The following is a 60948-nucleotide window of genomic DNA, read 5'->3' as shown; positions in this document are numbered from 1 at the left end:
AGGTCTTAGAATTGGCCTAGTCCAATCTAACTGGTGTCCTTATTTGAGGAAGAAATTTGAACCTGTAAATTTATTTTTAAAAAATGTTACCTTTCAAAAGACACCATTTGGAAAGCAAAAAGACAATTCACAGGCTGGAGAAAGTTATTTGCAAGTTCTACCTGATAAGGGACTTGTATCCAGAATATTCAAGAACTCTCACAAATTCAGTTATTTTTATAAATAAAAATATATGTTAATATATAATACATATTAATATATAAAATATTAAAATGATATACGAAATATATTTACATTAAAATAATATATTAATATATAGTATATATTAAATATATATTTAAATACATAGATATTTAAGATTTTATCCAACAGAGAGAGCAAGCATAAGCAGGCGGAGCAGCAGGCAGAGGGAGACAGAGAAGCAGACTCCCCATTGAGTGGAGAGCCTGGGATCATGACCTGAGCCAAAGGCAGACGCTTAACCGACTGAACAACCCAGGCACCCTTGTTATATTCTGTAATAAGTAACAGAACTTTAAAATGTACAAAAAATATGAATAAGCATCTCACTAAAGAAGAGACACAAATGACCAGTAAGTACATGAAAAGATGCTTAATTAACATCATCAGTTAACAGGAAAATGCAAACTAAGATCACGAGGTACCAATCCACATTCACAAGAATGGTTGGCTATAATAAAAAGAGTAACAACTGTTGGTGATGATGTGGAAAAACCGTAACCCTCATATATTACTGGTGGAAATGTACAATGTGCAACTATAAAAGACTTGTAAAAGATGCAACTTCTTTGGGACAGTGTGGCAGTTCCTGGGATGCTTGGCTGGCTCAGGTCCAAGAGCACGAGAGACTCTTGATCTTGCAGTCGTGGGTTTGAGTACCACGCTGGGTGTAGAGATTACTTAAATAAAATTAAAAAAAAAAAAAAAAAGGAAAGGAAAAAAAAGTTTGGCAGTCCTGAATATGTGAAAAAGTTACCGTATGACCAACAATTCCAATCCAAGAAAAATGACAACATATATCCACATAAAAACTTGTTCATGAATGTTCACAGCACTGTTATTTATAATAGTCAAAAGTGAGAACAAGCCAAGTGTCCAACTAATAGTTGGATAAACCACAGTATATATTCCTACAACAGGTATCACTCAGCAATAAAAAAAATGAATTATGTGCTACAACACGGATGAACCTCAGAAACACACTGAGACAAATCACTCATAAAAGGCCCCACAGTGTAGGATTCTATTTGTATGAAATGTCCAGAGCAGGCAAATCCATAGTAGGAGACAGAAACTAGATTTACAGTTGCCAAGGGACGAGGCAGGTGGGAGATACAAAGTGAGTGCTAACAGGTATAGGGTTTCTTTTTGGGGTGATGAAAATGTTCTAAAATTAGACTGTAGAGATGGCTGAACAATTCTGTGAAAATACTGAAAAAGTACAGAATTGCATAATTTTAATAGATAATTTTATGGTCTATGAATTAAAATTCGATAAAGTGATTTAATAAACATAATAAACAAAAAGCAAAGACCTCATCTGAGGGGGGAAAAGTTTCAACAGTAACGTTTTCCAAACTTTTCCTTATTCAGATAAACAAGGAAACTTTAGGACTTAATCTTTTGACTTAGTGTTCTTAGCTGCTCTTAAAACTGTCTTCCCAAATTCTAGTAAATACACTGCCCTCTTAAATTAAAAATTATTTTTATTTTTTTTTTTTAAGATTTTATTTATTTGACAGAGAGAAATCACAAGTAGGCAGAGAAGCAGGCAGAGAGAGAGGAGGAAGCAGGCTCCCTGCTGAGCAGAAAGCCCGATGTGGGGCTCGAACCCAGGACCTGGGATCATGACCTGAGCCGAAGGCAGCGGCTTAACCCACTGAGCCACCCAGGCGCCCCAAATTAAAAATTATTTTTAAAGAACTGTTACAATGAGTTAAAGCGAGGGTTCTAATCCTCACCAAGGGTCATAATCCCCTGGGGGAACTTTAGAACTACCAACAACCAGAACACCACTCCAAAAAGATTCTGATTCAACTGATCTACGGAAATACGCCAGCAGTTTAAAGCTACCCTGTGGATTTAAACATGCAGCCAGGGGACGCCTGGGTGGCTCAGTTGGTTAGGCAGCTGCCTTCGGCTCAGGTCATGATCCCGGCATCCTGGGATTGAGTCCCACATCGGGCTCCTTGCTCATCAGGGAGCCTGCTTCTCCCTCTGCCTCTGCCTGCCATTCTGTCTGCCTGTGCTTGCTTGCTCTCTCTCCCTCTCTCTCTCTGGGGAAAAAAAAAAAAAAAAAAAAAAAGAAAAAAAAATCTGTTTAAACATGCAGCCAGGACTGGCAATCACAGATTTATTTCAAAAGAATTATGAAGCCACGTTTAAAAAATCTTTTAGGTGAAGGCAGATCTTTTCTTAGGCAAAACAAAAAGCAAGATATTTAAGAAAAATTTGTTTCTAATCATAAAACTATAAATAAAAAGCCACATAAAATACTAAATTAGTCATAAACCAATTATTTAATTGAAGCTATAAAAAAAGAGGCAATATAATTGATAAAATAATTAGGAAAGAATATTTAGCATGTTTCAAAAGATTTAAAACAGGAGCAGGACACTTTACAAAAAGTTGTGTGGGAAATAAAATTCTTAAACTATAAGTAGAAATGTAACATTACAGAGTATCTTATAAAATACAATGACAGAAATATAAAAGGGCTACTATGTATGCTCTACGTCTGAAAACTATTAGTAGTGACTACATATTTAGATTTAAATGTACAGTTCCTGGGTACGAGATTCATATTACTATACACAACTTCCAAACCAGTGGACAATATTTTCCGTTTAACCATGAGTAGTATCATCTTCTACAAAGTCTTTGGCCATCTCTGCTGTGATCACGTCAATATGACTAACCTGAAGAAAAAATGTTAAAAAACTGTGTTAAACCTTAAAAAAAAAAAAAAAAAAAATCAGTGTTCTTACTGTATAGAGTAATATTTAAAACATAAGGCCTACTGCCTATAAATTTTACATACCAAGTCAAATGAGTCTGCAACACTGATAGATTTTTATAATGGTGTTTGTTGAAAGCATTGAGTTTTTTAAATATTCTGCATTTTAGAACTCTGAAGATCTGGGTAAATACTAATGTCTAAATATCAAACCGCATTTTTTCAGTTTTTATTATTTTTGTTATTTCAAAGAATCTTAGGGCTGAAGACATTAGGAAGAGCTGGGTGGCCCAGCCAAATAGAAACGACTATATATAACTGCTAAAGACTGTGCACTGAATAGACAAGACAGGAAGATATTGTCTCTTAATGCTGATAAAAATAAAATCAATGCAAGGAATGCCACAAAAAAAATTGCTACAACTTCACAGGCATTTGAAAGAAAAGCTTTTTCTTTACAAACTCATCGTAAGCAACAAATTTCTAGGTTTTCCTTTATGATTTAAGTAACAGAAAACAAGAATTTGACAAGTACAATACAAACTTAAACTCAATGTAAAAAATTTTTTTACCTTATTTCTAAACTTTACACCATAGAATTTGTCAGCTGACTCAAGCAGTTCAGGCCTAAAAGTAGTTGTAATAAATTGCGCATGTACAGCAAGTTCCATAATCATATCTATAAAAAGAAACAGTAATTTAATAAAACCCTTTTTTTCAACAGATCTGAACATTTAAAAATCAACTATCCTCACCCTTACCTAAAATTCAAAATAGCCTGTGACTTTTTCAAGCACATTATCTGCAAAATTACGAACTTAACTACTCTCTTACATTAGGGGTAGATTTTTTTGAAGATTTTATTTATGTGACAGAGAGAGAGAGCAAGAGAGGGAACACAAGAAGGGGGAGTGGGAGAGGGAGAAGTAGGCTCTCCGCTAAGCAGGAAGCCCGATGCGGGGGCTCAATCCCAGGATCCTGGGATCATGACCTGATCTGAAACCAGACACCCAACAACTGAGCCACCCAGGCGCCCCAGGGATAGATCTTTTACCTGGTATCTTAAAGTTATAGAATATGAAGCAGCAGCAGCTACTTATAACACAGCATTAAGTCAGAGCAAAACAAGTTTTCCCACACAAAAAACAAAGAACAACGTTCCCCTGCTACCCACATATCCAAAGATCTTTTGAATTTATTAAAGATCAAATATAGATTCTTTATTTTTAAAGATTTTATTTTTTTAAGAGAGTGCAAGTGAGCACTAGTAGGGCAGGGCAGAGGGAGAAGCAGGCTCCCCGATGAGCAGGGAACCCCACATGGGGCTTGATCCCAGGACCAAGATCCTGACTTGAGCCATAGGCAGAAGCTTAATCGACTAAGCCACAGAGGCACCCCAAAATATAGATTCTTTAAATACAGAATCAACATTTAATGTCAGGGGCTATTCAAACATTGAGAAAAACAAGTTTTAAAAAGAGACTTCTGGGTGCCTGGGTGGCTCAGTGGGTTAAGCCTCTGCCTTTGGCTCGGGTCATGATCCCAGGGGCCTGGGATCGAGCCCCACATCGGGCTCCTTGCTCAGCGGGGAGCCTGCTTCTCTCTCTGCTTCTGCCTGCTGCTCTGCCTGCTTGTGTTCGCCCCTTCTCTCTCTGACCAATAAATAAATAAATAAAAATAAAATCTTTTAAAAAAAGAGAGACTTCTGCATAAAAGTTTAACTGAAGTAGGATTTTTCAATTGACAAAGAAACATATCGACCTCTCACAGAATTAAGCTTTGTAGTCTAATGCTAAATTCTTAAAAACTTATTAAAATAAATTTTAGAGGCGCCTGGGTGGCTCAGTTGTTAAGCGACTGTCTTCAGCCTAGATCATAATCCCAGGGTCCTGGGATCAAGCCCTGCATCAGGCTCCTTGCCCAGCAGGAAGCCTGCTTCTCCCTCTTCCACTCCCCATGCTTGTCTTCCCTGTCAAATAAATAAATAAAATTTAAAAAATAATAATAATAAATTTTATTTTACAGAATATACACCCTGTCCAATCGCCCTAAATACCTTAGGCAACAAGAATTCACAATCAAAGAGGCAAGCTATCATTTTTAAGCAAGTTCTCATTTTGAAGTACAAACCAAACTACCTGACACAGCTTTTCTGTGCTGGGCATCCAGAGCCTGGTCAATCTCATCAAACAGATAAAAAGGAGCTGGGTCACATTTCTGAATAGCAAAAATCAGAGCAAGAGCTACCAAGGATTTCTGTCCACCAGAAAGCTGTTGCATTTCTCTCATTTCACCCTGTTTTCCTGTAAATGACACCTAAGAGAAAATTTAAATGAGTTAATACCCAAAAAGGGGTAGAATCACCATCACCTTTTAAATCACATAGAATGTACCTATTTAATTTGTAAAATATTCCACAAATTCCACTATGGTAATACTGGGGAAAATTGGATATAAAGGTATTTTTACCCTAATTCCAACTCCAGTGAACTGGTCAACTGATGGGACGCTGCTTTGTGACCCAGAACCCCTCTCACTTTCACCACTTCCTTCTCCTTCATCCTGAGACTGACTGCCCTCCACATCTCCTTTCTTCATTACCAAAGTAGCTTTGCCACCAGGTACCAACTTCTGGAATACTTCGCTGAAATTCTTCGATACCTTAAAATGAATGAAATGAACAAGTTACAGGGTGATTCAAATATAAATTTTGCTTAGGTGGCTGCACATATTATTTCTTAAAGCAAAAGACAAATATTTATTTCTTAAATATATTTAAGAAATATTAAAAAATATTTATTTCTTAAAGCAAAAGACAAATATTTAAAACCAATCACAAATATTTTAACAGCAGCAACAGACTGAATCCTTTTAAGAGTTGTGTAGGATGTTCTAATTACTATGTTAGAAAACTATATGCTGGATTTGTTCACTTGTATTAGATCCAACTATCAGTAGGAAAAAAAACTTTATAAAACCTTTACGAATTGAATAATAAGCTGAATAACAGCCGAAGCTTTTGTCTTGTGTGAGCATTAAATACAAACAGAAATATACCTGCTTGAAAGTTAACTGAATAGCTTCATATTTTCGAAGTTCAAGTACATTCATCAGTTCCATGATTGATTTGTACCCCCTATCCAATTCTTCTTGTCGTTTTATTAACTTTTCTTTCTGCTCAGAGAAATTCACAAACTGATCTAAAGCTTTTTTGTTAACATGGCTGTACTTCTTCAATTCTGTGTTGCACTGTTCAAGTTTTCGAAACAACTACAAAGAGAAAAAGATGTATAAATAAATTCACATGAAGAGAAATTTGCAACAAGATTTCAGATTTAAAACTACACAATTTACGGGGTGCCTGGGTAGCTCAGTGGGTTAAGCCTCTGCCTTCGGCTCAGGTCATGATCTTGGGGTCCTGGGATCGAGCCCTGCATCGGGCTCTCTGCTCGGCAGGGAGCCTGCTTCCCCCCTTCTCTCTCTGCCTGCCTCTCTGCCTACTTGTGATCTCTGTCTGTCAAATAAATAAATAAATAAATCTTTAAACAAAACAAAACAAAACTACACAATTTACCTGTTTGAGACTCAGCGTTTGGTACTTTTCAAATGCTTCCTGGGGAAGTGAACCAAGCTCTCGAATTTTCTTCATACATTCCTCTTTCTTCTTCAGTAGCATGCCTTGTCGATTCGTCATCTTTTCTAGTTCTTTAGTATCATGATTTATAGCATCCATGTGTTCTTTTTCCATATTTTTCCAGCGTTCCATACTCTTCTGAAGCTCCTTAATTCCAGCTTCTGTTTTATCAATGGAATTGTCCAAATCTAAAAGAGAAAAAAACAAATTAAGCCAAAATACCTACTTTAAAGCTAGAGCACTATCTGACCAAAGATTTTAATGGCCAAATCTATCAAAATAAATAGGTTTTAGGGACGCCTGGGTGGCTCAGTCGTTAAGCATCTGCCTTGGGCTCAGGTCATGATCCCAGGGTCCTGGGACTGAGCCCCACAGAGGCTCCTTGCTCAGCGGGAAGCCAGCTTCTCCTTCTCCCACTCCCCCTGCTTATGTTCCCTATCTCTCTATGTCTCTGTCAAATAAATAAATAAAATCTTTATAAATAAATAAATAAGTAAATAAGTTTTAGGTTTTTACCTTTGTTTAAATTTTACTGTGTAAATAAATCCATGAAACATTTAATTCAGGACAAAATTAGGAGTGTACACGAGTCATTAGGTATATATTTCTCATTATTAAATGTTTATAAAAAATTTTAAAAATAATTTTCTTCTCAGCAACTAGGTGATAAGAAACTTAATTCACACTTTTGGCAACGACATTAGTAATTATAGTCTCTCATAAAATTGTCACAAACATTTCAATAAAACAAAGGTTACTATTTATAATCAACCCACTAAACTCCATTCACTATAAATTATTTCCGGTGATGGAAAACACACAAAATCATTAGTGCACACTTTTGCTTAACAACTTTATCAAATAAGCTAATTTTTAACAAAATAAAAAAATGTTTACTAAATAAAAATTCACCTTCTGATCGTGCCATAGTATCTTTTACTCTTTTATTGATTGCTTCAAGTTCTGAGGTTGTAGCAGTGAGAACAGTACCCCCTTCTGTCTCTCTCAGTTCATTAAGTTCCTACAAGATAAAAGAAACTTAAGATTATTAAACCACAGAATAGGAATTCTGTTAGTTTCAAAATTTTATGACTTTAACAGTTTCCAACAGCTGTAGCTTTTTTTGCATTGATGTGTAAAATTTTATTTAATCATCCAATTCCTGATATACATTTGTATTATTTTTAGTTTTTGACTATTATAAATAATCCTATGAACATTCTTGTTATCAACCTCAATGAAGTATAATTTACATCCAATAAAGTGAGCTAATTTTAAGTGTAGAGCTCAGTGAGTTGTGACAATGTATACACCCACATAACTACCACCACAATGAAGATACAGATTTTTTCATTAAACCAAGAAGCTCCCTTATGACCCTCTAAAATCAGTTCCCTCTACTCATGGCCCTAGAAAACTATCATTCTGCTTTCTACTGCTATAGAGTGCTTTCTCCAATAGCTGTTATTATGAATAAGTATTCAAGTATAATTGCAAATATTTAAAGTATCCATTAAAGGGGGGAAAAAGTAATGATACAATAACTACAAAATTTCTCAGCAAATGACTAAACTGAGAAAACATTAGTAACTTAACACTTACTGAGTACCTAGAATGTGCCAGGATAATCATACAAAACAGGTATTACTGTTATGCTCATTTTTTAGAAGAGGAAACTGAGGCTTAGGAACACTACATTACTTGCCCAAGATCGTACACGAGATGGCAGTGCTAAAACTCCAACTCATGGTAGATACTTTCTGTCCCCAAAGCCCATGCTCTCAATCAAAGCTTCTCACGCGTAAGTTCTTTCAAAAGGTTATGGTCATCAACAAACCCACAAAAAAGAATATACCTGTTCTACTTGGTCCAAACGTTTCCTCAAATTCTCATTTAGGTATGTCTCTACTCGAGTAATGATACCTTCTAATTTAATTCTTTCATTCAGCAACTGTCTGTTTTCCTGGAAGAAAAGAAAATTATGTCCACACAGGCATGCACATTTCACACACAGGAATGCTGTTATCTGCTGTCCTCTCCACTACTTGTGTTCAAATGACCTACAATGGAAAGCCCTATATTTTTTTCATTTTGTCTTATCTATTCAGAATGCTTCATTTGCGTGCTTGGTTCTTTTTATAAGACATGCTGCCAAAAATATTTATCTATTTTTCATTTTTTTTGGACTTAGTATTTACATCTCTACATACAAAAATCAGTGTTTAATAAAGGGGTGCCTGAGTGGCTCAGTCAGTTTAACATTCAACTCTTGATTTTGGCTCATGTCATGATCTCAGGATCCTGGGACAGAGACCCAGGTTGGGCTCTGTGCTCAGTACAGAGTTTGTTTGTCCCTCTTCCCCTGCTCCTCCCCCAACTCATGCACGAATAAACTAACAAAATCTTTTAAAAAAATGTTTAATCAAAATATTAATTATATAAAGGTAGTCAGATCAACAGAGACAGCAAAGCTAACAAGCTTGATCTTACTACTAATTAAAGTGCATTAAAATAAAGATGAAGAAAACGAAGAGTTCTTGTATAATCCTAACATACCCACAATGGTTTAGAAAAACTTATTTACTCTCATGGGTACGAGAAGTTCAAGTTTCATTTTTCTATTTTCTCAGAGTTCCCTTCTTTCTCGTTCCCTTGGTAGCAATAAACTTTTCGCAATAGCCAATTATAAATGAAAACTTATACTTCTATAAATTGTACTTGCCTGCTGAAGTTGACGAATTTCATCATTCAGTGCATCTACTCTCTTCTGATCTTCCAGACTAAGTTGTGAAAGCAAATCAGTTCCCAGTTCTGCTTTCAACGATTCTCTGGTGGATTCCATAGCATGCAAGCTTGCTTCCAAACTTTGTAAGCTACGTTGCTATGTGACAGATCATCCACTTATTAATAAAAGTATTAGTTACTGTATTACTTACAACAGTAAAAAACTGAGAACATTCTATATTTGTTATTAAAGTGAACTAAATTTTATCAACTCAAGTAACTATTAGGTATCCACTTAATTTGATAATTAGGACTAAGTAGCAGTAAGAAAAATATTTATGATATATTACTATTGAGTTATGTGGGACCAATCACAGTCCATGACTGAATCATATAAAAATCTTCTGGCATATTAATAAGAACAAAAAGAAAAGACTGCTAGAATGTGTTAGGATGGTATAGTTGAACAATTAAAAACTATGATTTTAGGGCGCCTGGATGGCTCAGTTGGTTGAGCAACTGCCTTCGGCTCAGGTCATGATCCCGGACTTCCAGGATCGAGTCCCGCATCGGGCTCCCAGCTCCTTGGGGAGTCTGCTTCTCCCTCTCACCTTCTCCTCTCTCATGCTCTCTCTCACTCATTCTCCCTCAAATAAATAAATAAAATCTTAAAACAAAATAAAACAAAACAAAAAAAAACTATGATTTTAGTACTACTGATGAACTATAACAGTTTTTGTCAAAGCTTTTGAGACTAGTATGTTATTACTTGTAATTTAGCAGTAATAGTTTGGTTTCTATCCTGTTTAGTATAACTTGGATAAAAGAAAATAGTCAAACAATTCCATAAATAGTGCTTAAAAGACAAAAAATGATTACTGACAAATTAATGATCATTAGAAAATACTATTACACCATAACTCAAAATGTCTAGTTGTTCAATGAAGTTGGACAATCTGAATGTGGACTGCAAAAGGAGACTTTGGTACCCACGGATGTAAGTGCAGTACAGATACACAGACAAGTCCAAAAGTATGGGGCTACAAGAAATGGAACAGATGAACTCCAATGGATAACCAATGTAATATACAGTACATCCCAATTCTAAATACTTAAAATAAGTCTTTAACAAAAGAGACATACTTACGAACCTTTGGCATAAAAGTTTTCTCTGATTGCTGCCTCTTCTCTTTTAGCATCTTCATTTCTGATAATATGCTATCTCGAGACGCTTTAAATTTCCTTTGCTGGGTCTCTATCTGCTGCATTTGGTTCATCAACTGATCAATTTCATTATTAATCCATATACAAGGCTAAGGAAAATTTTCTCTAGTTCTTTTAAAAAGTGTGTATCCCTTCCCTTTTCTTTACCTCCAAATAAAAGTTATTTCCTCAAATTTATGTACCATAACAATGCTAAATTAAATACTACACTAAGTGTGTTCAACCATAAAGTAGCTTAAAACATTTTACCTCACCATTTCTCTCTCAAAATAACCTATGTGTTTTACTTATAAGCTATGTAAGAACAAAAATTCTTGGGAAACCCTAAGAGAATCTAAATGAAGGATACTTTTTGTTATCTTTTCATTCAAGAAATATTTACTATATAATTTATTATGCTTAAAGCACTATAGAAGGCAGTTGTGTATCAAAAGGAGACATCGCCCAATGTAGAAAAATAATACCACCATCCAAAAAAAATAATTTGGATTATCAAATACAGGAAGGTAGTTGATGTATGTTGTCAATATCCTCCTTTTTCTTAGTGTTCCCCAAAGATTTCTTTGTGCCAACATCTTGCCAAATTTGGGCATTTCTAGATATGCTTTGCAAACCCCTGCAAAGTCAAAACTAACATGTTTATTTACCTTTTGCTTGTGCTGTTGCTTGCACTGATGGCACAGAAGGTATAAACTCACTTCAAAAAAAAAAAAAATTGCCAGTTTCAATTAAAAATATCCCAGGGGTGCCTGGGTGGCTCAGTCATTAAGCATCTGCCTTCGGCTCAGGTCATGATCCCGGCGTCCTGGGATCGAATCCCACATTGGGCTCCCTGCTCAGTGGGAAGCCTGTTTCTCCCTCTCCTCCCCGTTCAGGCTCTCTAGATCACTATCTCAAAACAACAACAAAAAAAACCCACAACCACCTTTAAGAATATTCCAATGTCGGGGCACCTGGGTGGCTCAGTGGGTTAAAGCCTCTGCCTTCGGCTCAGGTCATGGTCTCAGCGTCCTGGGATCGAGCCCTGCATCGGGCTCTCTGCTCAGCGGGGAACCTGCTTCCTCCTCTCTCTCTGCCTGCCTCTCTGACTACTTGTGATCTCTGTCAAATAAATAAATAAAATCTTAAAAAAAAAAAGAGAATATTCCAATGACTTAGTAAAAATGGTTGTTCTTGATGCTGGAGTACCTATATAGATATATATTAAGTAATCTTCACATCCAGTGTGGGGCTTAAACTCATGATCTGCAGATCAAGAGTTGGATGCTCTACTGGCTGAGCAAGGCAGGTGCTCCTTAAGTATCTATATTTTTTAAATTGTGTGATATAATTTGAAGTACATAAAAAGCACTTTTGCCTTATACCAAAGAACTGTAGCTTTTTTTTTTTTAAAGACTTTTTTTTTAATTATTATTATTTTATTTATTTGACAGACAGAGATCACAGGCAGGCAGAGAGAGGAAGGGAAGCAGGCTCCCTGCTGAGCAGAGAGCCTGATGTGGGGCTTGATCCCAGGACCCTAGGATCATGACCTGAGCCGAAGGCAGAGGCTTTAATCCGCTGAGCCACCCAAGCGCCCCAGAACTGTAGCTTTTTTAAGAAAATGCATAGGTACAATGTTTCTGTTGTGAGCTAAACTAGACACTCTTCATGGAACACCAGTTTTATTTGGAAGAATTTAGAGTATGATGTTTACTAAGACTTGGATTTTGACAGCCTTCCTCCATTAATACTACAAATGACCTTGAAATAAAAACTTAATATGTTTAAATTCTATGCAGTATGTGGCATTAGAGAGGCCCCCAACCCTTCTGTGCAACACTAACCTCATTTTCCTTCCACAATACTGACCATCCTCCTCAGTTTCCTCTATAACTTTAAATTTCAGTGCACCTCAGGTTCTCTGCTCTCAGAAATACACTCACTGCTATTAGCTTTAAATATTAACAGCTAAGGAAACAATGTTACAAGAGTTTTTTCCTTGTCTTTAGAAGTTAACTTCTGACAAACATAAGCTCCCATGCTTAAATAAAAGTCAAATGTGGTTTTTTCCCTACTTGTATATATGAAAAAACACACAATACGTAAAAAATTATGTATTTCAACCCAAACACAATTCACCATAGCACAAGACAAAAAGATATTTTCAATATTTCTGCGCAGGTTTTCGTTGAGCTTTGCTTCAAGCTCGCCTAGTTCTTCTTCTGCTTTTCTAACATCTTTCTGCAATTCAAGTCTAGACTTCCTTGTGTCATAGTAACCTCCAGTTAGAGCACCCCGATGACTAACTTGGTCACCTATAAACAAAGCACAAGGAAGGTAGAAATTCTGTATAACAATTTCTTTATTCAGTGATAAACTGATTTATAATCAAACAACTAATTTAAAGGTTTTACCTACTTAATGAGAATTTAAAAGGATTAAACCCACTCTGAAAAACGCCTGCTTTCCAGCTATTAGAATCTACATTTTAAAAATGTGCCAGAAAGAAGTGCTAAGGACCAATGGTGACAGGTCAAGAGGACAAAGGACTGGAGTTTGGAATTCCACTGGCCATATTTGGGAAAATGTGAACATCAATGGTAATAATAATGGCAAGTCTTGAGAAGTTGAATGCTTCTAAAAGCACAGAGGTAGGGGCACCTGAATGGCCCAGTCAGTTAAGCATCTAATTCTTGACTGCAGCTCAGGTCATGATCTCAGGGTGGTAAGACTTAGCTCCATGTCAGGCTCTGCACCAAGCATGAAGCCTGCTTGAGAGTCTCTCTCTTCCTCTCTCCCCACTCCTGCTAGCTCGCTCTCTCTTAAAAAAAAAAGACAGAAGCCTTCACAGAACTTAAGAATCGCCATTTGGAAACCCCCAGTGTATTGAGTCAAACCACTGGTAAAAGAAGTTGTGGTGGTGGGGCCCCTGGGTGACTCAGATCATGATTTCTGGGTCCTGGGATCAAGCCCCATGTCCAACTCCCAGCTCAGCAGGGAGTCTGCTTCTCCCCCTCTTTCTCTGTCTCCCCCCTGCTCATGTTCTCTCTCTGTGTCTCAAATGAATAAATAAAATCTTAAAAAAAGAAATCTGTTGGGGAACCTGATATTCATGTTTTCTTAAAGGATAGTCCCACATAGCACTTATCAACTACAAAGAGGCAAGGGCATCTTTACAAGAGAGAGACCGCTACTGGTCAAACTTAACATCATTAGCAGTGGGACATATTGTGGGATGCAGTAAGAAGTACACATCACTCATGTCAAGAACATAAAACCAAATCTAACGATGAGGAAGCAGTTAAAAGGCAAATTTAGAAAATGGGACATTATGAGAAAGTCAATTTCTTGAGGGTGGGAAGGAAAGGAGCTATCCTATATTCAAAGAATCCAAAGAGAGGATTTTGCATGCATCCTTGATTGGATCCTGGAGAGAAAAGTATTTTGGGACAAATGGGAAAATTTTAATGTAGGTACTTTTTAGATGATGATGATATTAGGTTATGTTAAAATTTCTTAGGTATAACAATGATACCTGGGGTGATTAAGGAAAGTGTCCTTATTCTTATGAGATATACAAGCTTAACTTTTAGAAATAAAGTATCATAATTTTTATAACTTATTCTCAGAGGTAGTCCAAAACAACAAAAAAATTATCTATAGAGATAAAGCTGGGGGGGGGGGCATGGTACCTTCTTTCATCAGCAAAAAAATTATATAGAAAAGAAAAAAAATGAAAAATGAGGGCATATGAACTGATATACCAGAGGTTCTTAACCAAGACTCCATGGATAAAATTCAGGATATCCATGACTTAGGTAGGAAAAAAAATTTACATCTTTATTTTTATACTAACTTCAAAATGAAATTTAGCAATTCCTTCTGTTATAACAAATAAATATCACAGTGGTATTATCAATACTTGTAACTTCGTTACCAAGAGAAGTAACAGCTATATTCTATCAGATTATATTTGTTACAAATCTCAAAATATCATTTACATGTATCAGTACTTCAAAGTTACATTTATTAGACCCACTGCTAAATCTTGCTTTTAAATACCTTCAAGAGTAAATTACTGTCATGTTTGAAAAAATATTCTGATTACCAAGTCAATTATGATTGGTTTCTTTTGTGATCCAAAGTATTTTATTTTATGCACTTAAAAACATTCTGAGAAAGGGCTCATAGGCTTTACCAAAGAGCCAAAGGAGTCCACAGGACAAAAGGACAATCCCTACTACAGACCAAATGATTATACTTAAGAGACATCAACTAAATATAAAGTGTAGATCCTGTCTGGATGACAAAAAACTGGACATGAATTATGAAATACTCTTAAAACTAAAATGGAATTTATTTGTTCAAAGCTAAGAATTACTATTACAAACCTTCTAGGGTAATGCAGTCCATAGTGAAAGCACGGGCTAGCTGGGTTGAAACTTCCATGCTACGACAAATAAGTGTTTTCCCAAACACATGTTTGAAAGCTTTGTCAAATCTGGGATTGTACCTCAATTTACTTATCATAGGAATCGCATCCTAAAAATGAGTATTTTGTCAGCAAAGAGATCACAACATAGTTAATTAAAACGTTAGAATTATGAATTACATCTTTATAAAATACAAATAAACACAAATGCCTTCATATTTCAAAACTACTTTTAGTCTGAAGAAGTCAGGAAAATCACTTTACTGAAATATCCTGGAAATTATGTTCATGCAACCATCCAAGTTTTCAAGAGCAGAGAAAAATAAGAAAAAGTTTAGTGGCTCTGGAGTCACAGCTCAAGCTCAAATCCTAGTTCTGACACTCATTAGATATATGTTCTGGACAAGTTGCTCAACTTTTCCATTTAACAGTTATTTCATCTATAAAACTGCAGTAACAGTACTTTCCTGATAAAGTTAAGACTAGAAAAACAAGTATCCGAAACACAGAAGATAGCATCTGCCACATAGAAGGGCTTAATAGGGGAACCTGGGGCTCAGTCAGTTAGGCATCTGACTTGATTCTAGATCGGTTCATGATCTCAGGGTTGGGAGATCAAGCCCCATGTCAGGCTCCATGATGGATGTGGAGCCTGTTTAGATTCTCTCCCCCACTCCCTCTCTCTGCACCACCCCCCACCAACTTGTGGATGCACTCTTTCTTTAAAAAAAAAAGGGTAAATAAATGTAAACTAATAGTATTTCCTCAAGATGTTTTCATTTTATTATATATGTCTTAAATATTCAGGAAAGTATTTTTTCATATAAAATCTTCCCTTTTTATAAAATAAAAATAAAAAATAAAAATAAAATAAAATCTTTCCTTTTTATGTTCTTCTAAACTGTTAGGAAAGGATTTTTCTAATTCTCAAATTAGGAAATACAACCTATATACAGAACAATGCAACAAATATGTTAAGCTTAAACCAATAATTACAAAGAGAACACCAATATAACTACCACAGACGACAAGAAATAAAACACTGCTGACACTAAAAGTGTGCCCCTTTCCTAATCACAAACAGTGGTTACCTGTTGGAGGTGACCACTATCATAACTTTTGTGATAACCATTTCCTTATACTTCTATCATCTAAATTTAGTTTTGTTTATGTATTTATTTATTTACAAGATTTTATTTATTTATTTTGGGAGGGTGGTGGGAGGCAGAGGGAGGAGAGAGATAATCTCAAGCTGACTCCCCCCTGGGCATGGAAGCCCAGTCTCAGCTGATGCGGGCTCAGTCTCAGGACTGTAAGGACCGTGACCTGTGCTGAAATCAGGGGTAGGATGCTTAACCAACTGAGCCACCCGAGCGTCCCTTTCCTTCCACACTACGTGCATTCTTGAGTCTTGGTTCATTCACAGCATCATATTTGTGATATTTGTGAATTTTTCCTCCCCAAAACCTCAAGGATAATTTATAGATTTAAAAGAAGAAAAAAAGGTGGACCCTTTAAAGTAGCTTTTAAGATTCTCACTGTAGCAGGGTGGGGCACCTGGGTGGCTCAGTTGGTTAAGGATCTGCCTTCAGCTCAGGTCCTGATACAAGGGTACTAGGATCAAGCCATGTGTGGGGTTCCCTGCTGAGTGGGGCAGTGTGGGGCAGGGGTGGGGTGTCTGTGTCTCCTCCCTCTGCCACTCCTCCCTCTCGTGCTCTCTAATAAATAAATAAAAATCTTAAAAAAATATTCTCACCAACCCACTTAAATTGTTACCGTTATCACAGAGTTTCAGCTTTAACCTTAGGACAGTAAAATAGTTGCTAATACCATCAACATTCTGAAACCACACACCTCAAAGCCATTACATTTTTCTCAAGAACACTTTCTGAGGAATGTTTTTAATGCATTTAAACATACACCAGCAAGTAACAAAAACAGTTTTCAGGGCCTATCACCTGGCTGGACGTTTTTATTTAATTTATAAGCCATTTAAAAAGTATATTCAAAGAACTTAAAAAATATTCACTTCAAATGACAGTCCCTCAAGGATTTCTTCTTAATTTTGTCACCTTGGGATAATCTCTCCAAGTATCCTGTACTTCTGTATTTTAACACTTGGACACATTTGCAATGATTTGTTTCATGTGTTCGCTGTGACCTGCGCCTCCCTTCCCATTTCTACCCAGTAGTGACTATGCAGTAAGAGAAGACCAGTAAATCCTAACACACAGTACCTGTGCACTAGCATGTGCTAACCGTAAGAAATAACTTATTGAAAGACAGACCTTCACACACACCAACTCACATTGGTTTCAGGATAGGCAGTATCCCTGACATCTAACTTGTTAAGAGGAAGAAAAGTGACCTCTCCAGGAAGATTCATTTTATTAAACTCCATCAAAATCTTTGTGCTGACTTCATCTGAATCAACAATATGATAAAATAACCTGCATGTGAACAAAACAAGACATATCTTTACTGCTAGACTTTAAAGTGCTATAAACATTCAGGCAAACAATTCACTTTTTTCCTATGCAATCCAATTTGTACTGGGGTAGGGTGGGAGGGAAACTAGTTAGGAAATTCCAATGTGGGGAGGGAGAGGAAGCCCCAAAAGGGATAGTTCTAGCTTCTACAATTAGGAATACTTAACATGTACAGCTTTAAAAAATTAAATAAGCAACTAAGATAAAAGGGAATGGGAGACAGATTGTACAAAAATTCCAAAAATCTGCTTCTCTTATTCCTTCTTCCCTTTAAAATTTCAAAATAGCAAACAAAAACGTCACCTGTTGCCAGCAGTGACTTCCACGCATGTGTAGAAAGCAGGCTCACATTCGAAGTTATTCATCACGATGCCGTGATAGCCATTCTGAACATGCTGGTTTATTCCTTTCCTACGGAAGTGGTCCAGTACTTTGTTTATGCTGTCTATTCCATTTAAAATAGCCTGTTAAATCGTCAGAGGTGAAAAATATTAAAACAGTATTTCCAGTGGCACTCCTGCTGGTAAGAAACAAACCCCCTACTCTATACATTTAAAAATGCTTCAGAGATTAGACACCCTCCCCAACGCCACATCACCCCCTTGAAAAATGTCAACTACATGAAACTTTATTATGGGTTCTCTTCTGACACTAACATTAAAAATGGGACTCTTCATCTAAAAATCAAAAGTGCTATTGTAGTAAAGGCTGCTTAAACGAGACCCATCATTTCAAATTTACAGGACAAGTGATTTGCACTCTTATTTATCACCTGAAACCAAGGACTTACAGCTTAAAAATTAACAAATTCTTGTGTAGTAAATGGCTCAATGTAAACTGAAGTAATGAAAAGAACACGCTCACCTTTCCTGTTGCTGCTCTAAGAAGTTGCTGTTTCTTTTCAAGATCTTCTCTTTTAGCAGCAAGTGCTTGCTGTTCTGCATTCTCCTCTCTCCACAAGTAACTAATCAATAAAAATTACACTTTAATTTTAAAAGCATTAAGATGCACCAACGGTATATATAGGATAAAATACTGAAAAAATATCAAACTTGAATAGTTCATTTTTAACTTTTTAAGATCTTTAAAGAGATTTTGAGAGCGAGTGAGCACAACCAGGGGGTGTGTGTGTGTGTGCGCGCACGTGCTCATGTGTGTGCACGTGCATGAGGCAGACCTCCCTGCTGAGTAGGAGCCCCACCTTGGGGCTTGATCCCAAGACACAGGGATCGTGACCTGAGCCAAAGGCAGATGCTTAACTGAGCCGCCCAGGCACCCCAAGATTTTTTTAAGTGATCTCTACACCCAGAGTGGAGCTTGAACTCACAACCCCAAGATCAAGAGTCACATATGCACCATCAACTGAGCCAACCAGGTACCCCAAGCTCATTTATAACTTAAAGACCATTTAACAGCCAGTAATTAGTGTTACTCAAAAAAATTAAGGCATATTTTAGTCTATACTAACTTTCTTTCACTTTGTAATTCATCTTTCTTATTTTTTACTTCGTAGTATTTTCTGTCCAGTTCTTCTACTCGAGCTTTGACTTCGTTAAGATCCTGATCCAGTTTCTATGGAAATAAAAATAATTTAAACTTAAAATCCAATTTCATGCAAACTAATCCACAGTGACAGCAAGATCAGTACTTGCTTGGGGATAGCAGGGCAAGAAGGAAGGGGAAACATTCTGGGGTGATGAACAGGCTTATCATCTTAACGGCAGTGATGATTTCACAGATGTATTCATCTGTCAAAACTTATTAAATAATACATTTTAAACACACACAATTCACTGTATGTCAATTGTGCCTTAATGAAGTTGTTAAAAAAATCCAATTCTAACTTTTTAAAAATGCCTTTAGGCAAAAAAGCACATCAAGAGCAAACATAAAACATAAAATGAATTATTCTATAAAATATTGCTAAAATAGAATTAATTTGCTCATTAACGATCTAAACCTTTCTACTAGAATTTTAGAAGAAAAAAATACATTCACACATGCTCAAAATACTACAGTCAATAGTTTTCACACCACTCCCTCTATACACATAGGAAAGATTGAGGATTATACTAAGAAGCTGGCTCATTCTACATAATTAAGAAGCAAAAGGCCATTTTACATAATTCAATCAGCACTATAAAATCATCTCTATCCAATGTAAAGGACAGACTTCAGCAGTGGAAGGTATAGCTGAAATACTGCAAAATAATGAAGTTCAAGCTTGAGAAAGAATGAATAAAAACTCCACTGACAAATCTTGGCTCATCACCAGGCTGTTTCAAAAGGAGTATTTGTTGAGGATGTTTCCATGAACTCATGACAAACACATTTCCTTTCTTTCAGGAAAGGACATGTAGCTATCACAGCTGAAACTCAATTAATTTCCAAATAACTACCTGGAATCAACCCATGTTTTCGATTCCCTCCATAAAATACTGACCAAAGCACACTGGACTCCAGAGGCTAGGAGACAACGGTCTATGACTCCTGGTCACTCTTCTACCAGTTATTTTTGATTACAGAGCCAGTTAGGTTTGCTCCTCACTACGTTTTCATTTTTTGTTCATGCTGTGATTACATTAAGTATTAAACAAATATGAAGACAAAATAAAGAGCTGTTTCTTTAAAAACTTGATTTAGTTTTGGATACACTCAAAGGTGACTCACTAAAAATTAAATTAAATGGGGAAATCAACTCTAAAAGATCAGGGAGAAATAATATATAAATGCATATATTAATATGCAATATGTACTTTATAACAAATTATAGTAATTCAAAATGTCAAATCAAAGTTAAAGACTAGGAAACTGACCCAGATTACAAAAGATAACAGAAATAAGACAACTAAATGCAATACATGATCCTAGATTGAATCCTGAATTCTGTTCTCATCCAGCTTTAAGAACTATATTTCTATGTGTGGCTCGGAACAAAAATGTCCTGAGAATTCACAATCACTACTCATATTCAAAAGAAACATCTGGGGCTCTACATGAAAAGACTGGTATGCATTCTGGTGCGGGGTGTTGATAATGGGGGAGGCTATGCATTTGTGGGGTAGGAGGTATAGGGGAAATCTCTGTACCTCCCTCCCAATTTTGCTGTGAACCCAAAACTGTTCTAAAAAAATGGTTCTTTAAAAAAGATTGGTACATGAGCATACATTTATCTTTTTAAGCAAAATACTTAGGATATATATAAATAAATGTATGTTTACATGGGTATAAATACAAATACTATTACATATAAAACTTATATATACACACTTATATAAACATTTTATGCATTTAGCGAATTTTTTGATATAAACCAATAACCAACTGGTATAGATCTCATGAGGTAAGAGGAGGGTTCCTCTGTGTAGGTACATATATAATTTCCTCACCCTCTACTTGTCCTACATACTCCCTTCTCATCACTTCTATCATCCTCCAATCACCTATATGCAGCCATACATAATACTTAACAAAGGATTTTCCCCTTTCTCATTTTAAATAAAGTGAGATCTTTCTTATCCTAAGAAATAAGAAAAAAATAAGAAAAAATAAATAAATAGGAAAAAAAAATCAGAAAAAGTGATTTTATCTTCTTCAATTTTTAAGAAAATGCTACTAAACAAGTATAGTAGTGTTTTATTCACTTAGAAAATCTTATAAAATCACCACTGCCTTAACAAAAAAATATATTCTGCAATAAGTTATTAAATTGACAGAGAATTGTGAAAGACTATAAAAATGGAAAAAGAAATCAGTTACTCTGAAGTTATATTTTGACTTATCATGTTAAAATTAAGGGTAGCTCAGGAACGTTCTACCAACTCATAAAAATGTATTTTAAAATATATTCAATCTATATGAACACTCACAGATACGGAAAAAATGTTCCTTGAAAAGGAAAACTATCATATAAATATTATGTATATAAATATTAAATTGTGCTGGTCTTTTATAAGTAAGTACCTGTTTTGTATATTTTAAGAGTAACAATGTTACTACTGAAAAATAAAACTTAAATTGGTAAGATGTACATGTCTTTTGAAAGACTTTCACAAAACAGCTATAAAAGTTCTTACATTATACTGCTCCAGGTTTTTCTCTTTATTTGCCTCCGTGTCCTCCAAATCCTTATGGATAGCAGCAATCTGTCTTTTTTTGTCATTAATAGCCTGATCTAAAGACTTGAGTTCCTTTTTAATCCACTTATCCCTTTCTTCTTTTGATGTAAACTGGCTTCCTCGACCCTGCTTTGCATAAAGATCTGTTCTTTCCTGGGTAGCCTGGGCCAATCTATAACAAGACAGAAGAAAAGAATGGATTAAAAAGGAGACCAGAAAATAAGCAAGTTTAACTGCAATCAATGTCAAGACCACAGAGATAATAGCCATCTTCAAAATTCCACAGAAAAAATAGTAAAAGCAACTGGTATCTAATAGAGATCCTTGGACTAGTACTATATAAATCTCATTTTGAAAAGCCACAGTTAAAGTCATGTAAAACAGCCTATATCCTAAGGATTTCAGGCAGACAATATCTTCACTCCAGGTCTGGGTTAGTCAGTAAGGCTAGAGACAATCCTAATATCCTACCTCAGGGATTTTCCAACTATATTTAGCTATACAAACATTTCCAATTCCTTATAATAAGACACTATCAAGGTTAAAAGGCAAAAGAAAGACAAAGAAAACATTTACAATACACAGAATACCAGAACAAATACAGATTACAGACAACCCTATCAAACAATAAAAAAATTCAGAAAAAGAGTGGCAAAGGAAATAATTCACTAAATACTGGTAGCATAAGAAGATAATAATGCACTAAACCATGAAATCAGCAAAAGTTGGCATGTTCAATCTACAGATACATACTAAAATGTCTAGATGCTGAAACAGTAATGAAAAAAGGAAACAGGATGAAACAGAGTAAGATATCATATGGGTAAAAAACAAAACAAAAAAAAGAAACCAACATTCATGTTTTAAAAAGCCCAACATCTTGGCAAGTTATTTACCTTAGGCAAGTTATTTAACCTTCCAGAACCTCAAATTTGTTGTACCTAACAGTGATAATGTGACTCTCTTATGGCTGAATGAAAAAAAATATATGTGATATGTATACAATAACACATGGCCCACAGGAGCTGTTTAACACAGGCTATTAATGTGAAACTGGATTTAACTTCTGCTCTTACTGTGTCTTAATTCCTAACTATTTAGCTTTCAGAGGAACTACGTAGAAAAGTAGAAGTGTTGGTGAAAGAATCGCAGACCTAGCAATTCCTCGCTCTTCTTTTTCTTTCACACTGTTGAATTTAGGTTCTGTTTCTGCCAGTTCTTTCTGTTTTTCTTCTATTTTTTCAAGCAGCTTCTGCCTCTCTTTTAATAAGCGTTTCTGTAAATAAAGCAGGGTAAGTAAAAATGCAACCTTAGAAATTTCTGCTTAATTTTAAGTTTAGCATTAAGATACTCTCATGGAAAAGAATTCATGAAAAAAACTGATCCTGCAACACAAAACTAATTTTTAAATAAAAGAAACAAGAAGACAGTACTGAGTTGCTACTAAGTGTGAATTATTTTAATGTGCCAGATCTTTTACAAAAATTTAAGCTTATACTCCCATTACAGAAAGGATGGTCTTCTGCAATTCCTACTCAACTGAACATTTGTCTTTCATTTTTAGCATTTTAACTTACCCTTTGTTCACTATTGCCTGCCAATTCATCTTGTAAATCCTTGGCTTTAAGCTCCAATTTAGTCCTCTGCTTAATCTGCTCTTGTCTTTCAGCACTGAGCTGCTCCTTTTCTTCTTTCATAGCTGAAATTTTTGTTTTCAGTTCTCTAACTTGGCGCTCAATATCCTAGCCAAAAAGTATGACACAGAAGTGAGTCAGACAATTAGAAGTACAAAAGCAGAGTTTTCACACCATTAGTTCTGTCCCTTTTTCCTTCATTTACACTTTCAGTACTGTTCTGTCTTTCCAATACTCAAACCCATCTGAAGTTACCACTCCATAATTCTGGTACAAAAGGATTTACTGTGGTCAAAAAATGTAAGTTAACCTAAGCCTAGTTTATAATCTTACCTCCATCTTATCTCTTGCATCCTGCTGGGCATCTCTTAATTGCCTGGATTTTTCTCCACTAGTCTCTCGCTTAGCAGAAAGCTGGGGGGAACAAAAAGCTGTAATTTCTAGCTCATTTTGTATTTTGTTTAATACTTCATAACATGTAGTAAAATTGTAAAATACCTACTAAAACAAAATCACTTACCTGAAGAGTTTTTTAATTTTTAGTGATTTTAAGTAAAAAGCTCCTTTAGTTTTAAGTATTACCTAAAAACAAACTTTTGGATGAAAGGTCAGCAATACTAATTACACAATACATCTTAAAAAGCCAAGAAAGGGGCACCTGGGTGGTTCAGTCATTAAGCATCTGCCTTCAGCTCAGGTCATGATCCCAGGGTCCTGGGATCAAGCCCTACATTGGGCTCCCTGCTCAGCAGAAAGCCTGCTTCTCCCCCTTCCACTCCCCCTGCTTGTGTTCCCTCTCTCACGATGTCTTTCTCTGTTAAATAAATAAATAAAATCTTTAAAAAATTTTAAAAATAATAAAAAATAAAAAGCTAAGAAAAAAAATTCATGAAACTTTTTTTTATTATTAAGTAAACTCCACCCCAAATGTGGGGCTTGAACTCATGACCTTGCTATCAAGAGTCCCGTGCTTCACTGACTGAGCCAGCCAGGTACCCCTTCATGAAGCTTTTAAAGGTGGCTTCCCTCATTCTGGTTTGCCTTGCACCAGCACCTGATTACATTTCAGATAAAATCATAGCAAGGACCATACAGGTCTGGGCGTTTTTTTCTTGGGATAAACTGAAAGAACAAATTTACTGACCAATGATTTCATTAAAAGGTATAAAAATTTTCTTTAAGTTTCCATTTAAAAATTACTGAAAGGTATAAATATAGAATGAGCTTAAAATAAAAATCACTCTGAATTCAAGTAACAAAATTCTTTACCTCATCAAGTTTAGCACGAGTCTCGTTAAGCTCCTGGTTATAAATGGTATATTCCAGGGCTCGTCTCATTTTATCCCACTTTTGATACTGAGCTAGTTCTTCCTTTTCTTCTTCTAAGGTATGTAATCTCTCTTCAATGTATTTTAACAACTCATTGATTTTTTCCCGTTTGCCCTCTTAAAAAGAAATGAGAGAGGGGTGAAGGAGCTGAATAAAATTTTTATGTAAATAATATCTATTCTCAAATATACCATGAGTTAAAATCAATCTTAAGAACTAAAGCATTATAGGATAGTGTGTGGTAACCAAATCTAAGAAAGTAAAATGACAAAACACTTTATGACGAAAAGCATCAGAGAACAAAGTTACACATAATGACACTTTTTAAGTTTTCATTATTTTCATTCATATACAATGTTTTATCAGTTTCAGGTACACAAACAGTGATTCCATAATTCAATACATTACACAATGCTCACCATGAAAAGTGTAGTTACCATCTGTCACCGGACATTATCACAATATCATGGACTATATTTCCTATACTGTACTTTTCATCTCTGTGACTTACTTTATAACTCAAAGTTTTTCCTCTTAATCCCTTTTACCTATTTCACTTATCTTCCCCCTGCACCACCACCCTGGCAAAGGAAATAAATAATTCCTTTAGGAACTCAAGACTGTCGGATTCTAAGACATGACAGAACACAGCACTTGAGAAGCTAAGTAGGGTTTCCATAATACATGTACTAAGGAAGATCAGAAGTTTTCCATTTACTTGCTCCTAAACAACTTAAAACCTAATGCTGGCTGATACTCCCAACAATTTTTTTTTGAGGACTGCATCCAAATCTGTTATCCTCACTAATAATGAGGACAGTAGAGGCACAAAATAGTTGACCTACAAAGGCATTATTATCTAACAGTAATTCCTTATTTAGAGAGAGAAATTATTTGAAATCTCGAAACTTAAAATGTCACCAACTAATTTTCTCTCTGTTCAGTATATAGGCAAATCATCAAACAGTATACTCCTGAGACTAGATAGAAGCCCTTACAACTATAATAACACAATGATAAAGTAATTCATAAAATAAGGCAAGATCACATTTCTTTACCTGTTTCTTTCATTAAAGATATGCTTTCTTCTTTTCGTTCATCATATACTCTAGTACCAGCTACTTCTCTTAATAGTTTTAGTCTCTGAGAATCTGGTGCTGTGGCCATCTGGTTGATCTACAAATTTTACAAAAATAATTACTATGTAGCTACAGACTGCTCTTTAAGAACTCTACCTTGAAAGAGTATTCACATGCTAAGTTTTGAGTATCACTTCAAGAATGTAATTTGTGCAATGCATATACCTACACACCCGTATGTCCTTTATGTAAATGAAATTTATCAAATGAAAATCCAAACAGAATTAATACAATCATCAATCTAATTTATGAATAAAACTCTAAATTAAAAATGAAGGAAGAACATCCCAACACCATACTTCTTCTTAGTCAACATTGTTAAGGTATAAAAGATGTACTCCATTTTGAAAGAACAAAGTATTTTTACAAGAAGGAAACTATCACTCTATAGTTTTAAAAAGCTGTAATGATACTATTAAAAATATAACAGGGGTATCTGGGTGGCTCAGTTGGTTTAGTGTCCAGTCCTTGGGTTTTAGCGCAGATCATGATCTCAGGGTTGTGAGATCAAGGCCTGCATCTGTCTCCCCATGCAGTGCAGAATCTGCTTGAGATTCTCTCCCTCTCCCTCTGCCCCTGCCCCCACTTGTATACACTCTCTCTAAAACAGAATCTTACACACACACACACACACACACACACACACACACACACTTATTATTACTTAAGTAAACTCTACACTCAACATGGGGCTTAAACTCACAACCCCAAGAGTCACATGCTCTACTGACTAAGCCATCCACATACCCCAGAAATGGTATGCTTTAAATATAGACAGATAAAAATAGCTAACAGAGGTAGTGAACATTAAATAAGCAAAAGCATTTTTAAAATCTTATTTAAAAATATATGGCAGAGCACCCAGATGGCTCAGTCAGCTGAGTGTCCAACTCTTGGTTTTGGCTCAAGTTGTGCTCTCAGGGTCATGATATCAAGTTCCACATTGGGCTCCACACTTGGTAGAGTCTGCTTGGGATTCTCTCTCTCCCTCTGCGACTTTCCCTGCTTGAGCATGCTCTCTAAAATAAATAAAATCTTGGGGTGCCTGGGTGGCTCTGTCGGTTAAGCGTCTGCCTTCAGCTCAGGTCATGATCCCAGGGTCCTGGGATCGAGCCCCTCATCGGGCTCCCTGCTCAACAGGGAGCCTACTTCTCCCGCTCCCTCTGCCTGTAGCTCCCCATGCTTGTGTGCTCGCTCTCTCTCTCTCTCTGTCAAATAAATAAATAAAAATGTAAAAAAAAAAAAATCTTGAAAAAATATATATGCAAAAAACCCACAGAAAGTGGTACAAAGTGCCATGCAACTTTAAACAACCATGAGTTTACCATATTCATAAAAATAAAACTAATCATGAAGGGCAAAAAATGCTCTCACTGCATTAAAAAAGTGAACTGAGTTACTCTAACACTTCTTTTTTTTTTTTTTTTTAAAGACTTTATTTATTTATTTGACAGAAAGAGATCACAAGTAGGCAGAGGCAGGCAGAGAGAGAGAGGGAAGAACGCTCCCCAATGAGCAGAGAGCCTGATGCGGGGCTTGATCCCAGGTCCCTGAGATTGTGACCTGAGCCAAAGGCAGAGGCTCAACCCACTGAGCCACCCAGGCGCCCCTACTCTAACACTTCTTACATAAAAAAAGAATCAACGGGACGCCTGGGTGGCTCAGTGGGTTAAGCCACTGCCTTCGGCTCAGGTCATGATCCTGGGGTCCTGGGATCGAGTCCCGCATCAGGCTCCTTGCTCGGCAGGGAGCCTGCTTCCTCCTCTCTCTCTGCCTGCCTCTCTGCCTGCTTTTGTGTACTCTCTCTCTCTGACAAATAAATAAAATCTTAAAAAAAAAAAAATCAGCTTTTTACATAAAAAGAGAATCAGCTCTGAACTAAGAAAATATGGTCTATCAAAAGTATATATATATCAAAGAATCCTTCAGATCCTTTTTTTAAAAAAAGATTTATTCATTTGAGAGACAGAGTGAGAGAAGGCATGCACACTCAAGCAGGGGGCGCGGTGCGGGGGTAGGAAGGAGAGAGAATCCCCAAACTGACTTCCCAGCGAACATGGAGCCTGACTCAGGGACTGAACTCAGGACCTGGAGATCATGACCTAAACTGAAATTAAGAGTTGGCCACTCAACTAACTAAGCCACCCCAGGCGCACTCCCTCCTTCAGATCCTTATCCCTGATTACCCCAATTATGCATGGTCATTCAACTTACTCACTTAAAAAATATTTAAGAAATGTTTACAACATATATGCCACTCTGCTGGGCACTGGGAAAAGATCAGTTAACAAAACAGAAAAGGTCTTTCCTTCATGGAATTTACATTCTAGTGGAAGACGACAGGAAATAAGTATACCAATACAGTATACGATATAACTGTTACAAAAACAACAACAACAACAACAACAAAAAAACACCCCAGAACAGAGAAAACATGTAGGGCTGGGATAAAGGCAACACTTTTTTTTTTAAATTATTTTTTTTTAAAGATTGTATGTATTTATTTGACAGATAGAGATCACAAGTAGGCAGAGAGGCAGGCAGAGAGAGAAGGGGGGAAGCGGGCTCCCTGCCGAGCAGAGAGCCAGATGCAGGGCTCGATCCCAGGACCCCGAGATCATGACCTGAGCCGAAGGCAGAGGATTAACCCACTAAGCCACCAAGTGCCCCAAGGCAACACTCTTAGTTGAGGTAAATCATGGATGGCTTATATGAAATGACATATAAGCAGAAAATGAAATGAAGTATAGGGGCCTATTTGTATGTGTGTAGGGGAGACTCAGATAAATTAACGGGCTCCCATAATCAGCCTCCATTTAAAGAAATTCCTTGCTTATAAATTCCTTGCTTATAAAGCTGGTCTTTCCAAACACTTGCTCTCAATTTCCCAAATGTGAAACACCATACTCTTCCTAATCACCTCTCCTGGATGCTAACCTTCCAATACATATCTAAAAATCCTCCAATATGAAATAAGTGGACATTTAAAAAGAACTTTCCCCTAGTCCAAAAATACACTACAACAAACTATGAGAACACTGCAGGGTATGTTCTAAAAAAAGAAATTATCTTAGATATAGTTTAAAGTGTATGAAGAAACAGTAGAAAATACGTAACTAATAAAAACTATAAAAAAATATAATCTCCACAAGAAAACAGTTTGTGGCATTATAGGTTTCTGGCAATGTAAGCTTTCTAATCATTTTAGCTCTATGATATATTAAGTAACAGAGCATTAATTTTAGGAAGTAATTTTTTTTTCTAATGTTATTTTTAAAGAATTTTTATAGTATTCTTTTTTTTTTTTTTTTTTAAAGTTAGGCTTCATGCCCAGCATGGAGCCCAATGCAGGGCTTGAACTCATGACCTTGAGACTAAGACCTGAGCTGACAGTAAGAGTTGTATGCTTAGCCAGCTGAGGCACCCAGGTGCCTCTCTATACTATTCTTAAATATGATCATTGTGACTTTCACAAACCAAAAATGTCTTCTAGTACAGGACATCTTATTAAGTGATATAGGCCACTAAGAAGACAAGACCCAGGGCGCCTGGGTGGCTCAGTGGGTTAAGCCGCTGCCTTCGGCTCAGGTCATGATCTCAGAGTCCTGGGATCGAGCCCCGCATCGGGCTCTCTGCTCTCTCGGGGAGCCTGCTTCCTCCTCTCTCTCTGCCTGCCTCTCTGCCTGCTTGTGATCTCTCTGTCAAATAAATAAATAAAATCTTTAAAAAAAAAAAAAAGAAGACAAGACCCACCAACGGCTGAAATTATTGTATCCCACTACATAATAGATCTACTTTGTACCTTAAGGGCACATAAAAGGTAATACTGACATCAATATAAAATAAATCATGAAAACAAATGACAGTAAGGTCCATCTTGCTTCAACTTAACCACTAAAATCAATCAGCTAAGTTCATCATTCAAGTGAATATATTCAGAAAACAAATTCTATTAAAAAAGGACATACAATTTTTTTACCTTTCCTTGTTTTACAATGTAATAAGGATTGCTTCGAGAAAAACCAGCACTTTCAAGGAGATTCATCACATCATTTTTCCTGTTAATAAACATTGAAAAAAAATTCTTCAGATGAATAACCCAACGATAAGCAAAAAAAAGGAGGCTGACTCCTAGGTTAAGGAGCATGAGGGACTATAGTCATTGAGCCACCTACTGTATCTGCCTCAGAGGATCCTGATTCTTCCCACCCCCCACCAAAGATTTTATCTATTTGACAGAGAGAGGAATCAAGCACCCCGCTGAGCAGAGAGCTGGAGCCCCAGGTCCTGGGATCATGACCTGAGCCAAAGGCAGATGCCCAACCAAAAGAGCCACCCAGGTGCCCTGAGAATTCTGATTCTTATGTTAATGTTCAAAATACTGGTTTGTTGAACACAGGCATATATAACCCATATAACGAAATAAGTAAAATACTTTTACTTTGTAAAGAAATTAAAACGTAAAGAAAAAGCTTACGTGACCATTTTCTTGTCTAGGAAATACTGATCCTTTTTGGCACCAATAACTCTTCTAAGTGAAACTTCTTCTTTATCAATCTAAGAAAAAATGTAAAAGCCCAAAATTAATTTCACAGTAAAAGTGGAAAACTTTTTAGTTAGTAAGGTCATTCTAGAATCCATAGCCATAACCATTATTTTGAAATCTCACTAAAGATATGCTATGAATATCAATTCTTATGACAAAGACATTTCTCACAACAGTTTACATAACCTCCCTTCTGTTTACTAGAATGTTCATTATAATTTTAATACAAAATTAATATGTAAACTGCACAGCTATTTTAGCATAAACTATAAGAGCTTAAGTACATTTATAAATGTTTCAAAACTTGGAAGAAAATCAGCTGCATCAATAAAATTCTCAACATTATTACTAGGGAAAAAACCCACTACTCACTGGCAACCGGTTGTCTGAATTATCAAAAATAATCTCCACAAAAGCAGAAATGACACGAGGACCAGTACCCTCCTAAAACATGCAAAATACAAATTGGTCATTTAAGTGGTATTTTCACATTCCTTATCTTTTTTTTTTCCCCTTTCAATGCCTTTAAAATTTAGTGCATGGTAAGCCTAATTCAATGGAGAAAAAATCCAATCAGACTACAATATATCCTTCTTGTCAAAAGAGCAAAGACACTGGATTAGGATAACAATACTTCTCAACCAAATGGTTTTAGATTCTAACCAAATATGTGAGAAATATGCAAAAGGTAGCAAGTCAGATGTATTTAGGTCTTATTCTGAAGACCACTTTATTAGAATTTAAGACCCCATGCCCACCTAATTCTACTTATTTGCTAATATCTACAACACTTTGAGGCTCTTCTCTTATAGACTCATTTAATGCCGTAAAGGAACCCTAACAAATACACAATTACTGGAACTCAACTTTTTTAAACTATCTGCAATATGCTACATAATCTTAAATCTGCCATGAGAAGACACATATCTATTGTGTCACATACAGACCAATTTATGACCCAACTACTTCTATACCAAGTCCAGAGAATTTCCAGAGTTTAGAAACTGTGTAAGTCAACACAATAAAGAATGGTACCTAAAGAGGTTATTCTTTCAATGCCAATCTTAGAAACCTAAAAAATAATTCATCTACAGGTAACCAGTTTTGATTACTGGGCTATAAATTCAAATTTAAGAGGGCTAAATAAAAGATAATGGTTAAAAAACATAAACAACTAAAATACCTCCCTAACTGTGAAAGACTCTATTGAGATATAGTCAGGATTTTCAATTTCTGGTCTTAAAACTAATTATCAGCCACATTCAAACCAAGAAGAAATCTTATCATTTTATTATAGCCTTTTATAATTTTTTATTCTGAAATTTCTTTAGTTTGTTATTCGTAATTATTCAATGAAAAATTCTAACAATTTTATTTACCATAAATATACTTATGTTTCGTACTGGAAAACACTGTTACCATTTAACTTACAAATATGGCCAAAAATAGAACAAGTATGTTGTTTAATTTGCAATTATTGCTTCTCTATGCTCCCAATAACTTCTGATTCTAAGTCTCAAAGTTCCTACTTTCCAATCTCAAACTCTTTTTCCTCCTTAGCAAATCTGCTTTTGAGCATTACCAGACCATACTCTTAATAAAGACATACCCATCAATAGAAAAATCCTACAATTTTCTTACCATTATTTAAAAATCGGGCCTTTAGCATGCATTAATATAGGAGGCTAAATTCCACAGCAGAATTAACACACTTAAGAGAGACAGTGTCATGTTTACAAAAGATATGCAGCTTGAACAAATGATTTTATTTACCAGAATCAACAGTGTAGTTTAAAAAATACATAATATCAATAACATCTCAAAGCAATTTCACTCACATGCAACAAAGCCAATCGCTGTTCAGGACGAAGATGACTGAACTCATCACTAAGAACAAACTGAATTGCTAAAAATACAAAAACATAACTATTAGTACAGTCTAAAAAAAGATCTATGCCTTATTTACACCTTTCCATACCTTCTACCAGGTAATGAACAAGGCAAATAAAGTAGATTATTCCATATATGCAGATTTGTCTGTATTTCAGACTAATTACCTTGGACATGATAAGAAAAATACTAAGAAGTTTCCACTGAAACATTTAAGGAAAGAAAAAGAGAACACTAAGGTAACAAAGAGAGACATGCAAACTAAAGTTTACCTCTTGATCAAAATATACACTGAGTGGCTAACACTTTGTTTTTACCTACTAGATATAAATAATATACATCAAAATATTTATAAACAAAATAGGATATATTCCTACAATATCCTTAACTGGATACTTTTGGTCAAAAGAAATAGAACTAAGTGGGAAATACAGGGACATATTTCAGATTCCCATATTCTAGTTCAATGCTTATCTGCTTTAAGAAGCCATTTCTGCTTCCATATGGGGTATCTAACTGGACGACCCTGCCCTAGAAAGGAAACTCTACTCAGCCTTCCTGTTCCCAGTCCACCCAGGAGACCTTTGACATTCTAAGAGTTGAGTATGCATGTATGAATATGTATGCTGAGGGTGGACATGGAGTGGTTTATCTTTTATAATCATCTTGGGAGGATAGAATCAAATTACCTTCATCTCCCTGGAGATCACAAAATACTTCTACTCCAATCCCACTCTCTTACCTTCACCAAATTACAACCACTAAAGAGCTATTGATTTGTGAGCACAGAAGGGATAAAGCCTTTGTTTTAGGTCCCTACTTTTCCTCAAGCACTACTCAACTAAGAGGTTCAAAATCTTTGCAACTCACTTTTTTTTTTTTTTAAAGATTTTATTTATTTATTTGACAGAGAGAGATCACAAGTAGAGAGGCAGGCAGAGAGAGAGGGAGGGAAGCAGGCTCCCTGGCAAGCAGAGAGCCCGATGCGGGACTCGATCCCAGGACCCTGGGACCATGACCTGAGCCGAAGGCAGCGGCTCAACCCCCTGAGCCACCCAGGTGCCCCAAAATCTTTGCAACTTACTTCTTATATAATTCAAAACTGTTAAAATGTTTTCTCTGAAGGATTTGTTAACAGAGGCATTATTATACTTAACATTTTTTAAAGATTTATTTATTTGAGAGTGAGTGAGAGAGAATGAGGGCGTGGTGCGGAAAGGCACCACAGGAGGATGAGTCTTAAGCAGACTGCTCTGAGTGCAGAGCCCAGCTTGGGGCTTGATCCACACAACCCCAGAGATCACAACCTGGGCTGAAATCAAGAGTCAGACGCTTAAATGACTGAGCCACCAGGTGCCCCACTTAAATGCACTTTATCCTTACAATTTTCAAAGCTATTTAACTATCCGCAAATTGACAGCGGTCTTCGCTGAATCTGAGATTTTTTTATACCCTTCCATCCTTCAAAAAAAAAAAAAATGATTCAGAAAGCATTTTTTTAGAAGATGTAACAGAGGAGTACCTGACTGGCTCAGTAAGTAGAGCAAGTGACTCTTGATCTTGGGGTCATGAGATCAAGCCCTAGATTGCATGCAAAGCATACTTTAAAAATGAACACATAAATGGAACAAAAAGATGAGCCATCTTCCAAAACAGTATTAGCTTTTCTACTGCATTTACATTTATATATATATACACACTTGCAACATTTATATACCGCACTCAAGTTTAAAAAGCACTTCCATTTGTATTATCTGATGATTCTCACAACCCATCAAAGCAGGCAGACCAAAGACCTCTTTTTAAAGTGCAAAGGTAGAGCTTGTTCTGTCCATTATCTCAGCTCATTAATTACTAGGTAGAGAGAACTCAGGTTATTATATCATTATACTTGAAATCCTCTACACTAACCCACAACCCTATATGAAGAAGTATTTGAGTTTCATGCAGACACAACCTCAGAAAACCAATTTTTCTAAGTAGGCTCCATACCCAGCATGGAGTACAACGAGGATCTTGAACTCATGACCCTGAGACTGAGACCTGAGCTGAGTTCAAGAGTCAGACACTTAACCAAGTGAGCCACCCAGACACCCCTCAGAAAACCAGTTTTTATTTTTTATTTTTTTAGAAAACTGATTTTTAAAATAAATTACCTGAAAATACCCAGGGTCTTTAATATATTTAGAATTTAAAAAACAATACCTACCATAAAAAAAGTTACTTTTTCCAGATCCATTTCTGCCCACTATAAAATTTCAAAAAGTACATGTTACTTTGCATAGAAACCAATAAAATTAAAACCTTACTGAAAGTATTAAAAACTTTATACTCTACTTTCTAACTTATCATCTTAATATTTGAAATTAAATACAATAAACAAAAGAAATCAATAAACAAAATAGCTTTAATCACCAAATGAGTACAATTTTTTGCAGAGACATCTAATGGCTTTTTTTCTTAAATTTATTTCATTCATTCTTTTACTCTTTCCTAATAGTTTAAAATTAATAGGAATAATCAAATGTTACCAGGTTTTCATAAATTACAATCATTACTATGGACATACAACTCTATTTTAATTATATATAATGGAATCTTTTTAAAAATTTATAGACTCACATGTTGCTAAAATTTTCAATAAATAATCATTTTAAATTCTCAAAACTATTTGCTTATTAAAGTACTTATGATTAGCCCTATGATTATATCATGTATAATCTCAGAATCCCAAAAGTAGACAAGTATAAGGCACTTTTTTTAACTACCTACCTTCAGAAATAAACAATTCTATACAGAAGATATCAAATGTTTCAGATTTAATAAATTCATTTGAATTTTCTTGTTCAGCAAAATTCCCAACCTCTTTCATCTTGACCAAGATATCCTGAACAAATCAGCCCTTACAGTTATCATTTTTAATGCAAAGTAAAGCATAAAAAAAATCATTTGTTATGAAAGTAATAAAACACTTTTTTTTTAGAAGGCATATGACACAGAGGCCAGCTTGAAGAAGATTTCCATGGGCTTAATCTAGGACAATTTGAGCACCAAAATAATTAGATGAACTATAAATTTGTGCTGGAGGGGGAATAATCCATGACTCCAAACTGATAATAAAATGATAAATAAATAGCTAAGGAAGGAGAACCTTGCTCACAGTAGAATACCACACAGTAAATGTGAAAGGAAATCTGGAAATGGAAAATCATTTTATAACCACTAAAATAAAGGCAAGAAAAAAAAAATAAAGGCAAGAATCATCAATGGATACGAAATCTAGGTGGAAATTTTGAAAAGGAGAACAATATCTGCACAGTCCAAAAGTATTTCCCATCCTCATACTATTTATTAGTTGCAAGAGAACAAACACTGCACAGAATAAAAACCAGGTTAACTACCCAGACCGGGTGATCAAAAATAACATCATTTAAAAAGAAAGAGACAGAATGATGTCTTCACTTCCAGATGTAATATCCTCAGAAGACCGCATCATTTATGTAGTTGTTTTTTTTTTTTAATAATGTTATAAAAGACAAAAAGAAGCCTGTGGAATTGATCCAGATTAAAGGAGGCTAAAGAGACACGACAACTATCTGCAATACCTAATCCTAAATTAGATCCTGTACTGGAGGAGGAAAAAACACTATAAAGAACTTTTTTGGGTCAATCAGTATAACTGGAAAATGGAGAGAAGATTATTTTATTAATGTCAAATTTACTGAAGTTGATAACTCTACTGTGTTTTATATAAGAAAATATCCCTATTCTTAGAGGGTATACATTGACATCAAAGGTAAAGGGTTATGACCTACATAACTTACTCTATGAAAAAAAAGGGTGAGTGTGTGCAAAAGATAAAGCAACTAAGGAAAATGTTAACAGGTAGATTAGGATAAAAGAGGTAGGAGTATTCTTTGTATTGTTTCTATTTATACAACTTTTCTATAAATTTAAAATTACCTCTAAATAAAAGTTTACAAGATAATATATCATTAAAAGAATACATATAGCTCAAACCATAATCTACTCATGAATAAACAACCTAAAATTTTTAAATTTCCCTTTAAGAATTACTCTTACCCATAGAGTTAAATACTATACAGTAATTTTAAGCATGTTGAATACTTAATGATAGAAAAAGATATTCAAAACTTAAATAGAAAAAATAGATTACCAATAAATAACAGTACAAGCCCATTTTTATTTAAAAAGGCTTTTTTTTTTTTAAAGATTTTATTTATTTATTTGATAAACAGAGATCGTAAGTAGGCAGAGAGGCAGGCAGAGAGAGAGGAGGAAGCAGGCTCCCTGTTGAGCAGAGAGCCCAGGACTCCGGGATCATGACCTGAGCTGAAGGCAGAGGCTTTAACCCACTGAGCCACCCAGGCGCCCCTAAAAAAGCTTATTTATGCAGACACAAAGACTGGAGGGCTGCCGAGATAGATCCAGTTTGTATGTGCCCCAGATTCACCTGCCCCGACCCAAGTCTTGGTTGCCCGTCAACAGACAGGCTCAGCATTCCATCACTGTAGGTTGTTTCAGCCTACCCTGGGTGCGCACTCAGCTCAGATCTGTGAAAAACCAAAGGAGGCTAACGTTCACTGACTACTTCAGGTGAATTAAGTCCCCAGAGTAACACAACCCAAGGACATGGGGGAATTGATGCCCTGTGTGGTAAAATGACCAATCAGAGACAGGAACCTGCAAACAAAACCCTCTCCATTCCTTTCCCATCTGATCTTTCCCACACATGGTGGGTTCATAAAGTCTGTCTGAAAATTATCTAATTCGACCCCAAAACCAGCCATGCCTTCTTTATAAAACTATGACCAGCCTTCCCCCTCATGCCAGCCCTGAGACTGCACCTTCCCATTAAAGCCTTATTAGTAGCTGAGTGTGCCTTGCAGTCTTGTTTTCTAGGAAACCTGGTCTAATGTAAGTAGATTGTCAATATTAAGAATGGCTATTTCTGGGCAGGATTAGTTTTTTTTTTTTCTTTCCTTCCTTTTAGCTTTTAAACTCTTCCATAATGTTCTATAATTAACATATATTTCTTCTGTTAAAAAGTTACAAAAAAGGGAACCTTAAAAAGGTATATGCCTGGTACATTTAGACATCACTCAACTATTCAAACAAGAGATTCAACCATCAAACATCACCACAAGAGATATCTGCCTTCCAATCTTCTTTAAGGTCAAAATCATTAAATAACAAAAGTAGTACGCTTTCATAGAATATTTTTAATGTCAATCTCAGTCTATACTACTTTGAATCTTTCTTATACTAAGGTACCTGTTTTTAAAAACACGTTTAAGCAGTAAAATCATACTAGGCTTGTTAAAACAAACAAACGAAAGAACACTAAGACAATCTCCTTTGTAATTGTAACTATTAACAACCCTAATGCTGCATACAAAGCAATAAACAGCTGTTTGATAATAACTAAAACAAAAATATTTGATAGATCCTACAGACATAATCATCGTAGGTAATAATGGTATCATTTTATAGCTCATTTATAAAATTATAACATTGATATAATTAAGATATTCATCTACTTTTAACCTGTAAAGAAAAAATATAAACCTAGTAATTATTCATTTTTCTCCATTTCTAAAGATTTTCTGGTTGATGAAAATCAGAAGGCACTTATAATCAAAATATAAGGAAAATATTTGGTAAATCTATCCTTATAACACACCAATTAAATTAACTATTCAACAGGTACAGGAGGGGGGAAAATGTTTCCTTTATTCCCAACTACAAGAGACAAGTGATGTACTGAGGGTAGGTTTTCTTCTTGCCCTCAGTTTTTTTTTTTAAACTGTAGTTGACATTCTTATCCTCAATTTTTAAAATTTAATATTCAGGGGCGCCTGGGTGGCTCAGTGGATTAAAGCCTCTGCCTTCGGCTCAGGTCATGATCCCCCGGTCCTGGGATTGAGCCCTGCATCGGGCTCTCTGCTCGGCAGGGAGCTTGCTTCCTCCTCTCTCTCTCTCTGCCTCTCTGCCTACTTGTGATCTCTATCTGTCAAATAAAATAAAATCTTAAAAAAAAAAAAAAAATTTAATATTCATTTCAAAATAATGTTTGCCCTTTACTGATCTCCATATGAGTCTCACCTTACCAAGTTCGACAGACTGAATTGTGCCACCTCCCTTTCCCGTTCATATGCTGGAAGTCCTAATTCTAAATGCATGGTATTTGGAGATGGGGGCCTTTGGGAGATAATCAGCATCAGGTGAGATTGTGTGTGTGGGGGGGGGCTTCATGATGGAATTAGCGTTCTAATAAGGAAGACGCAGAGAGAACCAAGGAGGTCATATGAGCATGACGATGAAGATGGTGACTTCCAGAATGTGACTGTGCCGGCACCTTGATCATGGACTTGAATTTCCCAAAACAGTCATAAAATAAACTGTTTAAGCCACTTAGTCTATATTTAATGGTAGACCTAGCAGTCTAATATACCAATAAACCACACAAGGAGGACGATGTATAGACGTCTATTTGTAACACAGTTTCTTCTGGCCTTTAAAAATTCAGCAGAACTTCAAGAAACACTTTCACTGGCTCTATCAGCAAAAAATGGAGAATATCATCTGAAGAGTCTTTAAACTAAACACTGTATTGCAGAACAATAATCATTGTAGCTCTTTACCCTCACACATATACCTTCTCATTTAATTTTTCCAACAGCCATTTAAGATGAGTATCATTAGCTCCACTTTACAAACCCCTCAGGGAGTCCAGTTTGAAAAGGTATCAGAACCGGGATTGGAAAGCCATTCTGTTATGCTCTAAAGTTTATGCTTTTTCTACCAAGCTGCATGGTGTGACCTTAAACAGTATGAAAGAAAAAAAACAAACAACCCTGAGAACAATCTAATTTGCGAATAAATGATGGCCATCTTTGAAATAAGGAAACCGTGGGCTTTTTAATTAAGAAATGACATATCAACACCAGAACAGCTCAAATGCTAAATTTAGTGTCATTCGCTGTAAAGACACACTTTCATACGTACCAGGCTAAAATAAAAATGAGTAACTAGTGATCGCCTTATGCAAATATTTTAAATGCATAAAATAAGCAATTCCTCAGTGCAGATAGAAGACATGCTTTTTTTTTTTTTTTTTAAGATTTTATTTATTTATTTGACAGACAGAGATCACAAGTAGGCAGAGAGGCAGGCAGAGAGAGAGGGGAAAGAGACTCCCTGCCGAGCAGAGAGCCCTATGCGGGGGCTCAATCCCAGGACCCTGGGATCACGACCTGAGCCGAAGGCAGAGGCTTTAACCCACTGAACCACCCAGGCGCCCTAAGACATGCTATTTCATACAGAAAAAGTAAGTATAAATTCATGTAATATTCAAAGCCAATCCCTCTTTCCTCAAGCCCAGACAGAATTTAAATGGCTCTCTACATATAAATCTGATTTTGTAAACCATCAACACTTACCGATAACATTATGTTTTGAACTGAAGGGATCTACAATAGTTTGATCTCTGTAACTCCGAAAACCCTGGATAATAACCTAGTAAGTAAAAAAAAAGATACCTTTCAGAGAATACATACTAAAAGACGTAACTCCTAAACATTTTTCCTTGGCTCTTCTCTTTTCGGGGGTTTCTCATTTAATGCAAGACAGAGAACCTTCCATTTCTTACGAGAGAAACTCATGCTGGAGGATGGTGATTAAAAATCTTAAACAACAACAGTCCGTTTATCAGTAACGACTGACAGCGTTGTTTTTTTTTAGGAGTTATCATTAGGAGCCTGGTAAGGAACTCTCAGAATCAAGTACATTGTAAAGGTTCGTGGGGACGCTAAATATGACACTGCTCTAAGAAAAATGTGTCAAGCGGGCGGCCTGGCCCCGGCTTCCCTTACTCCAAGAGCAATGGGCGCTTCTTTCGGACACACCCGCCAGCCAGGGTAAGGAGCCGTTCCAAGAAAGAGGCGCTTCAAGTCCCACGCATCCCATGGAGAAACTTCTCTCCAAGAGCGCGGATGGGCTCATCTCTGCGGTGGACTCTTGCGCAGGAAGACCATTTTGACAGAAGTAAACAAGTGAACGAGGCGGCGCTACAGATTCTGCAAGGAGGAGGGTCCCTTTCACGTCCCCATTAATTCGGGGACAAAGACCCCGGGCTAAGCTGACACCCCAATCTGAGCGCCCCAGGGGCGTCTCCGGGCCGGGGAGACCACCTCTCCATACACCTATGCAAATGGCCGGCGCGGGGCGAGAGGACAACGCAGCCGCCCGCCCCGCCGCTGCAGCCCCCGGCGCGGCCCCCAACCAGCCCGGGGCCCCCAGCCCGCACCCGGCCCACCCGGGAAGGCCCGCTCCCTCTAAACGTCTCGGAGAGACTGCTCCCTCAGACGAGCGCGCCGCAGGCGGGCGCCCCGATTCTCTGCCGCCCCTGCGCTCGCGGGGCGGGGCCTCTCCCCTCCCCCGCAGCCCGCGTCCAGTTCTGGGTCAACCCCGCCGGGAAGCGGGAGGCCGCGGGTCGCACCGCGACACCCCTGCCTCATGGAACGGTCCTCAGAGGCCCGTAAGGGGGTGGGCGGGGCGCACAGGCCTCACCTGTTTTATGTACATTGTTCCGCGGTCCTCACCGGGGAGGACTCCCCGCGAGAAGCGACAGCGCGGCCGTAGGGTCCAGTGAGGCGCCTACGAGACCCCTCCCCCAAAGCGTCGCTCGCTCCAGTCCAGCCAAACAAAATGGCGGCGCCCGTGGAGGCGGAGTCCGCGCCTTAGACGGAACCATCCTCGCGGCCCCTGGAGAGCGTAGGGGGAGTCAGGGTCAGGTCTTCTCTTTTCCTTTTGGCAAAAAGAGCCTTCGACGGCGTCCCCCAGTGGATTTCATTTGATTGTTGAATTTGCAGCTGAAATTTTCCTGAGAATTAGTCGGAAGCTTCGTTCGTAAAAGCCTTGATCGTGAGTTTGGCCCGTATTCCCTCCGAGAGCGGAGCCAATGGTTGCATCCACAAGGGGGTAAAGGTTCGGCGCCAAAGCCAAGTGTGAGCGTCTGCGGGCCAGTGGCGGAGCTTGCCGGTGGCCACGTGATCTCTGGCTGTTTAAAAATGCTTACCCGCGCTCGAACCTGCGGAGTCTTGGGAGCCTGTGGGGTTCGCCGAGCGGAATTCTTGTTGCTCTATTTTTTCTTGCTCGCTCCGGGAGGTTGTGTAAACTTAGAACGGCCCCTGCTGGCTCGGGACCGCACGCTCGCAGCACAGGGAAGGGGCCTGACGCTTGAAAATTTGTTTCAATAACGTGATAATTAATACCCTGGGAGCTCTTACTACTTTGCCATTTACTGTAAATCTATTCAGACATGGACAATTGCAACAAAAAGAAATTTAGATAAGAGTAAAAGCTCTTTTATTGTTTTAACAGCCTGAAAGATACTAAGTGCTAGCAGCACCCTCGATGCATCTAATTTGATCAGTCTTAGGGGAAAAACTTAATGTAGTTAAGAAGTTGGATCTCTGGGCAGCTGTAAGATTACCTGCCATTTAAGTTGGTGGTCCTTGCTGCCCCTCCCGCTGCTGTGGGCTGTACCAGCCCTAATTATTTCTAGATTGAACTATTTTTAATAGCCGGCTAACTTCATCCTTGTCAGCACCCCCTTGGTGCTGGCAGAGTCAAATCCTTTCCAGCTCTGGGTGTTTAAAAAAAAAAAAAAAAAATCTCTTAAACATTTCTCCTGGATTAGTGTCTCTACACTGTCAATTTCTGTGGGATTGTAGGCAGATTAATAAAGTTCGAAATTTCCATTTCCTATTCTATAATATGAGGATGATAAAACATTTCATTTTTAGAATTAAAAATAGAATGTATAAAATAATTATATTTACTAAAATTGTAGAGATGTGTGCCCCTGAGGCTTTTATGAAATTGCAGTCTGGCTGACATCTTGATTTCAGCTTAATGACGTCTGAGGAGAGAACCCAATTATATTTTGCCCAGACTTCTGACCTTATTTTTTTTTTTTTAAGATTTATTTATTTATTTATTTATTTATTTGACAGAGATCACAAGCAGGCAGAGAGGCAGGCAGAGAGAGAGGAGGAAGCAGGCTCCCCAGTGAGCAGAGAGACCCATGCGGGGCTTGATCTCAGGACCCTGAGATCATGACCTGAGCTGAAGGCAGAGGCTTAACCCACTGAGCCACCCAGGCGCCCCCTGACCATATTTCAAAAAATTCTGATGCTGTAGACCTTTTCTCATAAATGTTCAACTTAGTTTACAATATCTGCAGCAATAAAGACTCCAAGGACAGTGAAGGTGAAGTATAGGGCAAGGGCCAAGTACACATAGGATAAGACCCTACTTTTTCATTCTCCTCCTTATACCCCCTCCATTGTTAAGACATTCCAAAATAAAGCTTTGACTCTAAGCTATTGTCAGTTCACAGTCTTTTATCATCCCGGGAAGGGATCACAGACTTATTTTATCTATCTCTAAATTACTTCTCCCAACTTTTTTTTTTTTTTAAAGATTTTATTTATTTATTTGACAGAGAGATCACAAGTAGGCAGAGAGGCAGGGGAAGCAGGCTCCCCACTGAGCAGAGAGCCCGATGTGAGGCTCGATCCCAGGACCCTGGGATCATGACCTGAGCCAAAGGCAGAGGCTTTAACCCACTGAGCCACCAAGGTGCCCCTACTTCTCCCAACCTCTTAAAAAAGATTCTTTAATGTGTGCCCTATCTATCTTTATTCTCAGGTTAGATTTTCTATGGGTACCTTCCAATCCAATGATCAGGAAGGAAATAGTATTATCGCTCAGTTCATTTTCATTGTTGTTATGGTCCCCAAAAGATATAAGTAACACAGCAGAGATAATCCCAAATTATAGTTTTCTCTTGGTGACTCCTGGTACTGTGAAGTCCCAAATCACCTAAGAGAAAACCTAGAAAATTCTTATCCAAACAAGATAGAACTATAGCATTTCTGGGAAGATGAGACTCGAAAGAAAGACAAAATCTTTTATTGCCTCCCTCATGGATACATAGGAGACATTGCTAGATTTCTTTAGGGAAAAAACTTGGGAGGAAACCTTTTTAGGTACCATGACCCAAAAGCCAAGACTACACACTTCACACCATTGCAGGATTTTTCTTCTCTGTTGGTGCCTGCATCAGCCACTTTGAAGAATGAAGAGGTAGACAGAGAGGTGGGCAGAAAAGCAGCATTTATTGAGCGATAACAAAGTGATAGCACAAAGCTCCTGAAGAGAGAGGGGACCTGGGAGGGTTGCCATTGAGACTCTGAGTCTAGGGGTTTTATGGGGTTCGTTGGAGGGCTGTTTTGATCTGATTAACCCTCCCTGTGCCTGTCATCCAATCAAGGTTTTGTCATCTATCACATCGGAAAGCATGGAGGGCTCATTCCAGCATGGTTGTAAAATCCTTTTAAGGGTGGTTCCTCTTCAGGCAGGTAGCCTCCTTCTTCCTGTCCGCCTTTCTTCCAATTACTCTTCATCAATACTTCCTAGGATGTAAAGATGCCCATCCCTCTACTGGATGCTGTTGGGGAAACTGTCATTGGAAAAACCCATTCAAAAAACAACTGCCTTGGGGCACGTGGGTGGCTCAGTGGGTTAAGCCTCTGCCTTCTGCTCAGGTCATGATCTCAGGATCCTGGAATCAAGCCCCGCATCAGGCTCTCTCCTTGGCAGGGAGCCTGCTTCCCCCTCTCTCTGCCTGGCTCTGCCTACTTGTGATCTCTCTCAATCTCAAATAAATAAATAAAATCTTAAAAAAAAAAAACCTGCCTGAAAAACCACCAATAAACTTCACTTTGCTTCTTTATTTGTGTTCTCTTTATGCCACAGTAATCTTCATATTTTTTTTAAAGATTTTATTTATTTACTTATTTGAGAGCGAGACAGTGAGAGAGAGCATGAGGGAGGAGAAGGTCAGAGGGAGAAGCAGACTCCCCATGGAGCTGGGAGCCCGATGTGGGACTCGATCCCGGGACCCCGGGATCATGACCTGAGCCGAAGGCAGCCGTCCAACCAACTGAGCCACCAAGGCGTCCCAAACTTCATATTTTTATCTTTAAAAACTCAAATTCTCATGTAAGCATGTGTCAACATTCTATTTAATTCATTAATGATAAACTCAATAACATGAGAAAGCTGGTTTAAAAGATCAAAACTGAAATTTAGATCATCATTGGGAGAAAAAAGAACACTAAAATAATATTGCTAATTTAGACACAAAACTGGCAAATGCAGAGTGATAAACTATAACCTTTAAGGTAATCTAGTCTACTAGTCAAAAGAGATTCATCACATGTTATTGGTTTTCTTCCAGTTTTTACAGAATTGGAAACTATTTAGTCCCTGATCAATTGTGAATACTAAGTTGTTAATAACATTGAAAGGTCATGCAATTTTTTTCCTCCTGTCATTCAAGTTTAGAGGTATTTTTCTGAAAAAGGACCTTAAGAATAAAAATAAAACTTAGAGATAAATTTTCTTGGATACCTTAGATATTCACAACAAGTTAAGGACCATGTGTTCTCATATCTTACAGAAGGTACAGTCACTGTCTCTCCATAGAATCAATCACATTGGGCAAATTGGAGCTATAATAAAAAACTTAGTCATTGGAAAAATAATTGCCTGGATAAACCTTGGGTAAACCTCAATAAATTGCTAAATACTTGCACCAATCCCAGCCTTCATATTCCATATAGATGAAATTATACAACATGTGGCCTTTTGTGCCTGGTTTCTTTCACTTAGCAAAGTGTTCTCAAGGTTCATCCATGTTGTAACCTGTAGCATGTAGTAATGGTACAGGCTGTATTCCCTCTTGTGGTTGAATAATATTCCATTGTCAATGGATCACATTCTGTTTGTCCATTCATCAGCTGATGGACATATGGGTTGTTTCCACTTTCTGACTATTAGGAATAAAGTTGCTATGAATATTCATGTTCAAGTTTTTGTGTGGATATATGTTTCCATTCTTCTGAGCATGTCCCCAAGCGTGGAAAAGCTGGGTCATATGGTAACTTTCCATTTACCTTTTTGAAGTGCAAAACCGATTTCCAAAGGGGCTGTGCCGGGGCACCTGGGTGGCTCAGTGGGTTAAGCCTCTTGCCTTCAGCTCAGGTCATGATCTCAGGGTCCTGGGATCAAGCCCCACATCGGGCTCTCTGCTCGGCAGGGAGCCTGCCTCCCCCTCTTTCTCTGTCTGCCTCTCTGCCTACTTGTGATCTCTATCTAAAAGAAAAAAAAGGAAAAAAAAGCAAAGGGGCTGTGCCATTTTATTTGTTTGTTTGTTTATATCTGACAGAGAGAGAGCATGTAAGCACAGGCAGCTGGAGCAGTAGGCAGAGGTAGAGGGAGAAGCAGGCAGAGGAAGGAGAAGCAGGTTCCCTGCTGAGCTGAGAGCCCAACGTGGGGCTCCCTCCCAGGACTCTGAGATCATGACCTGAGCTGAAGGCAGCCGCTTAACTGACTGAGCCACCCATGCGCCCCAAGCTATGCCATTTTATAGTCACATCAGCAGTGCGTGAAGGTTCCAGTTTTCCTTGGCAAGACTTGTTATTGTTGTCTTTTTTATTTCAGCAGTCCTAGTGGATGTGAAGTGGTATCTCATTGTAGTTTTGGTTTTCATTTCCCTAGTGACTAATGATGTTGAACATCTTCTCATGTCTTTCATGTTAATTTATATATTTTATTTGGAGAAAATACCTTGACCATTTTTAAATTTGTCTTTCTGCTGCATTGTGAGAGTTCTTTATACATTCTGGACACTAGACCTTTAGATCAGATAGAAGATTTGCAAATATTTTCTATTTGTTTGGGTTGTCTTTTCCCTTTCTTGATAATCTCCCTTGAAGTAGTTAAGTTTTACATTTTAATGTCATCTAATTAATGTTTTCTTTTTCATTTTGTTGCTTGCGATTTTGGTGTCATATCTAAGAAATAATTGCCTAACTTTTAGTCCAATTTTGATAACTTATATCTATGAAAGGAGTCAGCTGACTACTTCACACTGCCTGGAAAACACTTCTACCAGAAATCTCCAACACTCACGCCTCATTTACGGCTCTGCTCAATTGTCAGCTTTCAGGAAGGTCTCCTTTGACTAACTTATCTAAAGTAACACCACCCCTTGGTTACTTAACATCCTTGATACTGCTTTATTTTTCTTAGAGTACTCTCTGACATTCTCTCTCTCTCTGTCTCTCTTCTTTTTCATTTTCATTTATTATAGAGCCCACTCTCACATTGGAATGTATGCTCCTGGAAAGAAGGAATATTTGTTTACTTGGTCAGCTGCTGGTTACTCAGTGTCCAGCGTAGACTTGTAATAGGTGATCAATGATACTTTGTTAAGTTAATGATTCCCCAAATCTCCAATGCAATGTTAAACTTTCTCATCTTTGCCAATCTGAAATATGAAAAATGGTATTTTAACATCTCTCAATTGCATTTCTATGTCTGTGAGTGAAGTTTAGCACTTGCTCATGTACTAAAAAATCATCAGGGCTCCTGGCTTTCTCAGCAGGTAAAGCATGCGACTCTTATTCTTGGGGTCATGAATCTTGGGGTCACCCTACATTGGGGTGGAGATTAATTAACAATAAATAAATAAATAAAATGATTTTTAAAAAATAATCTTTTTTTCTGTATAAACATCATTGTTTCTAACAGATGCTATTTTAATAAATGTAGTAAATATAGTTATTTTATTTTATTTTTAAATACAGTTCTTTAAAAGGGTTATAGATGTCATAGAGTTTGGTCATTCTGTACTTTATCAGGGTTTGGAATAGTGCCTATTGAATGAATAAAAAGTAACTACCAGAGACAACTATGAGAAGGTGAACACAGGTTCCATGAAACTTCTGCTGTTTAAAAAGAGTCCTCCTAATTGAAGAGGATCTCCTAGGCTGAAATATGGAGAAGAAATGATTAGCTTCCTTGACAGCTACTCGTGGACCTTATTTTAGTTTTCCCCACACTAGCAGAGCCTGAGAGTAGGATTTGGGGGCAGGGAGTGATTGGAGGGAGCAGAAGTGATAGAGTGGGAAGTAACAGAACAGGAAGGGAGAAAAGTCGATATTGTGTGCAACGGTGAAATTTCTGCTCACATGGGCACAGATGATCAATCCCACTGGGAGACTCCTGAGGAAACATGTACCACATGCCTCAGGATTGTCATACCAAAGGACAGGGAGACCGATCCACTCGTCTGCCAATTCCCATCTCCCACTGATTGAAAGGATATCTTGGAAGCATATCTCCCCCATGCTTGGGAACTGCACCTGTACCTAGCTGTGCAGCATTCTCCAGCCTCAGAGAAAGAACAAAGGCAGAAAACCAGATAGCTGTACTGGCACACCCTTGAGGAAACAGTCTGTCAATGTGTATGGTCTCTGGTCCCTGCACTGAGAGCGTGTGTGTGGCCTTTGTGCTGCTACTCTATTAATCTTCTACTGGCTTTGAATGATTCCACATGCTCTTGTCTTATCTCACCATCTGGATTTCACATTCTTTAAAGGCTGGAATTTTGGCCACTCCAAGGTGTATCATACAGTCTTTTGGAATTATATAATGACACACACACACATTTGTGGACTGTTTTTCATTCGTTCACGCATTCGTCACAAAATGTGATGATCATGGTTCTGTGCAAAAGGAAGGAAGATATGTACTTCGAATTTATACCTAGCCACCTTGCCATTTGTTGTCCAGGGTCCTGGATTTGCCTTCGTGCTGCATTTGCACGTCCCAGAGAAGGAAACTAGACAGTCTCATCAGCCCTAAATGAGATACCCAGGGAATATTAGCTACAGGGTGTATTGGGCAAAAGAATTGGAAGTCATGAAATAAAATCTCTGCTTTCTGCAGATCATGTCTGAAATATGTTACCTTCTCAATCGATTTGTTAAAAGGAGAAAGGGGCAATCATTGGGGTCCTGATTATATGATGTAAGCTGGTTTTATAGTCTTGATAACGACTTCTGTAGGAGGAAAGTTGGTGGGTCTATTATCTGGAAGAGCATGTCCCTGTGTACAGGTTGGTCCTGGTTGGTCTAGACAATGCCACCACGTACAACTGTGTAGACTGTGCTGCACAGCTCCTGGGGACATCATTCTCACAGTTGGGCAATATGGAGACCTAGAGAGAAAAATCTCAAGTGGAAGCTCCTTCTCAAACAAGAAAGACTGACAGAAGAGAAAGTTAGTAGGTGTCTTCGCTCATTGAATGATGCCTAGTAACTGACCTGTCCCCACATGACTTTGCCCTGGGGAAGGCAACAAAGGCTGGAAAGCTGGTGAGTTGAAAATAATAGTTGTGGCATCTACTCTATTCCAGACTGTGCTAAGCAATTCATGGATAGTATTTTTAATCCTCAAGAGCCCATTTAAAGATGAAGAAAGTGAGATAGAACCTTGGGCAAGCCACTCAGGTCTTCAGGTTGGTACTACTTCAAGGGCACTCATGACTCCTTGCAGCCTATGAACTACTCATTACCAGTTCACAAGGGAAGCAGTACAGAATTAAGAGTAGGCTTTTAGAAACTTGTATAGTTGGCGCCTGGGTGGCTCAGTGGGTTAAGCCTCTGCCTTCAGCTCAGGTCATGGTCCCAGGGTCCTGGGATCGAGCCCCACATTGGGCTCTCTGCTCAGTGGGCAGCTGCCCCCCCCACTGCCTGCCTCTCTGCCTACTTGTGATCTCTGTCAAATAAATAAATAAAATATTTTTAAAAACTTTTATAGTAACTTAATATCCAAGTACATGATCAGGAAACTCACCTTGTTGAACAAAGGATAGGCCAAGTGCTGTCCATGAATCACGTGTTTTGAGAGCTGTGTATGTGGTGGGACCTTGTTACCATGTGTGATATTTCAAGGTTAGTTGGTTAACAGCAAACCAAACACATGTAAAAATCTGAGAAAATAAAAGTATTTCTCTAGATTGTTATTTTTACCTATTAAAGATAACTTTTTTTTGTAAAAACTATATTTAAAACTTATCATTTAAAAATATTAGCTAAGGGGTGCCTGGGTGGCTCAGTGGGTTAAAGCCTCTGACTTCGGCTCAGGTCATGATCCCAGGGTCCTGGGATGGAGCCCCGCATTGGGCTCTCTGCTTGGTGGGGAGCCTGCTTCCTCCTCTCTCTCTGCCTACTTGTGATCTCTGTCTGTAAAATGAATAAATAAAATCTTTAAAAAAATATTAGCTAAGGGATGCCTGGGTGGCTCAGTGAGGTAAGCATCTGCCTTCTGCTCAGGTCGTGATCCCAGGGTCCTGTGATTGAGTCCCGCATCTAATCGCGGTCCCTGTTCAGTGGGCAGCCTGCTTCTCCCTCTGCCTGCCACTCCCCCTGCTTGTGCTCGCTCTCGCTCTCTCTCTCTCCGACAAATAAGTAATAAAATCTTTTAAAAAAAATTTCTCCTTCCATTCCCATTAACAAACCTCTGTGAGATTCATTTCCCCATGAAAGCTTTTATTAAGACAAAACATAAAAGCAGTTTTGACAACCACTGTACATAGCTAGTAGCATTATGTTCCATTCTGCATGGATTAAACAGGCTAACAAGCCATAAGCATGTGCATTTGTCCCTTAAAACCCAATAATGTTGATATTCCGTTTATCTGAAGTAGGGAATCACTATATTTCACTTATAATTTTTTTGTTTAATTGTGAATGCAGAACAACAAAGTCATTAGCACAATAGCAGTTCTCTATATTAATCATCTATAATATGCACATTGGATGAACAACATGTAGAGATTTTGCATTTATTTTCCTTTTTCCTATGTTATGTTTTGATTATATTTATTGACATGTAATTTTGTCTGTTGTATCTGATAATAAAAATCAGGTTTTTAAAAAAATTTTGTATGTAATATAATTTATCCAATCACTCTTTTTTCTTTGAATTTTACAAATGGATTGATTTGCAACAGATGATTTTTTAAAAATACTGATTCTTCACTATAGTGTGAGAAGCTCTATATGTCACCTTCATCTGTAAAGTGAGGATAAACTGCCAACTTGAATCCATCACAGTTTTGGATGGTATAAAGTCCAATGAGCTAGGGGGAAAAGACCACACGGTCTATGGCCATATCACCCTGCATGCACCTGATCTCGTCTGATGTGGGAAGCTAAGCAGGGTCGGGCCTAGTTAGTACTTAGATGGGATTCCGCCTCGGAATCCTGGGTGCTGTGGGCTTTAAAACAAAACAAAACAAAACAAAAACGGACCTCTCCTTCCTGCAGGGAAGGGAGCTGTTTGGGGTTTCACTTTTTCATCTTTCCCACTAGAGGGCAGTCAAGAAGTACTTATAATGTCAGAAGTACAGCATCCTTTCTTGATCAAAACTCTTCACAGTGTAGAGATAGAGGGTCCACACCTCAGTATCATCAAAGCCATCTATGAAAAACCCACAGCGAATATCATTCTCAGTGGGGAAAAACTGAGAGCTTTTCCTCTAAGGTCAGGAACACAGCAGGGATATCCACTATCACCACTGCTATTCAACATAGTACTAGAAGTCCTAACCTCAGCAATCAGGCAACAAAAAGAAATAAAAGGCATCCGAATCAGCAAAGAAGAAGTCAAACTCTCACTTATTGAAGATGATGTGATACTTTATGTAGAAAACCCAAAAGACTCCACGCCATAACTGCTAGAACTCATACAGGAATTCAGTGAATTGTCAGGATATAAAACCAATGCACAGAAATCTGTTGCATTTCTCTACACCAACAGCAAGACATTAGAAAGAGAAATTAAGGAGTCAGTGCCTCTTACAATTGCACCCCAAACCATAAGCTACTTAGGAATAAACCTAACCAAAGAGGCAAAGAATCTGGACTCAGAAAACTATAAAGTACTCATGAAAGAAATTGAGGAAGACACAAAGAAATGGACAAATGTTCCATACTCATGAATTACAAGAACAAATATTGTGAAAATGTCTATGCTACCTAAAGCAATCTACACATTTAATGCAATCCCTATCAAAAACCACCCATTTTTTCAAAGAAATGGAACAAATAATCCTAAAATTTATATGGAACCAGAAAAGACCCTGCATAGCCAGAGGAATGTTGAAAAAGAAAGCCAAAGTTGGTGGTATCACAATTCTATACTTCAAGCTCTATTACAAAGCTGTCATCATCAAGACAGTATGGTACTGGCACAAAAACAGACACACAGATCAATGGAACAGAACAGAGAGCCCAGAAATAGACCCTCAACTCTATGGTCAACTAATCTTCGACAAAGCAGGAAAGAATGTCCAATGGAGAAAAGACAGTCTCTTCAACAAATTGTTTTGGGAAATTTGGATAGTCACATGCAGAAGAATGAAACTGGACCATTTCCTTATACCACACACAAAAATAGACTCAAAATGGACGAAAGACCTCAATGTGAGCAGGAATCCATCAAAATCCTCGAGGAGAACACAGGCAGCAATCTCTTCGACCTCAGCCACAGCAATTTCTTCCTAGAAACATTGCCAAAGGCAAGGGAAGCAGGGCAAAAATGAACAATTGGTACTTCATCAAGATCAAAATCTTTTGGACAGCAAAGGAAACAGTCAACAAAACCAAAAGACAATGGACAGAATAGGAGAAGATATTCGCAAATGACATATCAGATATGTCATTGGCTAGTATCCAAAATCTATAAAGAACTAATCAAACTCAACACCCAAAAAACAAATAATCCAATCAAGAAATGGGCAGAGGACATGAACAGACATTTCTGCAAAGAAGACATCCAGATGGCCAACAGACACATGAAAAAGTGCTCCATATCACTCGGCATCAGGGAAACACAAATCAAAACCACAATGAGGTATCACCTCACATCAATCAGAACGGCTAAAATTAACCAGTCAGGAAACAACAGATGCTGGCGAGGATGCAGAGAAAGGGGAGCCCTCCTGCACTGTTGGTGGGAATGCAAGCTGGTGCAGCCACTCTGGAAAACAGCATGGAGGTTTCTCAAAAAATTGAAAATAGAGCTACCCTATGACCCAGCAATTGCACTACTGGGTATTTACCCTAAAGATACAAATGTAGTGATCTGATGGGGCACATGCATCTGAATGTTTATAGCAGCAATGTCCACAGTAGCCGAACTATGGAAAGAACCTAGATGTCCATCAGCAGATGAATGGATAAAGAAGAAGTGGTATATATATATATATATATATATATATATATATATATATATATAACGGAATACTATGTAGCAATCAAAAAAAATGAAATCTTGCCATTTGCAACGACGTGGACGGAACTAGAGGGTATTATGCTGAGTGAAATAAGTCAATCAGAGAAAGAAAATTATCATATGATCTCCCTGATATGAGGAATTTGAGACAGGGTGGGGGGTTTGGGGTGTGAGGAAGGAAAAAAATGAAACAACATGGGATCAGGAGGGAGACAAACCATAAGAGACTCTTAATCTCATAAAACAAACTGAGAGTTGCTGGGGGTGGGGTTAGGGTGAGGATGATTGGGTTATGGACATTGGGGAGGGTATGTGATATGGTGAGTGCTGTGAAGTGCGTAAGCCTGACGATTCACAGACCTGTACCCCTGGGGCAAATAATACATTATATGTTAATAAAAATAATTAATAAAAAAGTTTTTATAAACCTTTGTGACTTTGAAATAAAAACAGTTCACGAAGAGAAAATATTAATAAATAATACTTTATAAAAATAAAAAAAGAAGTACTAATAATGTCGGTGCATCATGAAGCCAAAATTGCTCTTAAACCAAGAGACTGAAACAGGTAGGAAATAATAAAACAGAGGAAGAGCAATTATCCAGTGGTCATTACTGAATATAGTTAATACTACCAAATTGTATGTTTAAAAATGCTTAACAGGGTAACATTTGTATGACGTGTATTTCACCACCACTGAGAGAGAGACAGAGATAGTCTTCAGGCCAGAAGCCTGGAGTAGGCACGAACCGTCCACATTGCCAGCTTCAGCTCACAAGATGTGGAGAGGAGTGGAGGGTACAGGCTGGCCCATCACAGGGGCTGTCGAACCTCTTCTCTGGGGCACACACACTTACACATACATGTACTTTTATTCTGGTATTTCTTTACCTTAGTTTTCCAAAGCCACTGTTTTAGAACCTCCCCTTTCCATAATTAGTTAATTCATTCAACATTTACTGACTACCTCCTTATTCCAGGCACCTTGGAAGGCTCTGGAGGACAGCCGTGAATGAGTTTCTGCCTCAAGGGGTCCAGAGAAGATAGTTCTTTCTGTTTGGGGCCTTGAAGGTCCTGCCTCTCCTTCATTTCCTTGCCAAGTGGGCTGCTTGAAGCTGTTTCTCAAGAGTTCTCTTGAGAAGGTGAGGAGACACGGAAGAAAGATGGAGAAGGGCTACAGAACCACAGAGCGATCTAGGGTTACCCTGACAACAAGATCAGAGGAAAACGGCCAAGCCCTGAAGGTGCCAGGGCTGGACTCAGTCTTGGCCAACTCTTCATGGAAGGATGTCACCTTTTGACTCTAACAGAAGTTCACTGAAGTGACTCTTTGAAATCCAAAGGAAGAGGGGCCCACGCTTTGAGGAACTCATCCCACGTCTACTCCAGCCTTGTTCCGATTCTGTAGGAACACAGGATGTCCTCACTCCAAAGGCTGGCTGAGACCTCTGGAGGCAGTGTAGGGTATATGGGTAAGGGTTTGGCTTAAGAATCAAACGAGCCTTAGTTAAAACTCAGGCTGTGCCTCATGGTATCTGTAACCTTGTGCAATGTTTGTATGTCTGAGCCCTACTATCTTCACTTATAAAATGGAAACAATAATATTAGTAGCACCTCAAAGGCTGTTGTAAGGCTGACATTATAAAATGTACATGAAGTTCTCAGCACAGTGCCTCACACGCAGTAAGTGCACAATAATGCTGGCTTACAAAATAGAAGCTGAACTGGAACTCAGAGTGCATCTTACCCAACTCCAGTCTACAGATGGGAGGCCCAGTAGTCTAGTAACGGTGGAAAGATGGTAGATTTTGGAGTTAGACCTAATTCGAATCCTGACTCCACCACTGGCATTTAGGAAGTTACCTTAAGCTCTCTAAACCTCAGTTTCCTCATCTGTCGAATGGGACAATCAGGTTGTTCTGAGGACTAAATGGGAGGTATTCTGTAAAACACCTGGTACCGGGGCCTGGCATACAGTAGTTGCCCAATAAAATGTTCCTTTGTGTCCTTTCTTCTCTTTGGTTGTCCAGAGTCATATTTGGTCCTAACTAACTTCCTTCCTTCCTCCCTCCCTCCCCTCTTTTTACTCTTTCCTTCCTTCCTTCCTTCTTTCCTTTCTAGTAGGATCCATGCCCAGTCTGGAGCCCACTGTGAGGCTTGAACTCATGACCCCAAGACCTGAGCTGAAATCAAGAGTCAGACACTCAACCGAATGAACCACCCAGGTGCCCTGGTCCTAACTTTAAAAATGCAGGGCTCAGAGAGTTCGTGGTGACATTCATGATGCAAACATGGAAGTCAAGCATATCTCAACTCAAATCCAACTCCTGACCTTGGGCAAGTTACTGATCCTCTTTCTGCTGCACTTAACTTGTCTGTAAAATGAGGATAATAATAGTACCTACCTAGCTCCTGGTGCTGGTGTGAGGATCCAGCTCTTTCGAAGTGTCCCATAAATGTTTATTTCATGTCCTGCAACCATGGCTCTGATCTAGAAGATACTCTCAGGTAGATAAGTAATAATGCCCATATTCATTCATTCATTCATTCATTCATTCATTCATTCATTCCTTTTTTTGTTCATTTGTTTGCCAGGCTATTAGAGCTGGGATTCACAGAATTAGACAAGACCCCTGCTCTTGAGCTGCCCACAATCTACAAAACTTATACAATGGCTCCCTTATTGTGTGTCAGGGGCTTTGAGGAGAGGCCAGATCACAAACAGCTGAGAACACATACTCTGAAGTCAGACTTCAGCCCTGCCAATCTGTGACCTTATCTGAGTGACTTAACCTCTCTGTGCCTCTATAAAATAATATAAAGTAGGGATTATCAGTCCATTTCATTCACGGGGTTGTTATGAGGACTGAATGATTTCGTAGCTGCGAAGAGCTTAGAACAGACTGGCACATGGTAAGTAAACTACGTGGGCTTATTCAGTCAATAGAAGCATAAGCAGAAATGACACCAGCAGCATTCTGGGGTAGGAGTGGAATCCTAGAGGAAGAAATAGCGAAACCCAAAAGAAATTCAGGGCACTTCTTACATGTCAACGCCTCTACATTTCATGTTTTGAAATAGTCCCACCAGCCAAACCTGGAAGGGACCCTGGATAATATTTTGTGAAAGGCTCAGTTTACAAATGAGAAAACTCAGGTCAGGTGAGGTGAACAGAATAATGGCCCCCAAATATGTCCACATCCTAATCCCCAGAACCTATGATGATGCGACCTTACATGGCAAAAGGGACTTTGCAAAAGTGTGTGATTAAATTAAGGATTTTGCATTGGGGAGATTATCCTGGATTATCCAGCTGGGCCCAACATAATCACAAGGGTCCTTGTAAGGGAAAGAAGGGAGCAGTAGAGTCAGAGAAGTCAATGTGATGATAGAAACAGGGGTTGGATTGAGGTGGGACCAATGAGTTAAGGAACCCGTGCATGTGTGAACAGGGACCTCTGCTTCCCCCACACCCCTTTCTCCCATGGGTACCTTTCCATTGATCTGAGCCTTCATTCCCTGCTGATTGTCCCAAGAGCCAAATCTGCTCCTTTCAGCTTTGATAAAGTGTCCTCCTCTCCATCCCTGCCTTCAGAGACAAAGCCAGAGCTTTATTCTGGGAAGTGGAAACTAGGAGTGCCAATAGGAAATGAGTGATATTAGCTATCTGGAAATCTTTTCAAGAAAGAACTCACCCTAGATGAGATTTGTGAATGAGGCTGATGAGATTGGGAAACGTAGCCAATAGCAGATAAGTAGTTGTCTAATTATCAGGGGTCCTCTGTGAGAAAGATGTGGTGGCTGGGATGAAAAATTGGTAGGAGGCAAAAGAGCTTATGCTTCCAGAACCAGACAGGGCAGAGGAAGCCTTGTGAGGCTAGGAAACGAAATTTGGACAGGAATATCCCTGGAGCAGAGAAGAGAAAGTAGTCAGGCTACTGCTACTGGAGAGAACAAAAGGGTTCACCAGTGATCAAGAAAATGGGTCCTACTGGATTTGGTAGGTGGGAACATAACCAGACATCAAGTTCTTGGAAGGTTGTTAGTATCCACCAACAACTCTCCTATGGGAGATGGCATGGGAGTGGGATCCCATCTCTTGTTTTTTGTTTTTTAAAACCATGCAAAGCCTGGAAGGATAAATACTAGAATGCTACCAATAGTACCCTCTGGATGATGGAATTATGGGAGGTTTTAGTGTTTTACCATTTAGCTTATAGAATATTTTCAATGTTCAATCATTAGCATAGATTACCTTTGCAAATGAAAGTTATCTATAAAAAAATAATTAAAAGGAAGTGACCCCTTGGTTATATCTAGTTTGTGCCTGGATCTTCCCATACGTTATCTCACTTCTACTTAAAAGCAGTACAAGTTAGGTGTTAGTGTGCCCATTTTATTTACTGGGAAACTGACACAAAGACTTGAAGCAATTTGCTCAAGGTCACACAGTTAATAAGGGCCGGAGCTAGGATTTCAAAACAATTCCTTTGCACTCATAGGCCACCCTCGTTCTACGACATGATTTGCTTCCCTTTAAAGAATTGCCAGGTCTCTCTGTGCTCTTTCTGTGTTCAGAGCAACCCTCTGCTTATATAGTAGCCTTGGCTGGCCTTATCCTCAAGAGAGGGAACAATACTGGCGCTGTTGGACTCCAGGAATCACCTTATAAATGAATACCCTCATTTCCTGTTTCATCATTCCCACTCTTGTTATGCCTTCGAGTACACTGGTCCCTCCAGACCCAATTAGGGCTGGGGGAACTGGTGGGTCAAGGCTCAGGGTCCATGCTCCCAGGCTCTGCTACCCTGGCTGCTTTTCCTGCTCAGTCTCCTTCCTTCTACCTCCCAGTGGGCCATTTGAAATAAGCTGGGGCTTCTATAAATACTAGAAGCTAGGTGATATCTCCCTGCATGTATTAACCCAGGGCATTGAGATAAATGCTCAGTTTCCATTGTGCAGGTCGACCTGGGGAGGGATGTATCTGAAGGGACTCAGTCTCCACACCACTTAGCACAGCACTTGGCATGGAGAAGACACGGGGTCACTATAAAATGTATCCATGGCTACAAGAAATCAGCCAGGTCACTCTCCCTGCTAGCAGCTGCCTTTTCTCTCCCCTTAGGTCAAACATTGTCCAAGTGGCAGAGAACTGAGCAAGCCACTAGTATATTCTGAAGACCTCCAGTATGTCTTACTTTCCAAAATGACTAAAGGGAGTGTGACAGAATCTTACAATTATTGAGTGCCTGCCTGGGATCAGCATTCTGGTCTTTCTTGTATTCACTCATTCAACAAATATTCAACTTGTTGAGTGTCCATGGGCTAAGCCTTGTACTGGATGCCACAGAAAATAAACAGGTAAACGAGGATATGCAAGAAGCTTCTTACTTGGAGCATAGGAATTTTTTAAAATTATTTTAAAATTATTATACAGTAAAATTGATTTCTTCTGATGTATGTTCCATGCATTTTAGTACCTATAGATTCATGTAACTAGCGTCACAATCAGGATGCAAAACAAAGTGCAGGGATTTTAAGGTCCATTTGACTATTGAGGCCATTGAGGTCCAGAGAATCTGAGCAACACCCCAAGGACGAGCACCCTGGTGTTAACACAGATGACAGAAGGAAATTGGGATTTTGCTGTGGAGTCTGAGAGAGGCTGAGGAAGGGATCTGGTTCCAGGTATTGGACCTTGAAGTGGAAATTTTTGCTTTTTCAGGGATGGTTGCAAACTTCAGTGAAGTCTATTTTGAAGACTTGGAGGAAGCCTTCTGGGATTTTAGAATTTAGCTGGGCCCAGTGATTTACTCTCTCTGATTACCTGCCCAGCCTCAAGGTCTATAGCCTGTCTAGAATAGCTGATTTCAATTATGAAACATTTGGGCTCATTTTCTTTAAAAAATATGCATACATGGTAATCTTTGCCAATCACTCCTGGTCAGATTGGTGACAGTTACTTGATGTACCCAAAATGAAACAGTTGTTTTTCCGACTCCTCTCTTGGGGAAAGCGTGCTTGCCTGCCCTTATCACAAGCCTGCTTTTAACTTGATGGGTTTAATGAGTGCCATCCTGGAAAAGTAAAATTCCAGTGTTGTGAACATTGTAAATTAAAAGTCAATAAAGTAGATTAAAAGGTCAAGAATATCTTCCAAGGGGTGTCAGGTACTCACAACATTTAATACCTCTCAAGTCACCCACTGTGGTTGCTGAAAACACTTTTGAAGGGTTTTAGCCTAGCGTTTTAATTTTAGTTTATGTAATTAATAAACACACATGGTTAAAATGTTATTAAGTGACCAGTACTCTCTCTCCCGCCCCCAGACCCTAGTCCCTTGGTCTCCCTTTCCAGAGGCAAACATGATGACCGGTTAACTGTGTATCCTTTTGGAAAGTCACTAAGCAATCAAGGGTATTTTATTTATGGTCTACAGAATATGTATTTACATATTGTCTAAATGCAATCCCATGTTTCCTGACTCTATTGGATTAAGTAAATCAATGGGGGGGGGGGCAGTGGGCACCAGGGATTCTTGGATTTATGGCCCGGATGCCCCCTGGTCCCGCGCATTTGGTCCTGACCCATCCACCACTGGTGCCATCTTCTGGCAATGGCTGGTTTTCCAGACGTAGTTACATACAGGACTGGTCTAAGGCTTCCAAAGCAAGGCTAAGCTTGACTTCCAGTGGAAAGGGAAATTCTTCTTCTCAGAGTCCTCAACAGGATCCCAGATGCCCACTTCTACAGCTGGTGACCTCCAGCCTGGCTTAAACCTCATGAACAACTTCCTTCCAAAGTGCTTGGAATTCTCACCCTACGAAATTGAGTTGGAAGGGAGTTTAGAGAGTGACCCATCTCCGTTCCAGACTTCCCCTCCCACACATTCTTTCCCCACCATCGGGTCTTCTGGCTTTGGTGGGGGTGGGAACGCACCAGTGAACAAACACTCCCTCCCTGGGGCAGCCCACTCAGTGGTCATCCAACACAAAGGGCTGGAAAGATCTTCCCTTTATTGGCTGACACATGTGGACCTCTGATAACCATCCACTCTCCCCAACACAGGATTACCCAACAGACACACTAGATATAGCTCATGGAATCAACAAAATGGAGGCCACTGAAAAAATAATTTTTTTCCAAGAAATCGATACAATTTCTTAAAAACTCTGAAGTGGTCATCAATGGAAAAATCAGCACATTATTGGACTTCCTTATACTTGTTCTTAGGATTTACATAATTTTATTTTATATTACCTATGGGGGTGGGGGTGGGCAGGAGATATTGTAATCTTTAGAGTCTGAATACCCCTAAAGATCTTGAATGAGTTCCATGGTCCTACATTCCACGTTGACCCAAAGAAAGTCTCCTTCTCAGATAGCCTTTCAAACATCTAAAGACTTCCTCCACTCTCACGCTCAACTTTGCTGGTTTGTCAGGCTGCAGGAAGCCCTTTCTGAGCAACTGTGAGAGAATCGGGGTTTCCCCCAAGACACACAACCCCATCTGTATTTGTCTTACTCGGTGTCCTGACCCATGTACAAAAAGAGAACCTGAGTGGGTGCCCACACAGCGCCCACAGAGTCGGTGACTACTCCTTTACTTCATGGCAGAAGCTTGAACATCCGCCCACCTGTCCCCATCAGCCTTACATCACCAGTCTGGAGGGATGGGGATCATCCCTTCGCCTCCTTACACGTCCCCAGGACAACCAGGCTCTCCCACCAGGCTGTCCATAGCAGGGTTGTGGAATGGGGCTGATGTTGAGAGTCGGTGCCGCTCAGCCTGGGAGGAGGAGGGTATAAGAAGGGGTGACTAAACCTTTCTAGCAGCCCAGGGGGGTCATACATATGATGGCTCTTATTACTAAACAGGGCATGGCAGAGAGAAGGCTCTGGAGAACAGGGGACCCTGAATGGAACAGGAAGTGGTCACTGTGATTCAACCACAGAGCTTTTTCCTGAATGCCATCTGTTAAGAGTGACACAGCTTTTGGGGGAAGTCACTGTGCTGAGGTGGTGGTGTGGGTAGGTAGAGAGATGTTCAAGTTATGGGCTGGTGCTGCCACAGAAACTGGGAAGCAAAACCAGGAAGGAGGGCTCCAGTCGCATTGGTATCTCCAGGGGCCAACTGCCAGCCTGGGTCCCAGCCTTGTGGAAAAGTGCTTCTCCGTAGAGGTGGAACAGCCCCCAGGAGGCAGCATCTCTCTGTCTTCCTGGGGTCAGAGACCTAACTCACCAGAGCTGTCATTTGGACAGGTTGCTTCTCTGAGCCTCTATTTCCTTATCAATATAATGGGAATAATAATGGAGTCCACGAACTGGGTTGCTGTGCCGATCAAGTGAGATTTACATGATTATCACTTTGAAGAGAGATTGGCATAGGGTAGGTGGTAAGAAACAGTAGCTGTTACTATTTTGTGGCTATTATAACCAGAGACTCTCAGAGGTGGAAACCTTAGCCTGAATAATCCTTTTTTTTTTTTTAAGATTTTTTTTTTTTTAATTTATTTATTTGACAGACAGACCACAAGTAGGCAGAGAGGCAGGCAGAGAGAGAGGAGGAAGCAGGCTCCCTGCTGTGCA

At 38.5% G+C, this 60948-nt stretch overlaps 1 protein-coding gene across 1 annotated transcript; it reads right to left on the bottom strand.

The window, feature by feature from the left end:
• Window positions 1-2521: 2521 nt before the first annotated feature.
• Window positions 2522-40849, bottom strand: LOC111145137 (structural maintenance of chromosomes 3). Its single transcript, XM_022499824.1, has 29 exons — window positions 40711-40849; window positions 39582-39657; window positions 34328-34366; window positions 32067-32134; window positions 30601-30672; window positions 30160-30239; window positions 29662-29740; window positions 25602-25719; window positions 24484-24659; window positions 23548-23628; window positions 23158-23322; window positions 22735-22856; window positions 21539-21752; window positions 18931-19034; window positions 18327-18426; window positions 17766-17926; window positions 17282-17423; window positions 14933-15083; window positions 12704-12856; window positions 10487-10638; window positions 9334-9492; window positions 8467-8574; window positions 7524-7632; window positions 6552-6799; window positions 6035-6247; window positions 5447-5638; window positions 5116-5293; window positions 3550-3656; window positions 2522-2939 (listed from the first exon to the last, which is right to left on the bottom strand). The coding sequence occupies exons 1-29, from the start codon at window positions 40723-40725 to the stop codon at window positions 2868-2870; spliced, it is 3654 nt and encodes a 1217-aa protein (XP_022355532.1). The 5' UTR covers window positions 40726-40849; the 3' UTR covers window positions 2522-2867.
• Between the last annotated feature and the right edge of the window lie 20099 nt (window positions 40850-60948).

Source organism: Enhydra lutris, unplaced genomic scaffold (genome assembly GCF_002288905.1).
Source record: "Enhydra lutris kenyoni isolate GAN:26980312 unplaced genomic scaffold, ASM228890v2 scaffoldscaffold12, whole genome shotgun sequence".
Classification (NCBI taxonomy): domain Eukaryota; kingdom Metazoa; phylum Chordata; class Mammalia; order Carnivora; family Mustelidae; genus Enhydra; species Enhydra lutris.
This window is presented reverse-complemented; position numbering and strand designations above follow the sequence as displayed.

What these genes read in the sequence shown, in the direction of transcription:
- LOC111145137 (XM_022499824.1), bottom strand. An exon ending in AAAAAGTAACTTTTTTTATG is followed by an intron (nt 32,135 to 34,327) that starts GTAGGTATTGTT and finishes TTGTATTTTTAG; the next exon opens with CAATTCAGTTTGTTCTTAGT. An exon ending in GTGTAAAGTTTAGAAATAAG is followed by an intron (nt 2,940 to 3,549) that starts GTAAAAAAATTT and finishes TTTTTTCTTCAG; the next exon opens with GTTAGTCATATTGACGTGAT.